The 72,089-nt window shown below is 31.8% G+C and overlaps 3 protein-coding genes across 8 annotated transcripts; 1 reads left to right on the forward strand and 2 right to left on the reverse strand.

The window, feature by feature from the left end:
- Positions 1-20,234: 20,234 nt before the first annotated feature.
- LOC120069214 (ycf49-like protein) lies at positions 20,235-23,796 on the reverse strand. Its single transcript, XM_039020917.1, has 4 exons — positions 23,291-23,796; positions 22,938-23,016; positions 22,400-22,468; positions 20,235-20,428 (listed from the first exon to the last, which is right to left on the reverse strand). Exons 1-4 carry the CDS (start codon positions 23,590-23,592, stop codon positions 20,321-20,323), a joined length of 558 nt encoding a protein of 185 aa, XP_038876845.1. The 5' UTR covers positions 23,593-23,796; the 3' UTR covers positions 20,235-20,320.
- Positions 23,797-27,859: 4,063 nt separating this feature from the next.
- LOC120069213 (probable sodium/metabolite cotransporter BASS6, chloroplastic) lies at positions 27,860-32,107 on the reverse strand. 5 transcript variants are annotated; one of them, XM_039020913.1, is made up of 8 exons: positions 31,832-32,107; positions 31,631-31,728; positions 30,441-30,571; positions 30,134-30,327; positions 29,801-30,053; positions 29,464-29,717; positions 29,303-29,385; positions 27,860-28,367 (listed from the first exon to the last, which is right to left on the reverse strand). In XM_039020913.1, exons 1-8 carry the CDS (start codon positions 32,001-32,003, stop codon positions 28,284-28,286), a joined length of 1,269 nt encoding a protein of 422 aa, XP_038876841.1. In that variant the 5' UTR covers positions 32,004-32,107; the 3' UTR covers positions 27,860-28,283. The 5 variants fall into 5 exon arrangements, with proteins under 5 accessions (XP_038876841.1, XP_038876840.1, XP_038876843.1 ...); XM_039020912.1 differs by having other exon boundaries at positions 31,631-31,737; positions 31,832-32,105; XM_039020915.1 differs by lacking the exons at positions 31,631-31,728; positions 31,832-32,107 and having other exon boundaries at positions 30,134-30,338; positions 30,441-30,577.
- An 11,394-nt stretch (positions 32,108-43,501) lies between these two features.
- On the forward strand, positions 43,502-46,921 carry LOC120069233 (TVP38/TMEM64 family membrane protein slr0305-like). 2 transcript variants are annotated; one of them, XM_039020941.1, is made up of 5 exons: positions 43,502-44,138; positions 44,908-45,144; positions 45,228-45,445; positions 46,247-46,426; positions 46,509-46,921. In XM_039020941.1, exons 1-5 carry the CDS (start codon positions 43,857-43,859, stop codon positions 46,591-46,593), a joined length of 1,002 nt encoding a protein of 333 aa, XP_038876869.1. In that variant the 5' UTR covers positions 43,502-43,856; the 3' UTR covers positions 46,594-46,921. The 2 variants fall into 2 exon arrangements, with proteins under 2 accessions (XP_038876869.1, XP_038876870.1); XM_039020942.1 differs by having other exon boundaries at positions 43,505-44,138; positions 46,247-46,921.
- The last annotated feature ends 25,168 nt before the right edge of the window (positions 46,922-72,089 follow it).

Raw genomic sequence — 72,089 nt, forward strand, 5'->3', positions numbered from 1 at the left:
TTCAATATTTTACACCCTTTCCCTAGAACTTTTGTTAATGGGTCCACTTTGGCTTTTGACGTTGACTTTTAATTTATTAATTTATAATAATTATGAAATGAAATTGTACAAATACTGATAAATATTTTAAATGAACTGTTGAAAATATTTTCAAGTATAGCAAAATGTCACTATCCATTAGTGATAGACCACAATGTCTATCACTGATAGACAATGATATTTTACTATATTTATAAATAAGTTGGTTCATTTTTTTTTATTTGAAAACAACCATAATTACTTTTGATGGTGATGGAAGATTACTAAAAAGTAATTCTTTTAAATTAATTAATATACATTAATACTAGAGACAAAAACATGTATTTAGTGAAACCCAAATTTAAAATTAGTTTAAAATTGTAAAATTTAAAATTTAGAGAACAAAATAGGAATAAAGTCTAAAATAAAAATTAAACTCAAAATTCATTAGTAAAACGTGTAAAATTTTAAAATCTAATAATCAAACAAAAACTTGACAAAAAAAAATCCCTAGAGAAAACGTAAATTAGACAAAAATAAAAAATATATTTTTCCTTAGAGAAAACGTTAAGAAATAGCACTGTTTTTCTATTTTAAATGGGTGCCGTTAAGTAATAATGTTGTTTCGTATAATTAATTTTATTTATTTATTTCGTTATCATTTAAGGATAATAAGCCTTCTAGTTCTTAGAGCATGATTCTGTCGGGATTTATGGTATTGAGATAGATAAAAATTAAGATTAAAAAAAAATTTAAAAAAAAGCTAAAAATATTAATGATCATCCAACTAATAATTGGGTTTTCTAAATGATAATATATATATATATATATATATATCACATCTTGTACTAGTTAATTTAGATGCTTCTTTTTTCATGGGAGCCATAGTTTTTTGAGTCATCATTCATAATTCTAATGGCGAAACTATGATTTCAAATGCAAAAGACTAAAAAAATTACTGCCTTATTGAGCTTGTAGAGGTTGCTGCTCTTCTAAACATTATTTTCATAGTAGAAAAAGTAGAGATTTACACTTTATAGATTGTAACAGATTTGATATTTAGACTTTCCTTGAAGATCATGTCTATTTTGCCAACGAAGTCCAAACCTTTATTGATGACATTAGAGCATTTCAACGGCAAGGTCTTATTCCGATTTTCTCTTTTTGTCCTTAAAACTATAATTATGTTGTACACAGTCTAGAATGTCATGTTCGAAAACCAATGTCTTTGATGTCTAAATGGAAGATCATCCTTTATGTGTTGATATTGTTGTAAATTGTGATTTGTCAAGAGTGCTAATGCTCTTGATTGATTTTGTGTTACTAAAAAACAAAAACTTTTTATTATTAATATATAGTATCAATATGTCAAGTCTATAGATCCTATAATTTCATAGATCTTTAATAAGCTCTTTAAATATTCTAAATGTAATTATTTTATTTAACTTTATGGCCCATGTGACTTGTGAGAATCAATTATATTACATTAATTCCAATAAATATTGTTCCAAAACTCAATACATTTATAACTTTTAAGTAAATGAAAATTGAATTTGAATTAAGTTGGTTATAAATACTTGCAAGTTGCAAGCGGAAAATAAATTCAACGTATTAATTATTGACCACTTTATTATTATTTTTTTAATTTTTTAATTTATAATAATAATTAATTATCAACTAGCAGAATAAAAAGGCACAAATTCGTACGTACGAGGAAAAAAAAAGCTGAGTAAGTTGTTGGGTTGGGAGATATCTTTAGTAACGGTATGCATAAAAAAAAGATTTATATTAATTTGTCTTTGGCTAAATGTTTCTTTTGGTCGGCCGGTTATTTCTTTAATTTTATCCTTTAATTTGCTAAAATAAGTATGGTTTTTTTTTAATACAACGGTTGTACGGGTGGAAATTGAACCTTTTGACTTTTTAAATTGAAATGCATTTCAATACCATTAAACTAAATTCACTTTCGCAAAATAAGTATAAATGAACTAACTTAAAATATGTTTAGTGAGAGGGTTCATACTGGATCATTTGAAACCAAAACAAAGGTATAATGTTGTATCAAACATAAAATTATTTTACATGTTTATGAAGAAACTCTTATACAAGAGTACCTCTGAGCGGAAGCGGATCTTTCCAAAAATATTGTGACAATATTACCACATTTACATTCACACATACAGATATGCATCATAATACTAAATTACCGACATGCTTAGAGACAAATAAACAGGTTAACAAGTAAACTCAATTGATTCTCTTCGCAGCAAATCTTGCTTTCGTTGGAACGGAAAGCTATCGTTCAACGGCACCCAATCGTCTAACACGAGCAGTCTCCACACGAACAGATGAAGAAAAGGGACGACACCACCACTTGGAACCTTCAGTATTCTCGAAGTGAAAATCCAAAGAGTGGGCTCTGTTCGGATTTGGTAAAGAGGAGTAGGAAAAGGGATCGTATACAACGACCAAGCAAGTGGAAGAAAGACTCGTCTATCGTATAGACAAAATGCTCGATCATTTAGGTAAAGTATATGATCGTGTAGGAAAAACTAAGCGATCATGTAGGAAAATCTAAGTGATCGTCTATGTGATTGTTTAGCAAAGCTCAGGCGCTAAACGATCGTTTAGTAAAAGACAAGCGATCGTTTAGTAAGTAGCGCGCGTGGATGTAAGCATTCGTTTAGTAAGCAGCACTATCGTATAGGCTCTGATTTACTAAGCGATGACCCTCTCAAAACACTATATCATCAAATGCTTGACACACTGTGAGCTATTTAAGCGTCTCAAAACGATTCTTCATCTTATTTATCAGTTATGAAAACAGAAGAGATACCGGCTAATTATCCCATAACTGTCCAATTAATAAATAATAAATATAATCACATTATATTCATAACCTATTGATTAATATCATATATTAATCATAGTATTTTTCCTCGACTAGATATAAATCATATTCATATACAATTTCTTCCAATTAATGTATCTCATACATAAAGTCAACTATATCATATATAATTAACTAGGTCAATTATATATAATCAAACTCCCTCTTGTCAATATGAACATTTCAAACTAACCCAAAAACCAAGTCTCAACTTGTATCCAAGCTACCAAGAGGACCTTATGGACCTATGGCTCGAAGCTCCAATAGTATGTGAATAACCGACTAAACTCTTTAGCCACGATATTCACCATCCATTAATTGCCAGACATTCTACTAAAGACCGACAACTGAACTCTTCTTACCACACATATATTTCTATGTCCATCAGATATAACCAATCGTCAATACGATGATCATTCACAAATGCTCATAAGTACAGTTGAGCCAATTTACCCTTTTTCCTCTGTAGTTACATCTTACTCCTTAAGTACCACTGATCTCTCTAATGAACAATACAACAAAGTCCTACTATGTGTGAACACCTCTCGGGCCATGAGAAGGTGTGTGGTGCCACATTGTTCAAGGTCTGGGATCAACCCTTAAAGAAGTAATCTATTTACTTACCCTTACTTCAGGAAATGAGTGAACTCCATCTTGTGAAGCTGAGTTCTCAGCTCCCAAATCAGAAGAATCCCCAAAGTGGTAGGTTTAATTCGGCGCTCTGGCCACTCACACCCAAGCAAATCAAAGGATCGCTCTCAATGGCAAGAGTTCCCAACTCACTCAGGATTGAGGTCATGTTACCTATGGTCATCCTAGTGAAGTGAAGTCTTTGACATGAACGGGGTTATATGACGAGACGTTAATACTTTATGGTCAGGTCTTATACAAACTCTTTGTATAGGACGCTCCCGCTTGCATGTCCCCTACACGAATGATTAGAATCAAACCATCTGTGACAAGTCATAACACTTGTAACTATTCTACAAAGCGGGTCGCGTCCGTAGCATTACCAAGATAAAGTTTCACTCCTATATCCATATACTACAGACCATTTTGGTTATCACTTAAGATATGATCCACCTGTATGTCACCACATACATGCTTGAGTTATATAAAGACAACCAAGGATTTTGAGTTTATTGGTTTGTGGTACAGAAAATAAAACATCCAAATATGCAAAGTCAAAAAATGAAGTAAATATCATATATTATACATCACAAGCATTCGTACAAAATTATTTACAAACTACAGGATATGAGACTTTAGGGCATCAAATCCAACAGTTTAATAGATCCGCTATTTTAAATAAAAAAAATGTTAAACATGTCAAACAATTATTAAACACAAAATTGAAATTCGGGTACTTATTTAACATTCTTAAAGTTTGAGAATCTATTAGACACGGAATCGAAAATTCATAAATCTATTGAGGGTGTGTTTTGTTTAACTTTTCAAAGGTTTAATTTTGAAAATAAGTTATTTTGGAAAAAATTTTAAAGTATTTACAATCACTAAAATTAAAAATTGAAATATTTTCAAAGTGCATTTTGACGGTTTTTTTTTATCAAACGAGTTTAAATAAAAATGATTTTTCTTTTAAAAAAACCATTTTTTCTCTAGTTAATTCGAACATGCTCTAATAAGATTTTAACTTCATGACTCTATTTAAAGACGAACATAAAAGTTTAGACTTGTAATTCAATCAATTTGGAGAATAAATCTTATACTTTTCTTTATCTAGTGACCCCTAGATTTTGGGTCTAGTATCTATTTAGTCTGTAGGTTTCATAATGCTACAAATTTAGTCCTTAAATTTCGAGTTTGGTTTCAATTTAGTCCATAGATTTCAAGACGTTACAATTTTATCTTTTGACATTTGAGTTATGTTTCAATTTGGTTTCTAGATTTTGAGATTTATATTCTTAACTTCGATTTTTCACTAAATACTCATTTTCTATCTTTAGTGCTAATGTATGTTAAGAATTTTTATAAAAAATATAATAATTAAATTAATTAAGTTTCACTATTTTTCATCACTATTAAAATTAAATTAAAAACATCATAACTATTTAAAATTATTTAAGAAATGCGGACATCAATGATTGAATGTAAGTATTTAAAGAAAAATTGATGTTAAAAATGTAAAAATTTGAAACCTATGGACCAAATTGAAACAAAACTCAAATCTCAATGGTAAAATTGCAACATTTTGAAACTATGGGACTAAATTGAAATCAAACTCGAAACTTAAGAATTAAATGTTTTGTTAAAACTTAAAGACCAAATAAAAATTAAATCCAATATTTAGGGACTAAAAAGATATTTTTACTAATATTTTATAAAACATAGAATACTAAAGAATAAAAACAAATTTGTTGTGAAATTGGGGAGCACAACGGATATGAAGAGAATATAATATAATAATATATAAATATAAATAAATAAATAATTATAATAAATAACTAAAATGATGAAAATTTAGTAAAATTTTTAAGTGGATTTCTCACCAATGTATGTGATTTTAAGATTCACCAAATGTCATTATTTATAGGCGAAGTGACAAGTAGGATGTGATCTTACATAGACACTAAATATGAATAACTACAAGGCACATGGACAACATGGAGATTGACACATGGCTTGTAGGACACCAAATGTCATTATTTATAGGCGAAGTGACAAATAGGATGTGATCTTACATAGACACTAAACATGAATAACTACAAGGCACATGGACAACATGGAGATTGACACATGGCTTGTAGGACACTAAGTAGTGGACATCTATTTTTTTATAATAGATGATGGCAAGGAAAATCATAGTTTTTGTTTTGTGATTTCGTATTTACTTCTTAGATTGTTTCTCCCAAGTTCATAGCACCTAGGTAAATTTCGACATCGAACACCCATGGAAAATAATTATTGCCATTAGTATCAAAGGTTGTGAATTCTAATTTCGTAAGGTTTGTCATGGAAATTCTATCACAAAATATTGTATTTATATTAGAAATTTAATATGTACTAAATATGAAAAATAACATTTAGTTTATTAATTATAATAAAGAGGAAGAAAAACTGACCTACCTTCAGCGATAGAAGCAATAGAATCTCGTGCTGATAAACGTATTGTGAAGTTGAGGAGAATAACAGAGCACAACGGATATGAAGAAAATCTAATATAACAATATATATTAAAATATAATAAAAAAATAAATATTATATGATATAACAATAAACTAAAATTATAAAATTACTAAAACTATAAAAATGGGGCGATATGGAATTTTAGGTGGAGTTTTGAAGTGAATTAACTCATCAATGTGTATAACTTTAAGATCTACCAAATGTCATTGTTTATAAGTAGAGTGACAAGTACGATATGGTTTTACATGAAAACCAAACATGATTAATTAAAAAACATATGGACAACATGAAAATTGACGTATGACTTTTAGGACATTAAACAATGAGTACCTATTTATTTTATAATATTTGTAATAAACTTGAAGTTTTCGAAAAAAAGAAACAAAATTACCTTTAAAAGAGAATATATATATATATATATATATATATATATATAAGCAGTGGGGCCCACAGGTGGTGGCGTTGTTTGAAAATCACGTGCAAGACGTGTCAGAAATCACGTTCCTGAGTTGGCGGCTAATTTTCTTTCCCTCCACCGCCTAATGACGTGGCCGCACTGCAAAAAGCTGTCCCTCTCCATCCCATCCACTACTGTTAACTGTTTACAGTTAAACCTGTTTTCAATTATTATAAAATAAACAAAAACAAAAAAATTTAAAATCCCGGGAGTTTTCAAATTTTATTATTTAAATCAAAAACTCCATTTAAATTAAAATAGTAATATTTAGGAAAAAAAGAAATATTTTTTTAATCTCTAGATTTTGAAATTAATTTTTATTCAGTTTCTAATCTTAAATGCTTAAATAAATTTTTAGATGCTACCATTTTGAAAATTAAACTTGGTTGGAGAAAAAGCAGTTAGAGGGGAACAGTTAAAAATAAAACGACATGATTAGGGCGGTCTGAATATATAATAATAATTGAATAATTTCGGGGGGAAAAGAATAAAAAGGAGAAAAACCAAAATGGGGCCCACGTAGTTTTCTTATTTCCAAAATATCAGGTTTTGAAGGGAATGCAATGGATTACTCCACGTCTATTGCCTTTTGGCACTATCCAAAGACTTTTTTTTTTTTTTTTTCCTCTCTTTTTCTTATATATATATATATTCTTTATTTCTTTTTCATGTTTAAAATGGGAAATCTAATTATACCGACCTTATAAAATTTGTTTTTTTTAAAAAAAACTTTTAGAGTTTAGGATTTAAATTTCTGTTAAAACTATGTATGGAATAAATGAGGTACAATATATGTTGAGAAAAAGAAATAATAGTTAAGATGAGTGTATTTTTATACTTTCATCTTTCGGTCAATAGTACGTGTATCAATAACTAGTAGAGATGTACCTGGGTTAGGTTCATAAGATTGGAAAAATCTTTTAGAAATCTTTTGTACCAACCAAAAAATTCGGATTAGTCGGATTGTCAGGTCATTCGAATTGGGTTGTTGGGATATTTATTTGTTTTTTTATGAACTTAAAATATTTAAATTTATGTACAAAAATTTCATAAAACTCAAATGTTAAATATCAAAATCTAAGATATTTATTACAAATTTCATATAAACATCATGAAAATATATATGAATTATAATATTCGTAAGTTATAATATATATATTTTAATAATATTAAAAATTCGGATTCGATTGGATCAACTCGAATTTTAAAAGTGTAACCTGGACCCAAATCAATCCGAAGAAAAAAAAAAACAAAAATTCAACCAAATTCAACTCGAAATTAAAACTAATCCAACCCAATCCATACAATTTGGGTTGGATAGTTCGGATTGTTTGAATTATCGTATCATTTGAACACCCTTAATAACTAGTTAGAATCATTTGATTTGCTAATATTTATTTTTTAAACTAGAATACTTAAAACCAAATTTAATATAGGTTAATTGATTAATTAGAAGATAAATAAATGGGCATCATCACCTACAAATGTTGTTGAATTGGAAAAAAAAAAAAAACAATGCAATTAGTTTAGTCGTTTTTTTTAATATCTGCTTAAATATTTAGTATTTATATTGAATTATTGTTTTGAAATTAAGGATTTATGATTTAGAAGTGTTCGCTTAAGTCTAGAAGAAAAATCATGATCGATGTTTCCTTCTTTCATGTGAGACATTGTCACAACGTGCTAACTTCCTTAGTTGCATCTAAGGTGTTGCAAGAACAAATTTCTTCTCTTCTTTAAATTTCTTATCTACAATAGTTTTTTTTTTTTTTTTTTTTTTTTTTTTTTTTTTTTTTTTTTTTTTTTTTTTTTGTTGTTGTTGTTGTTGTTGTTGTGTGACATGAGATGTTATTTTGTAGTAGCTTATTTTGATGTTTAATTCTCAGGAGAATCATGGGTAAAAAAGGAATATAATATATAATATAGAATAAATAAATAAGGAATATAACAAATAAAATAGTGATAGCATCTGAAGAAACGAGATATTAGAAGAATGACAGAATAAATTCATCCATGGGAGTTATTCCTAAATCTTTTATGGAGGATAAATAGGGAATCAAATTTGGCTATGGATAAAAATGTTGATGTCAAAATTTAATAGAAAAACAGATTAAAAAAAAAAAATCCATATATCCATGTCGATTAATATTTTAAAAAATATGAAAACAAAAAATTAATAAATTTTTTAATACTCTTCGAATATTTATAGTGTAATCACGTTAACAATATTTTGTTATTTATTTTTTAAGTTTTCATATATAATTTTTTTTTATAATATAATAGAAATGTCAATTCACTTCTAGTTGTATTGATTTTGAATCTATAAAAAATTTGAATATCGATGAAAATATCAATGTGAAATTTTAATACCATGGTTTAGGGTTTAGACATCGAAAATATTCCTTTTTTTTTTTTCCCTATAGTTGGGAAATATTCCTTACACATAAACTTTGGCTACCTAACTTGATACTTTTTTAATGGCGTTCTTGAATATTATACGTTTTTTAAGAAAAAATATTACGACAAATTTGGAGTAGAGGATTTCAACCAACAACCTATTAGAATGAAGTAATCTTATTTTATTTGTTAAATTACGCTTATGTCGATAATAAAACTCATTCGTTACAATAAAAATACGTTGCACAATTGAATTAATATATTTTTTATTTGAACATTGTTTATATAGTTACAACGGAATGTCAATAATGTCCTAGCTAGACTGGCAAATCATATTTGATTTTGGATTTTAGGAAGTTTGTTCACTTTATTCTTCTAATTTAAATTATATACACAAGTTGCTATCTAACAATGTATTTAAGTATAATACTTAATAATTAATTTTTTAAAAAAGCATAATCCTTAATAATTAATTTAAAAAAAGTATAATCCTTCATAAAAAAAAATATTAATCATTACAATTCAATCCAATAGTTGCAAAGAAAAATACAAAGAAGATAACAAAAATAAAATAGTATTTATCACTAAAAGGTATGTTTTAACCTATTATTTGTCCTTCATTCTTTATTAAAACTTTAGCCAAATTGGAATTTTTTTGTTAGTAATTATGTAGCCGACTTAATGTTTTTTTTTTCAATTAAAAAAAACCAAAGTTATAAAACTAAGCTTCTCAATAAGACATGTATTATCTTAGTCAAGGATTAGATCCTGCGATCACCTATATTGAATTAAAAATAATAATTTGTTAAATTATACAAAATATCTCTAAACATTAGGTGAATTTAAATTATGCTTGTATATATCTAGAAAGTTTCGATTTTATTCTTGAACGTTGAAATTTGTTCAAAAAATATTATTCGAGATTTCTTTTTTGGATTAAAATAAGATGAAAACTGTTGCGTCGACTAATGTATAAAAATTATAAAATATACACCATATTATTTACTATATCATTCATATAAATTGATGTGACATTTTTTATGAATAAAAATTGATTACGTAAACATCTAAAAAAAAATTTATTATGTAAGTGGTTTTAACCATAATTTTTTAGATAAAATAAATGGTAAGATCATAACCTTATATATTATTGTAAATAATACATGTAAATCTTAGGGCCTATTTGATAGACAATTCATATTCTGATTTATATTTTTAGATTCATGGAATTTAATAAATATGTGTTTGATAGACAATCTGGATTTAATTTTTTGAAACTTTTTTCGGATTATGCAATTTAAATTGGCAAATTTTGAAAACAATATAAACAAAATATATAGTATATTTATTTTTGTTACATAAAAATATGTATTTTATAATATATTATAAATTATATGGCATTACAACATAATAATTATGTAGATTTTTAACCTAAATCAAGTTCATAAATTAATTAATAATATAGTTTATATTTAATATAATATTTAGTGAGCAACTGTAATTACACATTGTTTAAATTGAAATTTTATTTGTGAATATGCAATCAAACACATGCATATGTAACTTGATTTTAATTGAATAGATTGTTTTCATATTGCCTACCAATTTACCAAATCAGCCATTATATTTTTTAAACATCAATAACTGCCACATCATTTTTAACTGAAAATATATTTCTTTGGACCAATTTCAAAGTTTTAAGGGCTTTTTTTGGATAACAAATTCTAGAGTTCAATGATTAAGAAGAAAAAAAAAATCAAACTCTAGATTAGGCATAATTAATATTATTATTGGTGAATTTAGACACGAAGAAATAGGTCAATGGCCAAACCAGAGATTTGAATATAAATCTAAGGTGATCTGATCTAATCAAATCATAACTTAGGTAGGATGAGAAAAAATTCCATCTAAAAAAATCTTAACTTACGTGGGATAAGAAAAAATTCATCTCATTCGGATCCGAAGAAAAAAAAAAAAAAAGAAAAATTCTAGGTCATTCTCCTATGTAAGTACATAATTATAATTCTATATGAATTATTCGAGATTTGGATCTTAATCGAGAACTTAAACTTTTGACTTCTTCTCTATTCTACAGTTTTTTGTCTCTAACTTTGGTATCGCAGAGTCATTTTTCTCTAGTTTGTAAGTCCTCCCTTCTCTAAATTACAAATTTACTATTGTTGTTATGTGATAGTCTGATGCATTTTTTATTGTCTAGATTTTGGCATCAACAGATATCATATATTATCTCAAAATTATTCGAAGATATTTTGTATAATTTAAACTAATAGTAATAAAATTTGGTGAAACAAGAATACAAATGATATAACATGCCCACACTCTAGAAGAATATAATAATATAGAAGATTTCTTCTTCTTCTTCTTCTTCTTCTTTTTTTTTTTTTTTTTTTTTTTGTTACTTTTGACAATTGGGCAATCAAATCTAGCTAGGGTTTATAAATTGAGAATCATTTTCCATTACTTACACAAATGTTTAGTAAATAAGACAATTTGGAAGGAAATATAATATTTGTTGTTTATATTAAGTACACATTAGATTAATATATATGTACTTTAATGTTACAATCCTTTATATTTTTAGAATGGCTACAACTAAACTCCTTCCTTGTCTTATATTATATATACATATTGAATAATTTATATATTTTTCTAGTTTTAATCATTGCAATATGATTGAATAGCAACAAAGAAAAATACAAAATATCAAGGTGACAACAAAATTAGTGGCCTCACTAAAAAGTATCTTTTTGGCCTATTATTTGTTTGTTCCTTGTGAGTTATTAATTTAAACTTAAATAATAGGATACAATAAAAACTATTTCAATAAGCCGACCTTGTGGGCTTATGTCTTGGAATATAGTTTATTAGAGAAAAAAAATGAAAAAAAAACTGATCGTTAAATTTTGCGTTTATTTTCTATTTGAATTCTATGATTCAAAATGTTACGTATTTAATACTTCAATTTAGTTCGTAGATTTTAAAATGTTACAACTTTACTTTCGATATTTGAGTTTTATTTCAATTTAGTTTTTAAATTTAAGGATTTACACTTTTAACATTGAATTTTTTTATTAAATACTCAACTTTCAATTTTAGTGGTAATATTTATTAATTAATTAAATAAAATTATAAATAATTAAGTTTCACTATTTTTCATAATATTAAATTTTCATATTTATTTTAAATTAATTAATAAATATTAATGTCATTAGCTAAAATTGAGTATTTAATGAAAGATCAAAGTTAAAAATATAAATATCGAAGCCAGATCAAATTGAAATAAAAATATAAACATTCTATAAAATTTTATATAGTTTTGTTCATTTAATTCTTATTTTTACTTTCTCATTAAAAAAAAAAAAACACCTGCTATGAAATTTTAGAAATTAAATTATAAATTTGTTTTATAGATTGTTATAATTTATATGTGAGATTTAGAGAGAATTTACTATTAAAAGTAGTGGAATTTTTGTCAGTAAAAAATTTAACAAACCAAATCCAATGGAATCAAATTCGATTCCATTCTCATAATTAGTTGAACTTACATTTCTAAATATAAAAGCAAAATTTGAATATGTTAATAAATATAAACATAATTGTAAAGGGATGGTTTTAAAAGAAAAACATAACAAGAAGTTAATATAATTGAATGAGCTACATAAAATTGCATGTGAAACAATAAATATCCATAAATAGAATTTAGTTTTTTTTTTTTTTGTTTATAAAAAAAATCCATAAATAGAGAATAAATTTAAAAATTATTAAAGAGAGAGAGAAAAAAAAGTGTAAATAGGAAAGAGAGTGAAGTGGTTGGAAAATGAAAGGGTGGGTAGAAATGGAAGAATAAAAATTGACCATTCACCAAAAGGATAATTGAAAATTGGAACCCAAATTGTTTGACTTTTTCAAGCCAAATATGTGTTGTCTTTTGACATTGACACCAATCACCAAACTTTTGGTTTGACCTTAAAATCCTACTAGGTTTCAAGTTTGAACTAAATAAAACAAAATAAAAAGAAAAATTACCATCTTGATCTCAAATTTTAGGTCTAGTTTTCATTTGGTTTATAGATTTCAAACGGTTACTTAGTCCCGTAAATTTCAAAATGTTACCGTTATATATTTAATATTCAAGTTTTGTTTTAATTTGGTTTCTATATTTCAAGATTTACACTTCTAATCCCTATTTTCTTTTACTAAATATTCACTTTTTGTACTTAATACTAAATTTATCCATTAATTTAAAAGAACTAAAATTAATTAAAATTCACTATTTTTTATTATTATTAAAATTAAATTTAAAATTTCAGTTCGTAATTATTTTCGGTTAATTAACAGGCATTTATGCCAAAGACTAAAAGTGACTATTAAAATTAAATTTAAAATTTCATTTTGTCGTCAATGTCAAAGACTAAATGTGAGTGAGTATTTACCCATGGATCAAATTGAAGCAAAACTCGAATCTTAAAGGTAAAATTGTAAGACTTTGAAATCTAGAGATTAAATTAAAATCAAACTCAAAACTTAAAGGACGAAAAGTATGACATTGAGAAACCTAAAAATCAAATGAAAACTAAACCCAAAACTTAGGGTCCAAAAGGATATTATCATTAAACAAAATCTTAATTTTTGGTGCTCATTTGGTTAGACCGTAGTATCAAATTTTCAATGATATTTTCACTTATTTGTGAATTCTAAATCAAGATAAGAGGTGAATCAACATTTCTAATCTACAAAAAGCTGATTGAAATTTCTTATTTGCATAATCTTTTCCTTGTCATTTTATTTATTTTGTAAGGACTAAATTGAAAAGATAACCAAATATAATACATACTTAACCAATGATTTACATGAGGATTGATATAAAGAGTTAAAACTGAGAATTGTTTTGTAACTTTGTTTTTAAAATGACTTTCCCCCCTCAAAACTGTGGTCTTGTGACATTTTATGTCTAAAATAAATAAACATTAATAATCCATAATTATTTTTAATATGGATTTAAGATTAGATTTTTACTTAATTTATTTAATATACATATAGTGATTTTTGAAAGAGGAATAGAATTATAATTTAAGAGCTGATTTCTCCATTGATTGGAGCTATCATGCTATTGAAAGTTGAGACAAACATTACAAATGTATTCCAATATTTACTCAAAACAAAAGTCAAAATCTTTGGTTCATTTACCTTTATATTGAATAAGACAAAAGGGAAAAAAAAAGTTAAAATATAAAAGATACCCTTAAACTTTGCCAATATTTAAAAAATACTCATACTTTCAAAAGTTACAATATTACTCTTGAATTTTCATAAACGTTTCAAAAATACCCATGGAGTAGAAGTTTGTAAGAATTTGGATAGAATTTGAGATGTGAAATGGTGTGGTAGGTGACATAGAATGAAAATTTGAATCATCACATCGTTTTAGGTCATCTCCACACAGTTCCAAGTCTCGATTTCTATTCGAGATTCTAAAGAATTTATACTCCAAGGGTAGTTTTGAAATATTTATGAAAGTTAAGGGATAATATTGTAACATTTGAAAGTATAGGGGTATTTTTTTAAAAAAAAAATTTAAGAGTATTTATTATAATTTAGAAAAAAAAAAGTTGTCTTTCTAGGTTCTTTCATTTTGACAATAAATTTCTATATGTTATTTATATTTTGAAAATTAGATGTAATGCATAATATTTTAGTAATTTAATTAACATATTCAAATTATTTTCTAAATCCCTTATTGAGTTTCTTTATTTAAGTTTTAATGAAGCTTAAAACAAAATCTACCATACCATGAATTTATTTAATTTCATATTTTATTAAAATCATAATTTTTTTTTGAAAAAAAATCATAATTAATTTAACATAGAGCATAACTAAAAACTAACCCTTTCTATTGTTTGTAATTTAATATTTCAGGTGATAATTTGATAACATTTTATTTTTAGTTTTTTTTTTATTTTATATTTATGCTTGTTTCATCTCAATTCTTCTGTTATGGGTTTCAAGTATCTTAGAGAAACATTTAAATTCCTAATCAAATTTTGAAAACAAAAACTACTTTTTTTTATAAAAAAATTTCAAAACTTGTTTCTTAAACATATGTGTAAAAGTGGATAACACGATATAGAAACTTAAGAGAAAGGTAGTGTCTGTGAAATTAATTTTCAAAAACTAAAAACCAAGGCCACATTTACTTCTAAGTAAACTTAATCAATCGATCGTAATATGAAAAGTGGGGTCTATTTAAATACGTTAAAAAAAACTAATAATAATATTATGTAAATTATAATTAATAAAAAAAATCATTACGATTAAAACACCTTTGATTACGGTGTAGTAAACATAGCCTAAAACCAATTTGTCATGGGATTAATGATTTAAAACTAAATAAATATGAAAAATAAAACTATTGAAATATGATTTATTTATTTGAAGTTTGAAATTATTATTTTGGAAAAGAAAATAATGAAAAAACTGGTGGACAGGTGCAACTAATTACATTATTAAAACCATACTTTTTCAAGCAAAGAATCTGTAAAAATTGGATTTTGGATATCATCTCTTTTTGTGATTTGGACTTGTTTTTACTTGTTTGTTATTATTCTTACTTTTCATCCACATGAATTTTATATACAAATTTTTCTTTTAACTTTTAATTTTAAATATCTTACTTCAAAGGAGTTGGAATAAAACAGTTGAGTGTTCTTGTCATTGTTAGATTTTATCAAGAGAAACAAGAGACAAACATGTACATAATTCATGTCAAAGAAAAGAAGAGAATTGATAGTTCAACTTTGTTCGTATCACATCAATTTGATGCTTTCTATATCGAACAATGTTTATCGTCATTAGAAAAAATAATAATAATGTTGATCAATCATATTAAGAATGAGTTTAACACGACTTTTGAGAAATTAAATAAATTTTAGATTTTGGTATTTAAAAAACGAAAACAACCAAAACAAAAATGATTAAAGTCAAAGATACGTCTTTTGCTTAATTCGACTTCCTGAGATTTCTGAGGATATTTCGTATGTTAGGAACTTTATTAATACCTTTTTTTTTGGTCAAATCTCTAGAAAGGAGAACAAAATTGCACATGTCTTAGCAGCTTTGGCTTCCTTTCATGGTGATTCTTTAATCGGGAAAGATATTTTTTCAGATAGTATTCTCCTCCTCATTCGTGATGAAATAGTTAGGGAGTAGTTGGTTTGTAGTGTTGTTGTTTGTCACCTAAAAAATAAAGTGGTTAAACTCGTGGGACTAAAATTTCAATTTCAAAATTCTAAAGACCAAAAATGAAAATAGGTAAAACTTTAGGGACAAAAACCAAATTAAAAGGATTAAAATGATAGTAATCTACTCAAATATTTAGGACAAGTTTGATTTCCTTTCCTTATAATCAGCTCAATTGCTCACTTTTAATTTTTTTTAAGCTTTCAATTTAATCGAATTAAACTATTATGAATAGTGAAATTACATAGGAAAAAAAAAACATTCCAATTAAAATTTCAATTTGTTAAAAAAGCAAAATTTTCTCAAACATTTATTCTTAAACTATGAAAATTTGAGAATCTAGAAGATTTAGGAAATCTATGTACAATCCCTTCCCCCCAAATTTAGTGGAGACCCACCTAACAAGAAAGATGGGTCATAATATGCCCAAAATCTTTGTACCAAGATCTTGTGGGATATAGACATATCAACATTGAAAATCATATTATAACATAAATATATATAATGCATGTCCCTCTTAATTAGGTGTTACATGACACTTTACCATGCCATGTGTTGCTTTGCCCAATGACATTACATGTTGCAAAATATGACTTTTAATGACACTATGACCCCATCATTAGGGGTCCCCATGTCCCAAAATTAGGTTATTCTTTGGTTCACACCATATTTTTATGCCTTGCCTTTTAGGACATGTTAAATTCTCTCTTTCTTTTTTAAGAGCCTTGGTTTGGTATAATTTATAATAAGAACATTAGTTCATTAGCTATGTGTAGAATTTCTGTTTTTATTTTATTACACACGTAAATTAATAGTTGGTGTTTTATCCATTAAACTATACTCAGATACAATTTTTTAGAACTTTCTTAGAGATGTTATTTATTGCAAAAAGTCTAGGGAGATAAGTAGATACTATACTCCTATGTATTGGATAATTCGTCATTTTATCTATTAATAACTAGAAAGTTTAGCATAATAAAGAAAATAAAAGCAAAAAAGGTTAAATTACAAAGTTAGGCCATATAATTTGGAGAAAGTTAGAATTTAGTCCATATCCAAGAACTATTTATTAATGTTTTATCAAACTATACGTAAATTCTAACTTTTTCTAAACTATAGAGATAAAATTTACAATTTAACCAAAAAAAGAAAGAAAGAAAGAAAGAGTTTAATTCATATATTTCTCACAAATTGAGAGAACCATGGATCGTGGAAGCAAATCCTCAATCGACAAGTATCTAACAATATTTAATAAGCTCCTAAGCTTTAAAGAGTAATTACTTAGTCCTTTAACTTTTAATTTTCAATTTAAAAATTCTCTAAGCTTTTATGTTTATGTCAAATCGATCCTTAACCTCTCCGACATTTGCTAAAACTTATGAACCCATCAGAGACAAAATTAAATGTTTAGTATCCTGTAAAATTCAATTTTACATCTCGATAATTTATTAGACACAAAATTGAAAGGTCAAAGATCAACTAGTCTTTGATACAAATTAAACTTGTAACTTGAGCGTTTTTTTTTTTTTTTCCTTCTTCGTCACATGAAAGATTCATTAGTGAAAATATTATAAGTAAATTGGGTGAAAGCAACATGTCATGTGTTACATTACATAGGAAAAAACATTAAAGTAGCCGCAATTTTGTTGCTCTTTTTTACACTAAAGGTCTCAAAAGTCACCACAAAAGAAAACAAGAGAAGGGAAAAAAAAAAGAAAGAAAGAAAAGAAACATAATTTCAAACAATTTTTGTATTAAAAAAAAATTGGATGTGGACATTCTTGTTGGTCAGAAAGGGAGCTGTTTTTCAAACATAATTTCTTGGGAGAAGATTCAACCGACAACCCTTATCCTTTTACTATAAATTACTTTTTTTAAGAAGAGAAACAGTTTATTTTTTACTATAATTCAATGGAAATTTGTAATTGGTGGCCTTTTCTTTATTTGATTTTCAATGTTTTAGTCATTTAAAATGATGGGGTTTTGTTTTTCTTCTTCTTTTTTCATTAGTTATTGTTATTTTTGTGATATATGATTTTGAATTGTGATAATTGGATGACGTACTAGTGTTACCAATGCTTGATTTACAATAAGTTACAAAAGTATAGTATATAAAATTTAATGGGAATGTCTATTTAGTCCATATAATTTCAATTGTCTAAATTTAATCCACGTACTTTAAATAAATCTTAAGAACAACTTCTGTCAGCAAACAAATCTAGTCTCCATTAACATTCCCTTTATAAAGTTTGGAAATATATTGACGTAGAGTCTTTTCTTGCATGAAAATTATTATTATTGTTTTATGTGAATAAAAAATAATTTGGACGGACTAAATTTAAAATTTAATGGAAGTAAAAAGACTAAACTTGGACAATGGTATTAAATTTCTAACGTACATATATTAAAATAGAATGAAATTCAAAATATGCGACCAAAACGGTATTTTAATTTTTAATATTAATATAAATTAAATTATGATGTGAAATAGAAATGCCCACATTTTCGATCGAGTAGAAGAAAGTAAATAAGTAGACAACATGATCTAATTTGACATGTGATTGCTTAAAAAAAGAAGGCTGGATGCACATGATACTTCAGTTTGTTTTATGATTTTGGTGCTAGTGGGAAAAGAACATAAAAATGGAAGCTTTGATGGGATGAATTTGAAAAGAAGGGGATGTTTTTGGCCAATGGTATTAAATTTAAAAAGTGGGAAAACAGTATTATTTAGAAGAAAATAGTTATTGAAAAGGAAAACAATGTGAAGTAATATTGCAAGAAGGTCCTTTTTATAGATCTCACATGGTGTGAATGATGGGAATAGATAATAATGGTGGTAGGTGAGGTAGTTAGGCAATGACCATTAGGACCATTTACTTGAATTTATTTGTAAGAGATAAAAGAGAAAAAGTTCAACTCTATGATGGTGTGCATTTTAGTTTGAGTCACTTTGTCAATAAGTTATGTTACAACCCTTCTATCTTATTAGACTTAACAACCTGATCATTATATTATAGTGTTATTGCTCACAATTATTCAACACCAATACACATTCCCACTTTTTCTTCGTCAAAATAATCATCAACCATTTAAATAACATATCAAATACTTCTAACTCCAAAGTTCAAAGGTGAAATTGACTGTAATCACTCAAATATAAATGGCATTGATATGCAAGACTACAAGATCAAAATGTTGTTTAAACTCATAATGCTTGAACGCTAATATGAAAAAGTCAAGAGTGTTGTTAGGACAACATCCTATGAACATCCAACCGAGTGCACACAACGGTGTACGCATGTCCTTGATAGAAAATAATACTACGTATTCCTTTCATTCAGTATTTGATACGCCATTAGTTGATGAATTAATTTATTTTATGGCCCATGCCCATGCCACAATCTCCCTACCCCTATTAGTGCCTGCTATTTTATACTCCCAAACATGGGGTGCTCCCCATGGACCAAATAACCTTCTAGGGTCTCCCTACCTGTGCCTCCCCCTTCAACTAGCCTCTAGACAAGTTATTTCAAATCATCTATGCCTTTTAAGGCCTCTTTTGCACATTTTTTACTTATTGGAACCAAGGTCTTGGGCCCTTTTAAAATGTACTTTGTGGGCTTTAAATCTTATGGTTGACTTTTTACTTTTGAATTAACCTTTTTATTTGTTGTTTGCATAGGACTTTTCTAGTCTTCCTTCTGTAAGGGCTTAAAGCCTACTGTCCTCTCTTAGCCCTAAACTTTATTTTAAAGTTATATTAGCTTCAAGAAGGGTTAAGCCAAGTTAACTTTTGTTATTTCTTTAGTTAAGCATTTTAGAGTTTTTTTGGTTGCCCATGTAAAAGTCACCTTATCTTAAGTTTTGAGAAGTTGAATGAAAGAGTTGAGCTTGTCTTCTCGAAGTGACTCCCTTGAGTCTCATTAGGTGTGTGAATTAGTGTAGCTTGGACACTAAAACCCTAGAACGATTAAAGTTTACAGTAGTCACCAAACTCGTGAAATGATTTGACCTTAAGTTTGAAGCCAATCCCCATGTAAGGAAATACTAATAAACAAAGTGGAATGGAGGATGAGAAATGATGATAATATAATGAAACAAGGTGTGATAGTACATACGTTAGTATAACAGAGACTTAGCTTGAGTTTTCTTTACAAGTTCTTTGAACTTTCTTGTGATGATTTGTATATGCGAAATGCAGCAATGCACATTGTGGCATTTCCTATGGCTGTTAGCATTGCCTGAATGGCCACCAAAACCTGCACTCAACACCAAATCCAAGTCATTTTTATATTTTTTTCATGGTGAGGACCGAGGGTGCTCGTCCTTTTGAAAGTACTGCTATAATACAACTAAATTTCCGAACAAAAAGGGAAACATAATAATAATAAAAGCAATGTCAAGTTCCCCAAAAACTAATCAATTGAAGTGTGAAAGAGAGAGGTTATTCTATATTCCTTTCATGGTAAGGTTGCCTTGTTCTTTTGAAACTACTGCAATGAAATCTGAATCCTGTGAACCTAAACTCAGAGAGAGAGAGAGAGAGAGAGAGAGAGAGAGAGAAAGAGGTGGGTCACTCTTTCACAGAAAGGTTGCTCTTGTTCTTTTAAAACTTCGCCTAATAGAATCCGAATACTATTAACCTAACCCCAGAGAGAGATCGGTCTGGATCAGTATTCCTTCATTTTTCCCCTTCTTCCTTATCTAATTTTCCTGGTCAACTTTGAAACTTCAAGCTGTCCACAATCATATGTAACATGGGGAATTTACTTGCATGATTGGACAACAAAAGGTTATGTAGGAAGTAATTTAAGAGAAACTTATGGAAGAGTGAAGTAAGGTAGAGGAAGAGAAATGAGTTGGTGGTCTTCTTCACTTCCATTAATTTTTCAGAAACAATAATCATGAATCAAACCACATATTGGCTTTAACAAAAAATAAAACTGAACTGAAATCAAGAAAGTCCAAATCATCAAACTGTCTTTCATTCAAATAGATATTAAACGTCCCTAACTCTGTTACGTTCTTCCTTGCCATCATTGAGCACAATATGATGAACATGTCAAATTTGATGCATAAAACTATTGCCCTCTAGCGGATATTAACAAATTTGGATGCTAAGCAATAATATATCCGATGGTCCAACTCAGGCAATGAAGATAAAAAATGGGAGCACTTCAAAAAAAGTTAAAAATTTCATCAAGCTTCCTCTCCTAGATGTTCTTAGGTTTCACTGTTGTAGGAGTTGCACAAAACTCAGGGGACCTAGATTTGCAGCATTACCCATGCCATGGTACCACACAACTACCTTCTTAGTTGTTAAAAGATATTATTTATTTTTTATTTTTCAAAAACAGACTGTATCATGAGAAATTCATAATTTAAAGACGTCCATGCCAGCTCAAATACTTGACTGAAAGTGAAACCGGAATTGAAGAAACAGATGCTCAGTTAACAAAAATTCAAGATATAAGTGTGAACTCAGAGTCCTGACTGATAAATGAACAAGCCGTAAGAAGTTGATTCTCCTTGTGATCTCAGAGGTCAAAATTGGAATTGAAAACCCAAAATGACGATGGGCATAAGTAATAGGCTCTCCATTAAGAATGTGTATACTAGGAAGCGACATAGAGGTGAAGACTAGAGAGTATACTTGGCTGGGGGGATAGTTTGTCAGGAAGAGAAGTTTGTTATGAGTAGCAAGGACCCAAGCCTTATGAGGGGTAGAGATGATACTTGTGACAGTATAAACCAGGCGTAGCGTGAAGGGGCTTTTTTTTGGCTGTTTTGTTAAGGTTTGGTATTGGGAGAGACTAGGGAGCTCTCAAATTCTTCTTTAGCCCCTTTTATTACCATTAAAATACCAGTAGAAGAGCAGTGTCCGTGCCATTTAGTTGGGAGATTGGAGTTGAAATTGAGAAGTGGTAAATGAAGAATTGAACTAAATTGAGCACTTTAAAGACAAGGTTTCCGAATTGATGGTTTGTTTTAGGACTACATTTGAAGAGTTTAATCAGCCATATTGAGACTGTCCAATATTCAATAATGAGAATAATTGAAAGAACCTAAACTATTCAGCTGGGTGCATCTTTTAATAGTTTCAAAACTTTAACAAATCCTCACGATCATGAAGTAATTAAAAATTTGTATGCATGATTTAGAATATACTAACACTATCGGATATTTCAATATGTCCAGCAAGATCTTGCAAAAACGAAGACTAACTGTACCTCAAGAGACTCGGAGTTGTAGAAAAAATGCCATGTGCAAGCACAAAATGCTCCACCCAGCAATGGTACCTGCTCAAGTTAAGAAATAAATGATTCAGAAGGAAACAACTGAGTTAGTTATCTGTATTGTGTCTAGAGTAGTTGAGTTGAACCATTCAAAAGAAATCTAAAAGCTTTGAAAACCTACACAGCCAGATTATGACTTCATCGAAAACAGCCAACAAACATAAGTTAATACTTCTCTACTCGAATGATCCTGCGACATTGAGGGTAAATCGAATCCAATTTTTTACATCTGTTCTCTGTTAGTGATGGATTACTTTAATATCTTAGGTAATATTGGATTAGGATTGCCTAAGCATTAATTTCCTCTTCTTCGTCTCTCTCTCTTTTTCCACTCTAAATAGAGCATTAAAATTTAATTTTTACCTAAATTATTATGTAAACAAGTGGATGGGATTCTTCAAAATTCAAAAAATGAAACTCCTACCGTTAAGATAGATGAGAAAGCAATTATAGACAAAGAAAAAGAACTTACCATTCCCCAAGAAAGTCCTTTCCAAGACTCATTACCAGATTTCTCTCCATATTGCCACACCAAAGCCATTGCTGTAATCCTAACAACATGAGAATTACGATCAAACAAATTATAAACCAAGGTAGCCACCAGCAGCATATGAATATCTGATTGGTTGACCATTCTTCCCTTTCCTTCAATTTATTATTTATCAAATGAGTAACTAAAATCCATAGTTTATTTCCATGAGAATAAATCAAAGAACAGATATAAATTATAAAACATCACCTCCAACCTATCAATATAAACTTTTAGGATTCAAACAAAATAGAGTTTCATGAAATCATTACAAAAGAGAATTCATAAACCCTCACCATTCAACAACGCTGGAAACGTGAATGGCCCAGGTGGGCAAGGACAGAGCATTTTGGGGCTCGTTAAATAGCAACGAAGATTGCAATTGCGTGGCAGCAGAAGCGGATTCAGGTCCCAGAAGGGCAAGAGTGAAGCCCGTGCCGAGGAAAAGCATCATGGTTTTGGAGCCAAAAGGCAGAGCGGCGGCGCGTCTCCGGAATGGAATTCCGGCAAAATATCTGGAGGTGGGGAGTGAGGAAGAAGAAGAAAAGGGGGATTTGGGAATTGAGAAGGAATATAAGAAGGTGGAAGAGAGTGACATGATTTTGGGTCGATGAAGAAGATGAAATCCGGCTGAAAAGTTCAGTAAACAGAGAGAGAATTGCTATGAAAACAGAGAATCGTCATCTTCAAGGTCGTGGCTTTGATTTGGGATTTTGGTTTCTTGCTTTGTTCATTTTTGACGAGGGAAAAATGCAGCGGTAATTAGAAGGTGATAACATTTGAAATCAATTAGTGGTCGAAATTTGAGATAATTGTATAACAGACCTTCTCCCGAGTCTAAAATGGTTTTTGCCGGAATTTGTCGGGTCTAGAATCTTAAACCTGGGAATGTTAGGTCGGAAGATTAGACTTAGGTAATCTAAGTTTAAGAAAATTGTATTTGGAGTCCAAGTTTTAGATGTTTAAGAAATCTATGTTAGACTTGGCCTGAGAATAAATATTTAGTTTATTAAATATTTTCTTCTATTTAATCGTCAGTTAGATTTTAAATTAGTTTAAATTTGTCATCTCAATTATTTTAATATAATAAGTTTAAAATAAACTAAAAAATTTATAAGAATATATTTTTTTAAAATTTTGAAATAGAGATTTTAATTAAAATTATAATTTTATTTAATCTATTGTTTTAATAATTTGATGTTTTCATAGAGATTTTCATAAACTTTTGTCACTTTAACTAATTTGAAAATGATCAATTTTTTTTTTTTACCATAATACACTAACTTAAAATTAAAATAAACTAATATTTTAATATTAAATTCAATGATTGAAAAACTAAACATTTTTTCTTATCAACTTACATTGGAGGTATAAAAAATCATAAATTTTAGTTTTAGTTTTTATTTGGCCACTAAGTTGTTTTTGACATTTTAAATCTTTACGTTTAGAAAATGATTCTAAGTCTAATTAAATTGACCAACAAAAAAAATTAAAATGTTATTAAATTAAATTAAAACTTTCAAACATATATTGTTTTACACATATAACCTAAATAAATATAACTATACAATTGCAGTCTATTGACGTATTTGGAATGACTTGGAAAAAAAAAATATTTAAAAAATTCATTTTTAATTAAACACTTTTGATAATAACTTATTAAAATAAAAAAACACACATATATATTGCAATTCTTTCTTAAAAGTGTTTTTATATACAAATTTGTTTAGTTTTTCATATATTAAGAGTATTTTATTAATGTTTTTCAAGGTTGGTTGGTGGCAGTTACCAGAGGTGGCCAACAGATTTGGTGGCCGGAATTTTGCTAGTGTGGGGGGAAGGGGTTGCCATATGTCGATCAATGGCGGTCAGAGTTGGCCAGTAGCAACTGGAGGTTGCTCGAAGACGGTCACCAAGGTGGCAGCCAGAGTTGGTCGGTGACGGTCGAAGTTGGTCGATGACGGTCGCAGGAGGTGGTGACCGGAGTAAGCCGATGGCGATCAGAGTTGGTCGGCGGAGGGTGGTAGCCGGAGTTGGCCAGCGACTATCGTCTGAGGGAGGTGACTGACATTGACCGTGGTAGTCACCGAATGTGGTATCCAGAGGTTGGCCAACGTACTTCCTAGTTTAAATTAGGGGAAAAAAAAGTAACCCATGAGTTTGAATAGTAAGGATGTAGGAAGCCAAGACTTCCTAAATCCATGCCTCAAACAAGGGTTGGGTTTAGGATGCCTAACTCATCCAATCCCAACCCTTGAAACAAACACCCCCTCAATTTTCCCTCTTGCTTATTAGGAGTGTTAAAAAAACTCAATGACCCGAAGAAACTACTCAACCCAACCCAACCCAACCCGTGCGGTTCGGGTTGGGTTCAAATAAATGAAAATTTTATGGGTTGGGTTGGTTCATGGTTCACCTAATATAACCCAAACCAACCCGAATTGATTATTAACTTTAAAATATATTCTTTTATTACTTATAACACAATTATTTATACATATATCGATTTAAATTTTATTTAATTCCAATATTTTTTTTGAATAATTTATTGTTCAACAACTCTTAAAAATAGTTTCTTTACACTTTAGAAATAAAAATTTAATTGAAATTGAATTGTTAATCTTAATTCATATATGAAAATAATTAAATTAGATTTTTACATATTTATATTTTGCTTCTTTTAACCCAAACCAACTCAACCTAAATATTTCATGGTTGAGTTGGGTTGGGTTCATTTTTTAATAGGGTTATTTGGGTTGAAAAATATTTACAATTCGAACAATTGGGTTGAGTCTAAAAGGTCTTTCAACCCAACCCAACCCAACCCATAACACTCCTATTGCTTATATCATTATCATGCCAAAATTATAACTTTACCTTTCATTTTCCTTTTTCCCCTTTCTTTTCTTCTTCTTGCTTTTCCTTCCTTCATTCGTCATTTCCCCCTTTCTCCAGTCGATAGAGAGAGGAGAACAAAAGAAAAGAGGAGATTGAGAGAGTGAGGAGAGCGAAACATTTGATGGAGAGTGAGCACGAGAAGCCAACATGTGTATATAAGGTTCCATTTTGGTAGTTTCACCAGAATATGACGTAGGCAAAAAGTCAAAATCCTTGATTTCAAAAGGTATGACATATTTCATTTTTTTCCTCTAATTTTAGATAACCCATCCGGACCCTTAAGATTTGGCTACTCCAGTTGTGATTTTTTCATAATATTTGCTTCCACAAAATGATACATAACAATTATTATCACTCTCGCTCGAGGTCGAAAATTTGATCATCTATCCTAGTAGTGTTGTACTAGGGTTATAATAATCTAATCCTAAGCTAATAATAAAATCAATATAGACTTAGAATTTTTTAAGTGTATCAATTTAAATCTTTTCATTATGACTTGTTTAGATAAACATCGTGAAATTTATAATTCTATCAATTAAACCTCTAAATGTACATACGTGAATCAATTTGAAAATAGTTCAGGCATAAATCCTAATAATTTATTTTGTTAAATCGATATTTGAAGAAGTCTATCCGCATGTAAGAATTTATGCGACAATTTTAAAATATAATCCTAATAAAAGTTCTAAATTAATTCACTTATAACAATTTAAAAGTTTAATTGAAAAAATTAATCTCTTGCACAATATTTCTAAAATTAAATCTAAAAAAAATATAAAGATTAAGATTTAAATTAAAACCATTACTAGTTCATGCTTCATAATTTAATTTAATACAACTCTAGTACAAATTAAAAATTTTCCAAAAAATTTAAAAAAATTATTAGAAGAGGGAATGGGAGTAGAGGGATGGTAGACAATAGGAAGAGAGAAGATAATCTTTTCTAAATTATTTTTTAAATTTTAATTTGTATATATTTAGATAAAATAAGAATAAAAGAAGTTAATTCAGCGGACATTTTAAGATTTTCCCATTTTGAAAATTATAGAATCAAATGCACCTCTTCTTAAAAAATCGAGGATTAAAAATATAAATTTTGAAAATCCACTATCCAAACATACATATTCTTTGAAACTCGACAAGTGCAAAGATAATTTTGTCAAAAATATAAACATTTCACTTTTGTCAGTGTAATTTAGCATATCATCGCTTTTTCATTTTATTAAAATGAATTTAGATAATATAGCTTTTCTTAGAATATTTAGATATAGTTTGAGAGGCCAAATTGTGATAGTGTTTTGAAGATAAAACGATATCATTACTCGAGAACCTTTACCATTTTCCGCTTTTAAAGCCCAATTAAAAATCAAATTTTAATTTTGAAACAATGAGAACCAAGTTGCAACTAAATTTAAATATCAAGGATTAAAAAAAATGTTAGTTTCCAAAATTTAAAAAACCAAATAAAAACTAAATGAAGTGTATTTTAACCCAAAAAAAGAAGGAAATATCCAAGATAAATCAAAACATATTAGTTAGTTATTATTATTATAGCATGTTAGAACAGACATTCAATACATAATTTCATAATTTAGTGTATGATTGTTATTGATTATAACTAATTAGTGGATCTTATAGTTAATATATTATTAGTAATTTTTTCAAAAAAAATGCTATATTAGTAAGTATTTTTTTTTTTATAAAATGATATATTTGCAATAAGTATAAGAAAACACATCTATAAAAATTTTAAAACATAAGTTACCCATTTAAAATCTATTAAAAAAAAAAAACTCACAACAGAGTAAGGAAATATGAGATCCACTTCCACGTCTGTAATCAAAGAACGTAATCTCATTGGATCACAATGGGTGATCGATCTAATTACATTCAAAATTACATGTGACCTACTAGCTAATATCAACATCGTTATCGTTACAAATATTGTAAATGTGACAGATTCATAATTCTAAGTAAACGTGATCAAAAGTAATTCGATTATGTTAACAACTAGATCAATTATGATCGATCTATCAATAGAATCCCATTACAATTACACCAAATTTTATTACAGATTATGGCCAAAGATCAATAGAACAAGAAAGGAGAGAGATAACTAATAATTTAGGTTTGACCAAAATTGAAGATTACTAGTGGAGCAAATCACCAACTTTGGATATGGGCCAATTCATCGAAATATAGAAAATTTCTTTAAACGTTGTAAGTTGGAATCCTCACTCTCATTTGAACTTAGAAGTAATAAAAGAAAAGGTTGTAACCTCGAGTCCAAGTGTTTGACGCAATTCTAGAGAAGATGTGGTCTATAGCTTTGGTTCGTCTTCAACTGCCTCTACAACACCTGTACAACAAATATAACCTCAAGAACTTTGTTTAACTCTGTTTGATCATATTCTTTTCTTTGCTCTTGTTCCATATCATAACCAGAGAGAATCCCATCAAAGACATCATCACAGTCTGCAAAAGGAAAAAAAAATGTTCTGTTACATATTTTCTTGTAAGAGGAATGATACTCGGAATGCTATGAGTAAATAATTAGAATATTAAGGGCATATTAACAATTCGTTAAGAAGTTTGATTATGAATACAGTGGGTGGGGAAGGCGGAAGATAATATTTTGAAAAATGAATTAGAGCTTGAGAGTATTTCAAGAATAGGAGGGTCCAAATACCTCGAACACTTGGTTTATCTTGTAATTCATTATCGTTTATCTTTTAATATATTCGATTCTATCAGTGAGCTAGAATATTGATGTTAAGAAATTGGGACAAATCTGATCAACTAGCAAATGTGTTTAAGATTTATATCTTGTTTTGGTCCTAAACTGTCATTCTAATTATATTTTTGTTTCCTAAATTTTCAAACAATTATGTAGTCCATAGAGTTCTCATGAAAACTATTTTACTCCTTGCCATTAACTTTTGAATAAAATAGGTAACAGAACTATGATGCAACTTCATTTCGTTTATTATGTCATGAACAAAATGTCTAAATAGACAAGCATTTAAGTCACATCATATGGGGTAGGTTAGTGTCTTTTTCTTTTTCTTTTTTTTCTTAATATCCGTGATTGTCCAAGCCAGCTTACGCATGCCTCAAGTAATCTCATGGAACAACATGTCTGACCCTACAATATTTGAATGTCAAGATAACTCATAGGATATTAAATCCTAAGTTGATGACCACTATAGAATGAAATCCATAACGTCTTAGTTTTTTATCAAGGCCATGCCCCTATTTACCACTAGCCTAGCCCATGATGGTTTAGGTTAAGTGTCATTATAAGTGTTTTTCTAGTACAATTTATAAGTGTATTAAAGTTCTGGTTAAATGATTAATAAACAAATTAAAGGTCCTGATTTGGATTAAAGAACAGAAAGAAAATAACTCACTGAGATGGCAGGGGGGACACCAACAAGGGGATCCTGGAAAAACCTATTGGCAAGAGCAAGAGCAAGGAGGCTGCTTTGCATTCCTACAAAGGGGAAATTTAATTAATTCTCTATAAACATTGTAATCTTTTGGATATTCATATTCTGAAAACTGGTCAAACCTGTCTCATAGGATAGTGTTCTCTGCAGTGCTTTCACATCGGGTGCCCGATGAAATGCAAAACCAGTCAAGGCGTAACCAGCTATGAAGGCGGATAAATGAAAAGCTACAATGAGCAGTAATATGGAAAATCCAAAAGGGGATATGACAGCATTTATGTTAATCGCAAGTGGAGCTCCAACGCAACAAGCTGTCACCAATACCGAAAGCGGAGGTAAGAAAGGTCGAATGGCTTCACAAATCTTAGGAAAGAACCTGAAAGGATAATCATATAAGACAATGGAAAGCTCTCATCAGATGGCATCTTGAATATAACATCTAGAAAAAAATTCTAATACCGGTTGAGAAGCAAGCCTGCGGCAATTGGTGCAACTACAATCTGCGTAATGCTGGATATCATCCCTTTAACATCAACTGGAAGTCTCTTTCCAATGAGCAATAAGGATAAAAATGGTGTGACGAAAACAGCAGTGGCAGTGGATAATGAGGTCATAACTACACTTAAGGGGGCAAGGGATGGATCGGTTAAAAATGTTGCATAACTTGAGAGTTGTGCCCCACTAACACAAGAGACCAACATAATCCCGGCACCTGATGTATTTATTGACGAGAAGGTTAGAATTCTCCAAAGTCCAAACAGCTTGATATAGGTTGAGTAAGCTCATTCTCACCTATTGCTGTAGGAAGACCAAAAAAGGTCACTGCGATTGTCCCAAACAGATAACCAAGAAGCGGCTTCACAAAAAATTGGCCCACATAACCAGCAAAGATAGCTGTTGGTTGCTTGAATGCTTCAAGGAAATCCTTTTCACTGGAATTAACCCCAACTGCAAACATCAAAAACCCTAATGCAGGTGCATAGTACCTGTAAAAGAACTGACATGTATTCAGAAGATAGTCAATCTTCTAGTAAAATGCTGACATAATTCAGCAAATACGAAAAAATGTATTGATCAACCAAGCTCACTTGAATAACACCTGCTAGTAAACCATGCAAAAGATGGTGGGAAAATAAGCGCAATCAGTGTGCTAGCAAGAACAACATGGGGCAGGAGAGAATTTGACTGCTTCAATATCTCGACAAATGAAGCTTTCTTCTGGTTAAGTATCTGGTGCATAGGAAAATAAATTTCAGCAGCTACAACAGAATTAATGTTGAGCTTTGTCACTTTGTAAACACTTTGCAATCATGTTCTTACTGAATCCAGAATAATAATATTGCAAAATTTTGGAAAAAAAGAATATGCATATCTTATTTTTTATGGTGAGAATAAAGTTAAATTATACTCTATGAAAACAGCAATCTTTCATTTCACAAACCAAGTGCCCATCTAACGAAGATTTTGTTTTTGGTTTTCAGTTCTCAGTTTTTAAAAATTATGCTTGTTCTACAAACAATTCTTTTATTATGGAGTTTACATTAAAGAAGTTGTTTTAAAATTCAGGCCAGGTTCAAAAGACTGGAGGTGGGAAAAAAAAGTTCCAGACAATGTTTTAGCATTCGAAACTTGGGCAAAATTTAAATCTTCTTTCAAAAAAAAAATGAAAAACTCGATCTCATTTGATAGACTAATTATACAAATATCCAAGCTGATACATTAATTTGATGTAATGAAATAGATTTTAAATTAACTTTCTTGGCATTAATTAGATGTAAAAAAGTCTGAGTTTCTTTTCCATCTTCCAAAGGATAACGAAATTAACTTTCTCACATCTAAACTTCTGCAGCTAACCTAGTTAGCCAGGGAGAAAACAAGACATTCGTCCTATCTTTTTCAAATTCCACTTCCAATTTGTAATACCAATCTTGATTTCAACAAATCCCTTCAGACATTCTTACTGTTAAGATTCATAATGCCAAGAAAGAGGAAAGTAGATGCATATTGTTGGCTTCCAGTTGTTTCACTTTTATGGATTATTTAATAGAATTCTTTTAGGTAACATGCACACTGATGACCTAGTACAGCACCAGAGAGTTTATTTGTTTCTTATTGTCTTTCCTTCTAAAGATCATTTAAAAATTTTACTCAATTCTCTCATCTTCTCTTCCTTCCACACTAGTTAAGGTACCAAACCTCAATATTTTAAGCAAACAAAGAGAAATAAAAAAGCAAAAGAAGCCTTAGTACTGCTGATATAAAGATATATAAATAGAACAAAAACATCACCTCTGGTGAACTGCTCGAAGAATCACAATCCAGCCGCAAAGATTCAGAAGAACTGTTCGGTACACATCTCGTGGAAATGGAGAATTTGGAGCTCCAATCTGCAGAAACTAGAGAAAACAAAAATCAATTCAATATTCATCGCATGCAGATGAAATCAATAAGAGAAGTAGAATGAGAGCGGAAAAGAAAGTGAAAACTCACGCCAAATGTTCGAACAACGAACAGAAACTCCATTAATCTGCGGCGGAAAACGATCAAATAGCCCTAAAATTGACTGATTACGAGAAGAAATATTAGTAGAAAATTCCAGTTGAGGGCGATGAAAACGATGAATCTGCAAGTTCTTCCCCAAAATGCTTGAACTCAAATTCATTCTTGTGATTTTTTTCCTTTTTTCTTTTTTTTTTTTAATTTTTGATTTACTTATACCAATGAACAGAGAAATAAAGGGTTTAGAAATTTAGAAATATGAGAGAGTAAAGAGTTGACTAATTTGGAATATTGCAACCGTTTTAAAAAACATCTTTTTAAGCTTTAAAGCAATTGATTTAAATAAAATTTATTGTTTGTTTAAACTTTAAAGTAATGCATTGAATAAACGTTTTTTTTAAGTTTATCAAACGCATTTATTCTTTCTTCAATAATATAAATTCGAGGTGATATGATAATTTTAATTTTTTTTTCCCTTTAAACAAATTAATTGATATTAAAAACATATATTTTAAGATGAAAATATTAAACTCAAATGCCTTTTAGTTATTTGTTGAAATGACGTTGAGAATAATGGTCGACTATAATGAAAATTACGACAAAATTAATGTTCATATTTCTTTTTTGAATTTTTTAAATGTCGCTAAGCTTATAATATGTTGATTGATTAATATTTTAATGGTTCATGAAGAATAAATGTCAATGTAATGGACCCACCCTAGACTATATATTATAAGGTGGGGTGTCATTAATAATTTAATATTGCATGGAAAATGTCACTAAGCTTATAATAAGTTGCATGAAAATGTTGCCTCGCAAAAAAAAATATATATTAATAAATCAAGTTTTACATTAAAAAAAAAAAAAAAAAACGTGTGATGCTTATGAAAGCTAATTGGAATTTTTCTGTTCGAATTCTCCTTTCCCTCTTGATTTCTGTCACTTGCTCAACAGGATTTTTGCTCCTTTGTTTCTTCTTTTCCTCATTAATCAATTTGCATATATATATAAAAAAAAAATCAATTATAGATGCACCATTCTATTTTTCTAAAATAATAATTAAAACAAAAATAAAATATTAATTTTGATCTCTAAATTTTGTTAATTTGGCTTATGAGTTTATAGATCAATTGGTTAAGATATATGGTACCTCTCATTATTATGAGTTATTTAGCTTTAAAACTTAAGTTAATTGTAAAGAAACTACATGTTTGTTGAAGAAAGTTATTCTCAAAATAGTAAATTTAGGTAAAAACAAATTAGGTATTTTTTAACTTTGATTTGTTAAATAAATACGTTTTTGTGTAGAAAGAGAGTCAAGTTTTATATACTTTGATGGGATTATGTGTTTTTGTGTAGGAAATTCAAGTTGTAAAATAAAAATCCATGAGATGGGTCTAGTGGAGCATAGAGGACCCATGGAATAAGCATAATCGAGTCTAGAAGAGTTTAGAGAACCTGTAGAAAGAGCTTATGAGAGTTTGAAGGACCCATGAAAGAGTCTAGGAGAGCTAAGAAGACTCGTAGGAAGAGCTTAGATGAATCATAGGAATAGCCTAGGAGAGCTTAAAGGACCTATTGGATGAGCCTACTGAAGCTTAGGAGAGCTTAGAGAATTGAGTTGCCTAGGAGAGATCAAAGGATCCATAGGGCTTAGAGAAAGCTAAGAGGATCCATGGAGATCCTAGAGGGAGCTTATGAGTTACATGACAGAACTTTGAGGAAGCATGGAAGACCTTTGCAGTACTTAAGAGTTGTAGAGTTTGAAACTTCCAAAATTCTCAATAGATGAGTCGTAAAGGAAATACTGAGAAGTTGAGTGGATGGTGCACTTAAGCATGATGGTGTAACCATCCAACGAGTATTAACTCAACAATTCAAAAGATTTAAAATGGTCATTATGAATCCGAACATCAATTACACTTTACTATCCTATATAAACAACCAGATTAATTAGTCGAAGGTATGCCTAAAACATTCCACTATTATCTACTGTCAAGTTATTCAGAAAACCGAGACTGACTTGAGCATCAGAGTTTGTATGACTTGACAACAATAGCAATTGCGACTACATCTGAATCTAATCGACAAGGAATGCTAAAATCACATAATTTTCATATTTTTCTATTCTTCTTAAAGTTGTACATTTATATTTATCGAACTCCTTTAGTGTACTTTCACCTAGTTTATAATTTTGATATCAAAACAATTATTTTTTATCAGAAAAAAAATGGAGACTAAAATAGATATACCTTAAATGTTCTAGACTAGAAATAGTGAAATGGAACAAACTTAAACACTATTTAACTAATATAAACATTCTAAAGGTTCAAGATCTAAAATATAACCTAATATGAAATTTAAAGAAATATGCATAAATGTAGTATAGTAGTCTTTATTCTTTTACAAAGTGTCAATTTAATCCTTATGTTTATTTATTTTTATTTGATCACCCATCGTCATTAGTGAATGTTAAAATTGGCTTACGATAAACATACATGACATAATATGTTGTAGATTAATGGAAATTTACAGAAAATCAGAAGGTCATCTAAGTGAAGAAAAGTCGAGTTCTCTACCAATTTCCTAGACTATTGGAGGAACTATAAACTTTCTTTTGTTAAATGACATTTTCCCTCTTCTAAATTAATGCCAATTTACTAAGTATTATTTTAGGTAAGTTTATCATCAACCAACTTTAAACTTCATCATGAATAGCTAATTTAAAATTTGTTTAAAATATAAACAATCACACTGAATTTTTTTTATACAAAAACTACATTCGAAAAAACACTTCTACACTATAAATTAAAATATATTTAAGAAAATTATACTTTGAGTCTTTGGGTGTGTCGAGCCCCAATATGAGTTTTAAACTCAGTGATTCCTATATCATATCTGAAAGAGTTAAACAACATGCAGCGAAAGTATCAAGGATCCATAAGCATTCTAATTCACTAATTTTGGCAAAAACTAAAGCATGCTCTTCTTAAAAAGGGGGTTTTCAGAACATACATTTGATGAACTCTCAAAGAAAACGTCTGTTCAGGTGTTGTCTTCACTTGATATCAATGTGAACCACCTCAAAGCCTTCCCTACTATTCTCTTGGAGTTTTAGGCAGAGTTGTGAGACTCAAGAACAACTTGAAGATGTGAAGAAACAAGAAGATCTCACAGCAGCCGATTGAAGAAGACAGTTTCTTCTTCACATAAATTTTTTCTCTCAAAATTCTGCATTCATTATCCTCCAACAACTCTAATCTTAGATATATATTAGATGAACATGCAAAGAGATGGAGTGCATGGCTTGCGGCTCACGCTTGAAGAATCAAAGTAGAGAAGATAATGGCTTTTGTGTGAGCATAAAGATGATGGTAATGGAGAAAACTCACTTTCTATTTTATGCAACCATGCAAACGATTTTCCATTTTCTTTTTAAAACATAAAATGACTTTAAACCATTTTAATTCAAAAATTGATTTTCTTAAATTAATTAATTTAATATCAAATATTAAATTAATTTTTGCACAATAATCATCTTTATATATTTAAATCATGTTTAAATATTTATTCTCTTGTTCCGTTTAACTTGAACGTTTCAAATTAATTTCCCAAGCTACCCTAAAGCTTATCCATTTACGAGCTAGTAGAGAGACCTCGCGGATCTACAGATCATGGGCTCCAACGTTTCGAAATTAATCGGCTAAACTCATTAGTCCGATCTAACCCCCATTCGTTAACTAATGAGACATTCCACTATAGCCCATAGTTGAACTCCCCCCACTGTAGATATATTATGTCCATTTAATAACCATAATTAGTAAGTCGATCCTTCACAGGTTGCTCATAATCACAGCTAAGTCAAAAATACTGTTTTACCCCTATGACTACATCTTGTTCCTTAAGTTCCTACTAATCCTCTAATGAACAATTCTGATTCTCTATGAATCAAATCCTTTCTCTATCACGAGAAGGCGGGGTCCCGATTGTTCAAGACCTGGAGTCAGTACTTAGGAGAACAATCTATCTGCTAACCCTAAATAGGGTAAGAGTGAATTCCATCTTGCAAGGTTATGTCCCCAGCTATTCATCCGGTCTTATCCCCAAAATGGTAAGCTTATTGAGCAGTGCTGTTGGACTACTCTCACCGTTTGTAAATCATAGGATAATCCCGAATGAACAGGAGTTCATAGCTAGCTCAGGATTAAGATCGAGTTAACTTAGGTTATATAATAAATGAAATAGTCAGTTTTAACAGTAAACGGTCATTATAAAGAAAAGTGACTATTTTTCGTGGTCCAATCTATATGCAAACTCATTGCATAGGATGCCCTACTCTCATGTCTCAACATGAACGGTTTATGGATCACATCATTTGTAGCACCATACAACTTCTTGTAATAACTACATAGTGGGTCGCATCCAATAGTGTTACCAGGATGAGATACCAAATTTCATCCATATACTCATTAGATCATTTAAGCTATATACTATCAACTTGATCCTGTTTATGTCACTACATAAAGTTACAACATTCAGACTATAGCCAATAATGCGTTTATTGGATTTTCATAATAAGATGAAAAATCAACAAGTCATTGTTATTGATAAAATAGAATGTTTAACACGAACTGCGAGTTTTAGGACATTCCCAACAATATCCATGTTTAGAGACCCGTTTTTGTATATCACCAGTTTTAAAAATCCAACCCAATTGGTTTGCAAACAGTAATAGAATATTTGAGGGGTTTTCTTATGTCCCCCCTCCCTTTTCTCAGATGTCTTTCCCTCTCCCCATTCCCTCAACGCGTCTCTCCCTCTCTTCTTTTTCAGATGTCTGCCTCTGCCTCTCCCCTTTCCCTCAACGTGTCTCTCCCTCTCCCCTTTCTCAGATTTCTTCCCTCAATGTGTCTTTCCCTCTCCCTTTTCTCAGATGTCTCCCTTTCCCCTGTTCGTCTCCCCTTTCTCTCTCATGTTTCCCTCCTCAGATGAATCCTTCCTCCGTTTTCCTCAGATCTCCTTCTCCCCTTTCCCTCTCACGTCTCTCTTAACCATCATATGAAACTCTAGCCACTTCAATCTTCTCCTCAATCTTGTCCTCAACCTGCTTTTATATGTCACCATTTTGTCTTCTCGCTTCCGTATGTCACAGATCTGTTCGTCTCCCCTTTCGCGCATATGAATCCCTCTCATAAATCATCCTTTCGATCTCGAATCTGCCATTTCCCTCCTCCATTTCCCTCAGATCTCTTTCTCCCCTTTCCCTCTCACATCTTTCTCTCTTAACCATCGCATGAAACCCTAGCCATTTCAATCTTCTGCTCAATCTCGTCCTCAACTTGCTTTCGTTGTTTTCTTCATAGATTTGTTGTTTTCTCATAGATCTAGTATTTTTTTCCCTCACTGCTTCAATCTTGGCCTCAACCATGTCCTTGTCGCTTTGATGGTCCTCCGTTTACCTATACATGTTGTAAATTAATGAAAATTTACAGAAAACCAGAAGGTCCTCTAAGTGAAGAAAAGTCAAATTCTCTACCAATTTCCTAGAATATTGGAAAAACTATAAACTTTCTTTTGTTAAATGACATTTTCCCTCTTTTAAATTAATGCCAATTTACTAAGTATTATTTCAGGTAAGTTTATCATCAACCAACTTTAATCTTCATCATGAATAACTAATTTAAAATTTGTTTAAAATATAAACAACCATACCGAATTTTTTTTATACAAGAACTACTCTTGAAAAAACATTTCAACACTATAAATTAAAATATATTTAAGAAAATTATACTTTGAATCTCCGATGTTTGGACTCTATTGTATTCGGGTCACTAAGTTTTCAAATGCAACATTTTAACATGAGCTTTGAGTTTAATGGCACTCATACTTCTTCCTTTTTTTAAAAAAATACGTAACCGTATTATAAAAAATATCTTTTAAAAAATAAGATAAACCTTTTTACTTCTTCAATGGTCGGCAGCTGCCGACACTGTGATTATTTTTTCCCATCATTTTTCTCCTCTTTTCCCCTTTCTTATATTTTCCATTTCTCCCATATTTGAAATGAAAAAAAAAAGAAAAAAAGAATACAGTGGCATTCTAGATTTAATTTGGAACGTAACCATATATAAGTTTGTTATAGATCTAAGATGATGTTGTCCTATTAGAAAAAATATTAAAAAAATAGGCGTCATGTTAATTTCCTGTTAGGAATTAACGACAAACCTGATATAAGAATTAAACAACAGATATGATATAAGTGTGTTACCAAATGCAAGGTTAAGGGTCTAAAATGTAGTGTTGAACACTTATGAACCTAAGCAATAGTGGATTCAGGATTTTAAATAACGGGGCGCAAATTCATGTAGATATAATTTTATAAGCATCAATACAATTCAAATCATATAATGTTACCAAAGTGAGTATCGATCAACTGACATACGAATGTGTTACGACAAGATCTTTGTGGTATAAATACCTCTACCTCTGTTGTACTAAAATAACTATATAATATTGATTACATTAAGTTATAATAAACAAGGAGAGTACGATATAGATTTGTTTAATTTTTGTTTAGGACATCAATTTGTCTAATATAAAGACAACAAAAATACAACTTTATCAATACATAAATTTAAATTAAAAAGCGAATATAATTAAATTATCAAAACAATCATATTAAAAAAATTGAAATTTGAAATAGGGATTAAAGTATTATATAGTTTACAATTTACCGAAACTTTAAAAATATTTATTTCGTATAAAAAACTCATTTCATGTCTTTTAAAGTTAAAAGTCATTTTCATCCTTGTTCTGTAAGACATATTCTATTTTAATTATTCTTTAAGATATATTCTATTTTAATTCACATATTTTCAAATGTTCTTCAGAATTAGTCTCTATTGTTAGTTTATGGATAAATTTTTCAAAGTAAATTTAATCTCTATTACTTTTCACTTTATAAATTTTGAAAGCATATTAACACGGTATATTTTTTAAAGATAATTATTATTATTTATCCAATTCTATAAAATAGCATCTTCAACAAAATAAATTCAAAAAGTTGTTTAAAATTCAAGAAACTTTGTGGTAGTATATCAATTAAAATAACATAAGTCCCATGGAGTACACAGAATATAATTATACTTTAGCTTCTTTTTGTCTCAATTAAATTTAAATTTATTAAAGGGATAAAATACTTATTTATCAAGTAAATTAATTATGACAAAGATTCTAAACAGAAACATAAGTATTTATTTTTATACTAAAAAAAGTTTAAGGCCATTTTGTTTTTATTTTCGAAAATTAAATCTATTTCCTTCTATTTTTTATAATGATTTGTATATTTCTTGAGTACAATTGTTGAGTTTTTAGCCAAATTTCAAAACAAGAATAAAATTTTAAAAGTTATTTTTTTAAAAAAAAATTCAAATTTTGACTTGATTTTTTAAACCATTAGTGAAAAAAATAGATAACAAATAAAGAAATTTGGTGGTGGAAGTAGTGACTATTATATATTGGTCCTTAACACATCTTTTGTGTGTGTGTTGAACATGCATAAACACGCCGATAATTGATCTGACCTTATTGAGATTGGTCGCTTGGTTTCCAACTTTCATATAAAAAATTTTGAAAAACTGACCGACCGACTAATACATATAAATATTATTATTTTTAAATTTTTTTTAAAAAATAAATATAAAAGTAAGCCTACTACCATTAACCCAAGTCCAAGCTTATTGCCTTAGTATTGATTTATTATTTTATTTTTTATGTTGCCTAAATTTCAAGCACACTACATGATTGATTTAATTTTTTCATAAAAAAATGGTTGGTTTAAATTTTAAAAAATTGCAAATTAGGTTAACCTAACAATAACACTTCATCAATTCATCTTTCTTTTTTTATTCATGTTGGCTTTGCTTGGAAGCCCTCTGACCGAACCGAACGCACTTTTTTTCGTCGGTTTTTGGTGCCAACTGATGCAACATTCAATTTATAATTTTTTTTATTTAAAAAGGGAAAATGTACTTTTATTCTTTAAAATTAAATAACAAAATTTAAATTTTTACCAAAAAAATAATAAAGGGGCAGTCGGAAAGAACCAACTAGCCAAAAACCTTTTTCTCATATTTGGAGGCTAAAACATACATATTACATATACTCGTTTAAGTTGACCCCTTGTCCCTTAGTGAATCAATTCTGGACCTAAATACAACCTAATCCATGGATTAAAAGGAAAAAAGAAAAAAAAAAAAAAGTCAGTAAACAACAGGATTTGTGATTAAATACTTAATTAAACAGAGTTATTTTTATAATGGGATGAAAAGACACAGTTCAGTGGCAGATGAATCAAAATTATTGTACATTATCCTCTGGTTCAGAAAAAAGAATCAAAATTATTATGTACAAATGTAAAATTAAATTAATTTAATCTACATTATTGGTTCATTATTACTTGGTATAACTAAACAGAAAAACGAATTATCCAATATTTTATAAAGTAGTTTGATTATGTTTTTTTTTCTCCCTATTTATTTGCAAGTGGGCGTCTCTCCTCATAATGGAAAAACGAATAAATAAAATAAAAGGAAAAAAGAAAAGGAAAAAAGGAAAAAGAAAAAATCCGAAATGTCATTTTCCAGTGGCCGTCAACAACACCGCCCCATGGAAACTAGACGTTAGCTTCTACAATGCGCGGCGTCTAACAAACCGCCCAACCAAAAGAAAGGAATAATAATAACAATAATAATATTTAGTCCCTCCTAAAAGTAACTATTTAATTTTTGAATTTTTAGCCAGATTCCATCCTTATATTTTTAAATTTATAACAATGTTGTCCTTAAATTTCAATAAGTAATTATTTAGTTTTGATGATTTGTAATGATTTAGTCTTATCGTGAAATATATATTGATATGGTTTAATGAAATGTCTTATACATGTAGATTGATAAATAATAAATTGATCGAGAATCAAATTTATTTATAAATTATAAAGACTAAAAATCTATTTCATGTAACTTTCAAAGTGTTTAAATAAGTATTTATAAGTGCAAAAAAAAAAAATTATAAACAATTAGAAATCAATCCAAATGGGCCCTAAGTCGTTATGTAGTAAAAATCGATACATAATTTTAATGAAAGTCTTCACGATGGGGATTAAATTGTTACAACTTGTAAACTATAAAGACTAAATTGCTGCAATTTTGAGAGTACAATGATTAAGTTGTTCATAATTAAAGATTATGAACTACATCATTATTAACTAAAGTTTATGAATTAAATTGTTACTTTCAGAGAAAAATCCATAGATTAAAAGTGTATATATATATAAAGTTAGAATAATTCCTTGGGGCTAGGAGGGGTTATAACTCTCACTCCATCCATCGTCTCTATGATAGAAGAAATGATCACTCTTATTCTACTAGTGTTATCGAAAGATTAGAAGAAGTTTTTCTCTCAAAGAACTTTCACTCTCTAAATCTATCTACACTATTCTCTTTGATCTTCCAAAACAATAAGGATCCCACCATCTTGTTTCTTGTTCTGAGAATAGCAAGGAAGACCAGGTGGTGGTGTCTTAGTTTATTGATCGTGTTCTTTAAAGGAGCTTCGAGTTCGAGGGAGATTTACACCGTTCATGGTAGTTTGTGAGTTGTAGGGAAGATTTACACAGTTCGTGGCACTTTGTGAGTTGAAGACGGTTTTCAAGGGTTAGTTTTTCTAATATCTTTGCATCCCTGTTTTAAAGCATGCTTATGTACTTTAATATTTATCTTGCATTATATGTTACTTTGTTTTTACAAATTTCACAACGAATTTTGAAAGCACAAGTGTTCACGCGCTTCCACTGAAGAGTTCGATTCATTCAATTCTCTCCCTCTATATATATAGACACACAAACACACATTCATGAAGTATATTTCAATTATGTTCCAAACTTTTAAGAGTTTTATTTTTATTCTTTAATTTTGATTTTTTTAAAAAAAAATATCATTAGAAATTTGTCGTCATTAAAATAGGATGAAGTAGGACAACTTTTTCGGGAAAAAATGGAATGTGATGCACTTAGTGCGTAAAAATTAAAAAAATGTATGTGATGTAATCTATAATATTATTCATATAGATTGATTTGGTAGCATATGTAAAATTTTGATTGTGTAAATCATCTCGACGATATATTTTGAGACGAATTGAATAGTAATTATGATCTTAATCTTCTATATTAATCCTCAAATTTTATCATCTATTTTAATATAAAAGAACTTTTTTAGAACAAATTTAAAGTTCGTTGATGATTTTTTAAACTAAATTCAAAGTTGATGGACAAAAATGAAACCTTTCCAAATTTATGACATAATTGAAACTTGATATATGTAACATTTAACCGAAAAATCTAATTACAAATTATGTTTATACGGATGTGTTAAATTGCAAATTTACTTTTTGAAGTTTTAGGCATGTATTTTTTTATCCTTACACTTCAAAAAGTTTTTAATAGATCATGTTTGAAGATATAAACTTTTTTTTTAAAAAAATTGTCTAATAAGTCCTTAAATTTCTAAGTTTATCAATAAAATTCATAAACTTTCATAAATAAATCAATTTGCACTCTTAAATTAAAACTTTTTTTCGAAAATCATTATTCCATCAATTATGATTGTCTATTTTGTTAATAAATATTTGAAGAAATCTACACATATAAAAAATGATGCAACGACGATTTTTAACGATCTTAAGAAAAACTTATATTAATTAATTCATAACAATTTAAAATTTTAATTAAAATAATTATAAGTTTCAAATGAAGTTTTTCTAACGTTATTTAGAGAAAAATGTAATTTCGTACTATTATTAATTTAAGGTTTTTCCTTAAGTTTTTTGAGTTTTGTTTCAATTTATAAATCCCTAAGTTTCAAATGTTACAGTTTTATTTTTGAGATTTGAGTTCTGTTTTAAATTTGGTCAATGAGTTTCAAGATTCTACATTTTTAACTTCAATTTTTCATTAAATACCAACTTTCAATCATTTATGCCAACTTTTATTAATCTATTAAAAATAAATTTGAATTTAATTTTAAAAGTGATAAAAATAGTGAAATGTAATTAATTATAATTTTTTTTAACGATTTTTAATTTATTAATATAAATTAACTCTAAAGACAAAAAATAAATATTTAGTAAAAAAAATCGAGATTAAAAATATAAATCTTAAAATATAGATCAAATCGAAACAAAATTCAAAAATCAAAGATAAAATTATAATATTTAAAAATTTAAAAATTAAATTGAAACCAAACACAAAATTTAAATACTAAACTTCTAAAATTTAGAAAGCGATGACTAAATAAGGACCAGAGAAGAAAAAAAAAATGTATTTTTTCTTTTTATATATATACTCACACACGCTGAAGCGAGGTGGAAAGCAGTGTAATCCGGAAAATGGAACGCGTCATAAGTAATCTCATCTCACTGACCGTGACGGAAAAGCCACGACAGACCAACGACAGAAGAATCCCACCACAAAATCATCCAATCAGATCTCGCCATCTGTCGTCTTATTCCGCCACTATCCCCCACGTGTGACCCCACTGGCTAAATCGTAATTTCAATTGCTTCTACAAGAAAATCCCAAATCCCAAACAACGGCAATCTTTCTTTCTTTCTTCTTTTTCTTTCATTATTTTTTTTCCTAATTCTAGTAATTCTTCCTTTTTCACAATACAAAATTGTCTTACGGAATTTCTTGCTTTTCAGTTTCAAGTTTTCCTTTCTCTTCATTCATCAAATTCCTCGTTTCTCTGATTCTCTTCCACTCTTCTTCTTCCCTTCAAATCTGTCTCATTCCTTCTCTTAATACACCCTTCTCCAATTCCTTCACTTTTCTAGGGTTTCCTGAAATTTCTCATCAATTCTTTTCTCGATTTCTTCCGTTTTACATACGGTTCTGACGTGGGTGTTTACGAGAAGAAACCCGTTTTTCTGATTTTTAAGCTTCTGGGGTTTTCTGCCACCGATGACATATCATGAGACGGATAACGGCCGGAGAGGAGAAGTGGTGACGGAGGATATCGAGGTGGGAATTGGATGTGATGATGACAATGGCGATTATGTTAGATTGAGACAGAGTCCTTGTAATTGTGAACCTGATGTTTCCTCTGATGGGGATTCTTCTTCTAAACCTTGTTCTCCAGCAAGGTCTCTGTGGCTTTGGGTTCGTTTGGTGGTCTTGTTCGTTTTCTTGGTCTCGTTAGCTGTTGTTTTTTTCAAATGGGTTGGACCATTTTTCATGAATGAGGTCAGTGTTTATGTTTAATTTTTACTCCAATTCTGATTTCTCCATTGATTTCGAATTACAGACTGTTATTGCTTGGACTTCGCTTTTGTATATTGCAATTGGGTTCGCAATTGTTGACTGGTATTTTAGGTTTTTGTTGAATTTTTCATGCCAAATGGCCTTGTATGTGCTGTTGTTTTCTGGGTTTGATTTACTTCCTTCGTTTAAGTTTTTCTTTTTTCTTTTTTTTTTTAATTGCTAGTTAAGGGTTCTGTAACTTCTGACCATATGGCCCTCAAAAGAATATGGAGATACTTATTTAATATGTCTCCAGTATCTTAACCTGTTTCAGTTCATTTTAAATAAATTCTTCTGCTGTTCTGCTTAAGCTCTGTGATGTGTTATTTTTTACTGGGTTTTGGTTTTGATCCTTTGAAACTTGGTCCATAATGTCACTTTATTAAGCAGCTTTAGATCATGCGTATTCGTATGATTATGTTACCTTCCAGTTAAAAAAAAAATCAGTATTTTGTATGGCTATTACAATGAGCATGGCCCATGCAATGCATTAGCTTCATAATCCACTCTAAAATCAATCATGGTGTCTAATTTCTGGGATTTTTACATTTCAAAGTCTTTAATGACGTAATGACCTTACTTGAAGAGGATCTGTTCTATAGGTTGTACAATTGTGTCGTTCAAAGTATTGAATGATGTGCTTTTTAGCTTATGTACAAGTTGAACTGTGAAAAGTTTCCTTTTAGGCTGACGGGTGTTTCATTTGATACAGGAAATAATACCAATTATAAATTGGGAAGCTGAGACGCTTAGTACTCCAGTGCTGGCAGTTTTCGTTTTTGCCTCAGTAGCACTGTTCCCTTCATTGTTTTTACCATCTTCACCTTCTATGTGGCTGGCAGGGATGACATTTGGTTATGGCTTTGGTTTCCTGTTGATTATATCAGCAGTAACTATTGGTGTATCACTTCCATATTTCATTGGCTCCCTATTCTATCGGAAAATTCAAGTTAGTGCTTGTTTTAAATTTATATCCTATACATTTGATAAATATGATCCTTTATAGCTAAACACTGTTTTTCTTTCATACAGGGATGGTTAGACAAATATCCTAAGAGAGCTTCTGTTTTAAGATTAGCGGGCGAAGGAGACTGGATTCATCAGTTTCGGGCAGTAGCACTAATTCGGATTTCTCCATTTCCTTACATTATATATAATTACTGTGCTGTAGCAACCAATGTCAGATATGGTCCGTACATCTTGGGGTCACTGGTCGGAATGGTGCCAGAAATATTTGTTACGATATACACGTATGTAGCCTAACTTGACCCCTGAACCCTACTCATACATGTGCATGGTGAATTCCATCTTTCTTGAATGCTTGCTTGTAAATCTCCATTAAGGATTTTTCTGGCATTTAAACACGAGAATCGGCATCATATTCCTACGGCAAGAAAAGAAAACCCTTTCCTGATCAATAAAACCTGTTCATTAGTTAGCTTGGGAACTTTTACACTGTAAAATGTAAGTTATGAAAATGCCCAACTCTCATTTAAGTTGATTCGATATGACTCCATATGTCCAAAAGTAATTTACCGTACCAAACTTTGTAGTGTCTCATTGTATTTGGCCTTCATTGACTCATCGTGTGTGTGCATACAATGTGACTGTGTTGCGCTAAACTAAACTCGTTCATTATCTCTTGTAAGATGCATGTAAGCCTGCTCAAATACTTTATGGATGTAGAAATAAACATGTTTTAGGATTAAAAAGTAGTCTTTAGACTAAGAAACTTATCAGCTTCTTCCGTTATTGGGTGAATTTTGTAAATGGTAGATATGAAATATAAACTTTTTTCCAATTTGATATTGCCCATCTAATCTTTGAAAAATTCTGCAAAAATATTGTAGATGTTTATGAGTGTATGATTAATCTAGGTGATATAAGCTTTTTTGAAATGTTTTGATGCTCTTTCTCAAATAGCTCTCTCAAATAGATCATAGAAGACGGTTCTTTTTACCTGAAGAAAACCGACTTCATTTTTCCTTTCTTAAAATGTGAAGAGATACTTATTTACCTAAGCTTTCATTATCCTCCTTTTGTTACTGCAGTGGCATTTTAATCAGAACACTGGCAGATGCATCGCAAAATCAGCAGTTCCTGTCAGCCCCCCAGATCGTATTCACTGTCGTCGGATTTTGCGTTACTGCAGCTACTACAGTTTTCTTCACTGTATATGCAAAAAGGAAACTGAAGGAATTGCAGACAGAAGACGATCAATTATTGCAGTAGTAAGGCCTCTTCCTTAGCCAGGCTAAACTTACTTATTCGAGCACATAGAGCTAATGGACAATGGTTGCATTGATCGAACAGTTTCATATCCATGTTTGGTTTCAAAGAAGCTTTGAGTAAAAGGGAAACAGAGAATAGTGCAAATATCATACACCAGATATCATAAATCGATTACGAAACTCACACCGAAAAGCATCAAACAAAATGAAACAAGTATGTGGTCTTTTATCTCTATGTCTGCTTTCAAATCTCAATTGTAATGGTTGGAATGAGCTATAATGAAAAGTATTATTGGATTGGATTGGATTGGATTTAGGGGTAAATGCAGGGTCTGTATATGAAATGTTATAGTGTTGTTTGGTGATGATGGTACATAATATTCATTCTTCTGCTACTGAGTTCACTGTCACTCAATAGTTTAACAGTGAATCAATGTATACAATTTCCATCATTTTTCTCTTTCAATTTCCATTATTCAACCTCTGTTGGCTTCACATGGAAGTCCTTTGTGTCTGCCTTTATCTGTATGCTTGATGACGAGACAGAAGGATAATGCCACCATGAGATGTAAATATCTTATAAGGAATCTTTGCTGCTTCTGCTAATGCTAGGACCTACTTACATGGATAGATTAGATAAAATGGGTTCTATTATATCTGTTTTGGACTCTTCCCTGGAGAAGAATATCTCAAAGCTAGATTGTTCTAAGGTGCTAAACTTGAGCATAATTCAATGACATTAGGATTCTCACCCCATTGCGAAGGAACAGGGATTAGAACACAGTTTCAATGGTAAATCTAATGTGGACTCAACAGAATGATTCTATTATAATGATGCTGAGAGTAGCTCTGTATATGACTATTTAAGTACAACCAATTATCTTTATCATTTATCATTTATCATTTATTTGCTTATTTCATTTATATAATATGATTTATTTTCAACTAATTAATTGAAAATTGAGGGTTTAAAATAACAATGTGTGAAAGACCTTTCATGACAGTGGAAAATATGAGTTTAATTATTTTGGTGAACAAGAAAACAAATCACAAATAAGTTATAAATAAACATCCAGCAATATTTATAACATTACATGATATTCAAAATGTTTCTCATACTCAAAAAGTTAACTATATGTTCCTCATATTTCAGAATAAACTTAACCTATCAATCAACGAAATGTAAAATATTTTAAATTAAGAATATTTATTTATATAACTTTATGTTTGTTTAATAAAATTAATATTGTACTTTAAACTTCAATTAAAATTAAATCAAGATATTATTTCATTTAACTAAGTTTTATATTATATCCAAGAAATATAATTATTGTTTGGTTAAGTATGATCGTTAATTTGTTTAAGGAAAAAAGTACGATTAAATGTGAAATACAAGAAATTGATGAAGGAAGAAAAATATATATCGAAAAGTTGTAGATATAACAATCCAACCCAAAATATTAGCATAGATATCGAAAAGTTGTATATATAGAAATTGACTTGTGTCCCATTTAATCCGCACCTTCTTGAATAAAAATTTATTAGTAAGTTACAAATCAATTAAGTGTAATATAGTGTATAAAAAAGTTGGATATAGAGTGTGATACATTTTAAATTGCTTCCAAATTAAGTGTTTAGTAACGAAAAAAGAAAGTGATTGGGAAATTTGGTAATTGAGCACATGAACGAAAAACACCCAGATTTAAATGGGTCAGGTGAGCCACAAACCGAGGTTCCACGAGAGTTACCCTCCGTCTTGTCTGAGGATGAGGCCTTGGGGTGGCCAATTCGGTCCAAGGGCAGGCTATTTGGATGCTCACGATTCGATATCAAAGGTTGAAGAAAGATGGAATATTTGAAAGCCCAAATCTTGAAAGGAGAAGAAAAAAACTGTACGCGACTCTACGAAAAGTAAGTGAATTTTCGTCCCTAATATCTCAAAAACATCCATTCAAAATTTCCTTATTCGTTTGTCACATTTTTATTGAATTACAAGTTTATTATTGATCAAGTACACACAAAGTGAGATCTTATCTTTATAGATATCGCGTTTTCCTATTAATAGGTCGTATGCTTTATTTGATCTAATATCACAAAGCTTGACCAAATAAAAGCCATTCACAATTATTTTTAATTTTGAGAAAATTATTATATCCACAGTAAAATATTTACAAAGTTGCTTGCCGTAGGGCCTGTTTAGGGATAAATTTGGAATAGATGCGAAATGGGTTGGGCTTGAAAGCCTATGTTTGGTTGACTTGGATTTTAACGTCAGTTTGGTTTGCATCTCACTATCCTCGGTTTTGCATCCCCACCGTTTGAAATCCTATGATTTACTCCCCGGCTTTCAAGGCATGCGTTTCACTTCCCCGGTTTGACATTCCATCATTTCATTTTCTTTTCCCTACCGTTTCCACATACTCATCTCTCTCTCGTTGTTTAGTCTTCACCTCTCACACGCTTTCTCCTTCTTCCGTCTTCTCCTCTTTGAAATTAGTCGTTCTCTGATTTCCCCCTTCAACGCTCCTTTGATCTTCGTCTTCCTCTATGATTTCATCTTCTTTCTGACTCTGAAACCTTAATCTATGGAACTGTTAACACAAAGGGAACGTCGAAGCTCTCCTTTTTTGCTCCAACTACAAAAAATTACTTCTCTTGTTGACTTCAACAGCTTGATAAGATGGGGTCTTCAGATGTTGGGAGTTTGGTCGGGGAGGGCTCATTCCCACATAAAGATCAGTTGCTTACCTTTAAGGCCAATGATGATGATTTTAATTAGATATAACTTTTGTTTGTTTCACATGCTTCAAATGTGTTCATATTTCGTTCTTTTTTTTAAAAAAAAAAAAAATGTGTTGGATCTATTCTGTATTCACTTGCTGCTTCAGATATGTTCTTACTTTGATTTTGATTTTTCCGTATATGTTAATGTTCTTATTTCACATTTCTCCAAATGTGTTGGATCTGTTCCTAATTTGATTTTGGGTTGCATGTTTTGTATCTGATCTGCTTTCATGATTTTTTGATACGTTGGAATATGTTCTTCTCGGTTAAGGATTGCATTCTTTGGATTTGTTCTTATTTTCCCTTCTCACAAATGTGGTGAATCTGTTCCTATTTTGGTTTTGATTTGCATGTTTCAGATCCAATATGCTTTTGTGATTTTTTTATCTTTTTGAATTTGTTGGTTCTGGTTTGCATTTTTTTGGATTTGTTCTTTTTTTCCCTTCCCTTGAATGTGGTGGATTTGTTCTTATTTTGGTTTTGGGTTGCATGTTTCCGAATTGATTTACTTTCGTGATTTTTTATATATTTTTTAATCTGTTTCTCTTGGTTCTAGTTTGCATTTTTCGAATTTGTTCTTACTAGTTATCATTTTTTAGGCCAATGATGAGAACTTTTTTTCAAATGTATAATTAACTGATATTTTTGCCTACATAAGGTTGTTTTTCACTAGTTACAATTTAATTTTCTTTCATAGAAAAAAAATTATTTTTAATTACATATGTTTTATTTTTTTCTTCGCCTAAATACCTCTTAAAAACTTAAATTTACCTTTCCATTACTATTCTCTTTCTTTGTAAAATATGTGTATGTTTGCCAACTAAAACATGTTTGATGATGTGTTTACCGGTTCATCTAATTTTGAACCTGAGGCCTTTTTAGTTTTAGATTTTTTTGTGTATTGTATTTTATGTATTATGTTTTGGTGTGACTATAACTCACTTCTATTTTTTAGATTTATTTTATTACAATTGATGGTATATATTTATGTTTATGTTGTGATTATGGATGAGAAGGATAGAGATGCTGACTTTATTTATATCTACCCTTTCATTTTTTTGTATGTTTTGTTAATACGAGCAAACCAAAATTCCAAATCTGAGGCTCTATTCATATTTTATCTCCAACTAATATCTACTTCACACACCTTAAGTAAAGGATTTTTTTTTTTAATAAAAGAATTAGTCTATCTAAATTATTTTTAGAAAATCAAATTAGGATTTCGAATCCAAATTTTCTCTATAAATAACTGAGTTAAACTTTTAGTTTCGATAAGTATCTCATCTCTTCTTCTTTTTTATGGTTTTGATTTTAATTTTGTTAACCCGCTCTCCCTAATTTTTAATTATTTTTTTAAATTATACGTGTACTTTTCATTTTCAATGTTATGAAACAAGTGCAAAACTGTACAGTTCTGACTAGTAGTATCTAAAAGGGATTATAGGTAGAACTTTTTATTTTCCTTTTTGCTCTTTTGAGTTGATGGTCATAGGATTATCCGGTGTATTTTCACATTTAAATTATTAATAAAATCACATTTTATCTTTAATAATCTCAATTTCACCTTAGATAAAAGTTTTTTTTTTTAAAAAAAATCACATTTTATCTACTTCATGTTTATTAAAGGGAGATTTTCGTTTTAAATTCACATCTTATCTATAATATCTACTCATGTTAAATAAGGATTTTTTTATAAAAAAAATCATATTTATCTCTAATATCTACTTCATGTTTAATAAAGGAAAAATTGAAAGAAATCACATCTTATCGCTAACTAAAATCTACTTCACGTTAAATAAAAGATATTTTTTTTTTTAAAAAAAAAATCATATTTTACCTCTAACTAATATATACTTCACATTAAATAAAAGAAAAATATTTTTAAAAAATCACATTTTATCTCTAATATCTATTTCACCTTAAATAGATGGAAGTTATTTTTTTTAAAATCATATTTTACCTCTAAATAATTTTTACGTTTAAATAAAAAAAAATAAAAATAAAATCACATTTTATCTCTAACTAATATCTACTTAATCTCTAGTATCTACTTCATATTAAATAAAGGAAAAAAATATATTTTTTTTAAGAGAATCACATTTTATCTATAATTAATATGGGAATTTTCAAAAATAGAAAAATAGGGGAACTATTTAAACAAATCGCAAAATTTAATCTTATTTGATAGAGTCTGATAGAAATCTATTAATGTCTATCAGTGATAGAAACCAATAGAAGTCTATCATTGATATTATGTTATAAACGTTGATAGAAGTCTATTAGTGTTTTTTTTTTTTTGCTATTTCTGTAAATAGTTTGATATTTTTCTATTTGCGAAAATTTCTCTAACTAATATCAACCCCACATTAAATAAAAGGAAAATTTTTGGATTTTATTAAAAATAGCACGCTTTACTTTTCACACTTCAAAAATAGCATGCTTTCTGAATACTCGTTAGACTGGTTAGGGTTTTAGAGTCTATCTGAAACATATGAGAAATCTAAGTTGGATATTATATTTCTTTCAATATTTGGTCCTTTTTTTTTGTGTATGTTGTCTATTATTGATGATTTTCTGGATACTTCAACAAATTTTGTTTGAAATATGTTTGAATCTCGGCCAAGATTTGATGAAGTGGCTCGAGATCGTTTGAATGTGTCCCAAGATTTGGTGGACGACCATTGAGTTTGGGCATTTTGTATACAATCTCGGGGCAAATGTGATCCGGAATTGTCCTTGATTACAGAATGGGATAAAAACCCTAATCTCGTGGCACGTCGGTGTAAATGGCTCGAGTTCTTCATAATTAGCATACAATCTCGGGTGAGTCTTACACCAAGATTCAAAGCATATTTCAAATTTGTGTGTATGTTTTGTTGTTGTTTTGCCTATTTGATTATTGAGTTCAATATCTGGTTTGTGGTCTATGTGACAGATGACATCGGTGAATAAGATCCGTACTTCTGACTATTTTCTGGCAAATCTGACTTGTTGTTCCCATCTAGCAAAAACAGTTTTGAATATTAAGAATAAGTTAACACCTAGGCAGTTGTACATGTTTAGATATACTGTTTTTTTGTCATCTTTTGAATGTTAACTTAGTTTTTAATGGACCTCTGTATCATTATATTCTTTTGAGGGAGGTACAAGAGGATAGAGAAGACGTCATTAGCTTTAAGCTACTGAGGAAGAAGGGTTTTTTTTTAGGTAGGATGAGTTTGATATAGTGTTTGACATATGAGCTCAGGCATGTAGTTGAGTTGGATCAAGATAGAGCCCTTAGGCTTAGGAAGTTGTACTTGGGCGATAGGTCCAACATGAATGGGACCAAGTTTGGACAAGAACTTTTCGAGATTATGAGTTCGAGAGTGATGAGGATGCGGTAAAGATGGTTATATTCTATTTCATTAAGTTAGCTATGATGGGAAGGGAACAGAGGCAACACATGGACTGGACCGTGTGAGATGCTCCACTCGATTGTCCCCATCCTTGTTAATGATATCTGTCCATGCTTAAAATACTAACACAAAAAGGCAAACAAATCAAAAGCAAAAGAATACTCTAACTAGAAATTTAACTAACGAAACGTCAGTGGCTTCTCCAGCAACGATGCCATTTTTGACAAGTCCTAAAACATACGTTGTTAATAAGCTTCGAGTCTGGTTAAAAGAAAATTTATAAATACTGAACTACTCCTATCACTACTAAAGTGTAGCAATAGTGGTAAGTTCGAGTCGATCTGCAAAGAAGCACGACTGATTTCGTTAAGTTAATTTTCTAACCAAAGCGATAAATGGAGGGTTTTGGTGTGGAAGAGATAAATGTGTGAAATTGAAATAAAAGGGTAGATATAATCTAGGATAAGAGTCTATCTAATTTTTAGAGCAAGAAAGAGTTCCTATGCAATTTCTTTCATTAGACATCAATTAATTACACTGAATCTGTCAACCCCTCAACCTATTAGAAATTCTAATAGTCCAATTCGCCAATTTTGACAAAAATCCAAACCAGCCATAATTCAGTTAAAACTTTTTCTTCTTAGGGACCTACAAGTTAAAACTGAAAAGCATTAAGAAAAGGTTCAATTGTTGAGACATACTACAAGCCAGAAAGCCATATCTTATAGCATAATTTATTTGGAAAAGATTATATTAGCATACATGCATTGGGTCAGAAAAAGTCTAGACTTCACATATTCGATCCTAATACGTGCAACTTAATCAATTAATATTGCACAGACTATGACGATTTTGCAAACAAGAATTTTAACAAATTAATTTATCAGAACAATTCATCGAAACTCTATTAATATTAAAATGAATCAATCCAAAGAATTCACAAGAGTACAGTTAAATTAATTAGAAAACCTTCAAGAAATTAACATAAGGCTCTTGTTCGAAGAAATTAAATAGAGATTACCTCTCAATTCATAGACAAATAAAAAGCGAACCTCCAATCCATCAATTACAACCCAAAATAAAAAGCAAATCTAACCTAAGGATACTAAAAATTGAAGGGAATAGAAGAAGGAAGTTTGACTTTGGCCCCCATGCACTCACCTCCAAGAATCAACATATTTTAACCTACGGCCGAGGAAAAGAATATATAGTGATCAACGCAGCATTGCAACATTGATGCGGCGAAAGGGAAGGGTCAGGCAAGAAGTCCAACGCATGGTCCAACGTTAATTTGTGCGAGCGCTCCGTTCCATGTCCGTCAATTGTCGTAGCATCGCAACGCTCTAAAGAAGCATTGCAACTCTGATACTTCTACCTTCAAGCGTTGGAGTCAAGCATTGAGATGCGTTGGAATACGGGCGATGATTCAACTCCGGAGCATATGACGCTTGGAATAGCGTTGCAACGCTGAGTCCACTGCCAGATACTCGCTACTCAATGCTCAATGGCTCGATACTCGATGCTTAATGACTCGATACTCGATGCTCGTTCATTGGGTAGAATTTTCTTGATTACTCGATGGTGCCCGATGGCTGATCATACTTAGTGGAACACGATGCCATTTTGGTCTTTTCAACTCCTTTGAAGCTCGGATGTTCAAATCAACACACAATTGCTTCAAATTAACCCCGTTCTTCATCAAATGATTAATTCTACCTCTTGATTGCTCGGTACTTACAAAATAGGGAAATAAAAATGTAAAATCCACTAAGAGCCTGAATTAAGCTAGAAATAATAACTCTTTTTAGAGCTATCAAACACCCCCAACTTAATTCTTGCTCATCCTGAGCAAGGTAGAAACACACAATCAAATAGAATATAAGATAATCAAAGACATGCTAGCTTAATTCACAAAGTTGTTACTTCAGTCTCAATAGTCTGTTAGAATGAAATTTGTAATCAAGAACGAAATTCAATTATAATCAATCAATGAAGCACAAGTTTAAGAATGTTTCTTAATCTATTCATGCATGAGTGAGCCTAGAGTTTAGCTAGTTAAGCTTACATAACCCGGAAAAGTTTTATAAGGTTCTCATCCCGTTTTCCTCTACTCTGATTCGGTTATCGACCTCAGACATACCACACTTACAAAAACGAGGGCAACACTAAAACAAGAGTGCCTAAACACACACACAAAACATAAAAGGCATTTCTTTTACCTAGAGGGTTAGCTTTCACACCCCACTGCTAGAAACTTATCACTGTTTTCTCCGGGCCCTAACTAGACACCGCGGAGGTAGCTCTTTTCACCTCTATCCATGCACACACACACAATTTTTTGCAGGCACATCGGTTATGCGTCTTTTTTTTTTTTTTTTTAATGTTTTTTCTTTTTTTTTAAGAAATGCAACTAATTTGCTTTTCTTTATATATTTTTTTATTCACAGTAGACCCTATTTTATCCACTTTGTCTAGTTTTTCTCTAAAGCAAGCATAGTTACTCCTAAGTTAAAGGTGGACCTTTCGGGGTGAAAAGAAAAGTACAAACCAGATAACCAATTTTAAGTATGCGAGACTTTAATTTTGCAAAAGAATGACTTAACGATGCATGAGAGACAAGAAATTTTTTTAAATTTGGGCTAAAAATCATGATCATGCATTCCTAAAGTTCTTTCATGCAAAATTTATTACAGGAAGAGTGCGTCATAAACTATCATGATAACAATAGAGCAAATAGCAAGCAAGGCAATCAAAGCACATAACATTGTCTGAGCACAACGCTCAAGGACCCCAAGCTAATATAGAAACTACCTAACAGGTACCCCACCCCCAACTTAAAGTGGTACATTGTCCCCAATGTATTTCAAGTAAAGCTTAAAAAGATAAAAATAAGGGATCAGAAAACCTTCTCCTAATAGAATGTCATGCGCGGGATGGTGGTGGTCGGGCTCACCTCTAAAAAAAAATGCTCCTCTATCTTCTAGGTCATTCCTACAGAACAAAATATAAAAAGAAAACTAACGATATACCAGATAACAGAACAGGGTGAGGTTTTTCAACCTCTAACTCTATCACCTGGAAATCAACGAGTTTAGGCTCAAGTTCTCCATAGTTCTCACAAACTGGTTCTAAACATGGCATGCTATCCTCCAACTCATCCTCAATGTTGACATAGATTACCTCATCGCTGCACGTTCGGTGATGTCAAAAGATGTGTGTAACGGGGGTTCGCATCCCCTCTCAACCGAATCAGAAGGTTGAGTGACTGAGTCTCTCAAACCGTGAAGATCAGTTCTAACCTCAGTCTAAAGACTAAAGCTCTCCTGGAGGTCACACATCTCCTGCTAAAAAACAATATTGTTAATTGCAAGTTGTCTAATCATATCTTCTAATGACATACTTGAGGCGGCGGTGTAAGTATGCACCGACATGTCGGATGACGGATGTGGAAGGGTATGGATCATAGTGGAACGTGGAGCTAGTCCCATTCTAGGTTTCCATAGTTATAGGACTCCTCCCATTTGGGCCCTTGGAAATCGTCGTCCATATAACTAGGATACCCTCCCATGAAGTAGTTTTGTGGCATAGGGCTCCACTGCAAACTTGGGCATGCTTGCTCAGGGTGATCAATCCTAAATGCTTGTACCTGCTGCGGGTTATCTGCAACAAACTGACTAACCAAAGAAGTTAACTCAGCAAGTTGACCTCGAAGGTCACAAACCTCGTCACTAAGTCGAGATGCTCCACTCGATTGTCCTCATCCTTGTTGATGATATTTGTCCATAATTAAAATACTGATATAAAAAGGCAAACAAATCAAACGTAAAATAATACTCTAACTAGAAATTTAACTAATGAAACATCAATGAATTCTTCAACAACGACGCCATTTTTGACAGGGCCCAAAATGTGCAACTTAATCATCAATATTGCATAGCCTATGACGATTTTGCAAACAAGAATTTCAAAAAATTAATTTATCAGAAGAATTCGTCGAAACTCTATTATATTAAAACGAATCCATCCAAAGAATTCACAAGAGTACAGTTAAATTAAATAGAAAACCTTCAAGAAATTAACATAAGGCTCTTGCTGGAAGAAATTAGGTAGAGATTACCTATCAAATCATAGACAAATCAAGAACGAACCTCTAATCCATCAATTATAACCCAAAATTAAAAGCAAATCTAACCTAAGGATACTAAAAAATGAAGGGAACAGAAGAAGAAGGAAGTCTGACTTTGGCCTCCATGCATTCACCTTTAAGAATCAGCATATTTTGACCTAGGGCCAAGGAGAAGAATATATAGTAATCAACGCAGTGTTGCAACGCTTGGAATAGCATTGCAACGTTGATGCGGTGAAAGGGAGGCATCGGGCAAGAAGTCCAACGTTCACTTACGCGCGCACTCCGCTCCATGTCTGTCAATTGTGCATCATTGCAACGCTCTAATGAAGCATTGCAACACTAATGCTTCTGCCTTCAAGCGATGGAGTCAAGCGTTGAGATGCATTGGAACGCTGGTAATGATTCACCTTCGGAGCATCGTGACACTTGGAGTAGCGTTGCAACACTGAGTCCACTGCCAGATACTCGCTACTCGATACTCGATGCTCGTTCACTCGGTAGCATTTTCTTGATTACTCGACGAACTTTTACTCGATGATGCTCGTTGGTTGATCTTACTCGGTGGAACTCGTTGGTATTTTTGGTCTTTTCAACTCATTTGAAGCCCAGATGTTCAAATCAACTCCAAATTGTTTCAAATTAACCTCGTTCTCACAAATGATTAATTCTACCTTTTGATTGCTCGGTACCTAAAAAATAAGGAAATAAATATGTAAAATCCACTAACGAGCCCCGAATTAAGCTACTACAAATGTTGTAGTAATAGCTTTTTTTAGAGGTATCAATAAGGCTATTATCCTAGTGATACTACGAATAGGAACCACTTTGTAGATGTTACAATTTTTGTAAACTGCTACAAATGATCTGATTATGATTATTCATGTAGAGACATGTGAGCGAGAGTGTTTTATATAGAAAGGTTTGTATAAGACTGGACCACGAGATGAATAGTTTCTTTATATAACACCATTAATAGTAGAGATTTACATTTCACCAGCATGACCATAGGTGACATGACATGAATTCTGAGTGAGTTGTGAACTTTTGCCTATGAAGGTGGTCTTTTGATTTGTATGGATGATAGTGGCTAGATCGCCGACTCAATAAATCTACCATTTTGGGGATTCGTCTGATTAGGGAGTTGGGAATATAGCTACATAAGACAAAATTCATTCTTCTCTAATGTCGGGGTAAGTAAATAAATTGTTCCTTTAAAGGTTGATTTCAGGGCTTGAACAATGTGGCGCTATACCATCTCTTGGCTCGAGAGGGGTTTGGTCATAGTTGGACTATGACTTATTGTTTATTAGAGGGATCAGTGGTACTTAAGAAGTTAGTTGTAATTACAAGGGCAATATGGTAATTTTGGCCAAATTGTACTTACGAGCAATTTGTGAAGGGTCATCGCATTATTGACTGGTTATATCCAATGGACACAAAAATATATTTGTACTACGAAGAGTGCAACTATCGGTCTTTAATGGAGTGACCGACAGTTGATGGATGTTGAGTAATTTAATTAAAAGAATTTATTAATTATTCAAGTACCATTAGAGCTTCAATCTACAGGTTCATAAGGTCCCCTCTATAGCTCAACAGGGAGATTATTGAGAATTAATTTTGGATTAATTTGAAATTATTCAAATTAATTGAGTGAATTAATTATATGTGATATAATTAATTTGACTTAATTATATATGATATAATTAATATAATGTATTTAATACATTATAATATAAAGTTTATTTTGAGAGGAATTAAATATTTGAATATGATTCAAATACTAATTATATGGATGAGATTCATACAATTAAATTTAGTATGAATGTGATTTATATTAAATGTCGTGTATTATTGAAAGAAAAATGAAAACTATGGGGTATATTGTATTTGATACAATATAAAATTATAGGTTATGTATTATAAGTTAGTTATTATATATATATATATATAATTATTTAAATTAAATTTAAATTTCAAAATTAGAGGGAGGGAGTTACAACTCCCTTCCCTTAATTATCTCTCAATGAATCATGGTGGGGGAGGTTACACATTATTCAACTTCTTCCCATGTCTTCTGAAGGTTTAAACAGTAGTGTTCTATGTGTTTTTGAAAAAGAATACACAGAAGAAAAATTCCTCTTTCCAAAAACTTTATCCCTCTCCCAAAACTTAGAGCCCACACTCTCCTAAGAATTATCTTCCCCTATAGAGAATACAAAGGTTGCTTTTGTGGTGGTGTTCTCATTGATGGCCTTTTGATTCGTGATTGATCGTAACTGGAGAGGAGGCTTTCGTGAAGAAGTTGTTCTTCAAGAGTAAGTTAATTCCTGTTGGGTTTTATGTCTTAAAAACTCGCAGTTTGTAAAATGATAAACATTTTCTATAATCAATAAACTTATAATTGATTTCATAAATTGTATGAAAGTCTAAATCCAATAAACCAAGACCCATGACTATTACATGAGTACTTGAACTTTATGTAGAGATATAAGAGATGATCAAGTTCGGGTAAATAGTCAAAATGATCTATGGTACATGAATAAGGTTGAGTATCTTATTCTGTTAACACTATTGGATGCGACATACTTTATAGTTGTTACAAAGAATTGTAAAGTGTTACATATGATGTGATCCTAATTCATACATGTTATGACATGAGGAGTGGGGGCGTCCTATGCAAGGAGTTTGCATAAGATTGGACCAAGAAATGAGACACTTTTACTTTATAACGTTGTTTACTATATAAGTCTGACTATTTCACCTAGATGACCTAGGTAACTCAATCTTAGTCCTGAGCTAACTATGAACTCCTGTTTATTCGGGTATATCCATAGATTTTCATAGGTGAGGGTTGGCTCAATAACACCGGCTCAATAAGCCTCCCATTTCAGGGGTAAAAACTTAATAGATTGCTGGGGACATAGGGTGCAAGACGGAGTTCATGCTTACCCGATTTAGGGATAGGAGAAAGGTTGTTCTCTCTAGTACTAAATCCAGATCTTGAACAAGGGACCCCATCATCTCACTGGGCTGAGAGAGTTTGGTTTAGTGATGGGATCACAAACCAGTTGTTCATTAAATGATTAGTAGGAACTCGAGGAATAAGACGTAATCTCGGGGGTAAAACAGATATTTGACCTAGCCATTGTTACGAACAACCAGTGAATGATTGACTTGCTGATTGTGGTTAAATCATGTGGACATAATATATCTACAGTGAAGGGAGTGCAACTATGGGCTTTAGTGGACTAACCCATTAGTTAATGACTGAGGATTAATCTGGTCTAATGAGTTTAGTCAATTAATCTCGGATCATTGAAGCCCATGATTTGTAGGTCCGCGAGGTCCCCCTACTAGCTCGTAATTGGACTAGCTCGAGAATAGCGTGATAAGTTAATTTGAAATGTTCAAATTAAAATTAAGGGAATTAGTAATTATATGAGATATTTACTTGTTTAATTTGAGAATTAAATAGAATAGGAGAATTTATATTTAAATATAATTTAAATATATAAAGATAGATGTGTGTAAGAATTAATTTAATAATTTATATTAAATTAATTGAGTTTTATTTAAAAATTAATTTTTTCAGTTTTAAAATAAAAATGGATTTTAAAAAATCAAGTTTTGATTTTGTGATAAAATTGGAAAATTGGAAAAACAATACAAAAATTGAAAAATAAGTTTTTCCATTATCCATCTTCTTCATGCTCACACATTTTCCATTTCCTCTTCTTCATTAACTCCAAGCATGAGCAACAACTCATGCAACTCTCTTCCTTGCATGATGATCTGCAATATATTGAAGAAGAGTGAATTTGAGACATGCAATCAAGAGAGAATTTTAGAGAAAATTCGTGCTGAAGAAAGTGTTCTTCAACAAGATTGCTGTTGTGAGCAATTCTCCATCATCCCTTGATTCAAGCCTTTTTTGAGTCCCACAACTTAATCTAGAGAACTAAGAGAATAGTTAGGAAGATCTTGAGGTGGATTCAACAAGATTTGGAGAAGATTGCAGCTGGAGATTGTGCTTTGAAGAGGTTCTTATGTCATGAAACTCACTTGTTTTCTGCAAGAGCATGCTTTCTATTTTGCCAAAATTAATGAATTAGAGTGCTTAAATGATCCTCGTTGCTTCTCCTGTTACCGATACATTCCTACAATTGGTATCAGAGCATTATATAAGCATTCAATTTGGTTTAATTTTGGTGTGGTGGGTGTTTTATATGAGTTATACGAAACTGATGCACTAATATGGTTTTCTGAGTTTTGGAATTTTAATTCGTTTTAATTTCTCATTTAAATTTTTAATTGACTCTTGTTGGATGAGCTTTTATGTGTTAGCAAGAATTTGTAATTTATTTGGAGTCATTAGAATTGAAATAAGATGTAATTGAAGAAACAAGTGAAGGAGGTCGAGCTACTATTCCAATTTTCAGCTTCTGCTCAAAATCGTTGTTGAGGTTTAGTTGCTAAGAGATCGTTTAGTTCTAGGCGTTACACGGTGTGAAGAAAAGCTAGATGATCGTATAACAATGGGCGCTGATCGTTGTGATGTTGAACGCTAAACGATCGTGTACTTACAAAAGCTAAACGGTGCATTCAAATGCTATACGATAGCACTACGCGATCGTTTAGCTTTTAGTGGGAACTAAACGATACGTTGGATTTGCTATACGATGGCATTACACGATCGTGTAGCTGTAGTATGCGTTAAGCGATGCGATGAAGTGTTATGCGATAGTGCTGAGCGATCGTGTAGATGCAGTGCTAAGCGATTCGTTGAAGTTTTTATACGATGGAACTAAACGATCGTTTAGCTACGATGTTGAACAACACGATGATGTTCTATATGATAGAGCTAAGCGACCATTTAGCTGCGGCGAACACTAAACGATGACATGAAGCACTAGACGATGGTGTTAAGCGATCGTTTAGTTCAACCCGAGAGCTAAACGATTGTTCTATGTGATAGACAAATGACACTAAGCGATCGTGTACCTTTTCTCAGCACAAGTCGATGGTGTTAGATGATTGCCTTTAGCGCTACACGATCGGCCTTAGCAAGACTTTGAGGTTGGATCGAGTGCAGCTGGTTCGATTGGTTTTCTCAAGGTCCAATCCGGTTCAGACTCGTGTTTTTGGCTCGTCCGGTTCAAACGTATCCAGTCCGGTTCAAGATGCTTGGGTTCGATTTGAAATGGTTCGAGCGGTTCAAAGATGGTATTGAAGCTGTGTGTAATAGTTGGGATTCTGTTTGCTTGTTTATGCCAAAACTAAAACCATATCAGCCTGTGTTTAATTTTTTATGCATTTGATGTATGTTATAATTAAATAAATCTTGTATGTGCATACAGTATGCCATTTAGATTTAAAATCCCACCATTGGAAGCATGTTACATACATTGAAAGGATGTTATAATCTATTATAATATATAGTATGCATGTTAGGGTTTCTTGTATTTAATAAGTGTTGTATTAAATATTGAATGCCTTTATATATGTTATGGATTTTTAGCATGTCTAAAGTTTTATAAGTTGTTATAAAATTGGGTTAGACGTTTAAAATCCATAAACAACAGCTGCATGCTCACATAGGTTGACCACCTATTTTAATAGTTAAAACTTATAAAACTCAAGTTACAAACTCAACCGGTATATAATCCTATCTAAGGCTGGGGGTACTTAAGTTGATGGTTTACGGAACACCTCCTACCTGGGGATTATGGCCAAATTATTGAGCGTTGGTTACTGATGCTTATTTTTATTGAATGAAAATGTGGATGATATGTGTTGATGAAATTGCGTTGTGCACTCAAGTTTCTTGAGTTTCCTGATAAGTCCAGGGTTGAACACAGGGACTTGTGAAAACAGATTGCGTTGGTAATTTTTATGAAAGCCTTGCAGTAACTAAATAAATAAATTGTTAGTTTGTTGTTGATTGCGTTAATGAAGAAAAATAACAATTGCGGCAGAGTTTGAAAAGAGTTGGTAAACGGGAGATGCAATGAATATGCGGTGAAAGGGTTTAGAAGGGTTTCGGCTAGGATGCATGCGATGCAGGTTGACAAATAGAGCTTATCTCTAAGTCCCCATCTCTTGTTTGTGCAGTTCTAATCTTGCTCTTTCGAGTTTAGATTCTAACCTAGCTCTCTCGAGTCTTAGGTTCTTTCTTCAGACTCTCTCTCGAGTAGCTCTAAAGGGGTGTTTTGCACAGCATAAAACAAGACAATCGCAAGCAATGAACTTCCTAGGTCATATTAGTTTAGTTCTTCTCAACCCATTCGGCTAGTTTAACTACTCATGCGTATTAAGAGAGTGAGCAGATGTAGAAATAGGACTTCCATTGTATAACTATGAAGACCAAGTACAAAATAACAATGCAAGTATAAAATAAAGAGCCTGGTAGCAATCTCTTGCTGCCCATGCGTTTACACTGTTTTTCTACTCGTGCTCAAAAGATAATCTCGCTCCCACGAGAGTCAGCTCGCTCTCTGCATTTACGCCCCAAGGTTCTCTCTCGAGTTGCCCTGAGCGATCTCCGGCGTCACCACTCTTCTCTTGCTCCGCCTTAAGATGAAAGAAAACTATGAACAAGGGCGTGCGAACTTGTGGAACAAAGAATAGCTGAACTCGTGAACCCCTCTTCTGAAGGATGCCCTTGGTATTTATAGAGCATCCAGGATGAAAGGCAGCTTCTCTCTCATGATTTTACAGATGGGACGACTTTAATTCCTGTATGTTGATGATTTTCTACTAATTGTCACTTTTTTGGTGTCGTATGTTGATGATTTTCTACTAATTGGGAATGAGGTAGAATATCTAGCTGACGTTAAGAGATGGTTGGCTTCATAATTTCAAATGAAATATTTGGGAGAAGCACAGTATGTTCTTGGAATCCAAATAGTTCGGAATCGCAAGAACAAAACATTAGCATTATCTCAAGCATCTTATATAGATAAGATGTTGTCTAAGTATAAAATGCAAAATTCCGAGAAAGGTTTTTTATCTTTCAGGCATGGAATTCACCTGTCTAAAGAATAGAGTCCTAAGATACCTCAAGAGGTTGAGAAGATGAATCAAATTCCATATGCATCAGCAAGAGGGAGTTTAATATATGCAATGTTGTGTACTCGTCTCGATACATGCTATGTCGTAGGAATAGTCAGCAGATTTCAGTCTAATCCTGGATATGATCATTGGACTACTGTTGAGAACATTCTCAAGTATCTTCGGAGAACGAGAGATTATATGCTCGTGTATGGTGCTAAGGATCTGATCCTTACTAGATACACTGATTCTGACTTTCAGATCGATATTGATTTGAGGAAATCAACTTCAGGGTCAGTATTCACTTTAAACGGAAGAGCAGTTGTGTAGAGAAGTATTAAGAAAAGTTGTATTGCTGACTCCACAATAGAAGCTGAGTATGTAGCTGCAAGTGATGTAGTAAAAGAAGCAGTATGGCTCAGAAAGTTCTTAACAGACATGAAAGTAGTTCCTAATATGCACCTGCCTATCACTCTCTGTTGTGACAACAGTAGAGCAGTTGAAAATTCAAAGGAACCACGAGGCCATAAAAGAGGAAAGCAAATCGAGCGAAAGTACAATCTCATCAGGGAGATTGTACACAGAGGAGACATAATCATCACCTAGATTGCTTCACAAGATAACTTAGTTGATCAATTTACAAAGACCCTCTCGGCTAACGTGTTCGAGGGTCACTTAGTAGGACTAGGTCTACGAGTTTTGTATCACTAGGGCAAGTGGGAGAATTTTTTGGTATTGTAATGCCCTAGTTTATTGTATTTGTACCTTTTATTCTCTCCATGTAAACTCAACATTATATATATTTGTATATATTGATCAACTGGAGTTTTAGTCCAAGTAGGAGTATTGTTCGGTTTTATGTCCTAAAAACTCGCTGTTTGTAAAATGATAAACATTTTCTATAATCAATAAACTTATTATTAATTTCATAAATTGTATGAAAGTCTAAATCCAATAAACTAAGACCCATAACTATTACATGAGTACTTGAACTTTATATTGAGACATAAGAGTGGATTAGGTTCGAGTAAATAGTCAAAATGATCTATGGTACATGAATATGAAGGAAATCGGATTTGTGATTTCCATGAGCAGCGGAAGAAAGATAATTCCAAATCACAATCATGAATGAACATTACATTTACAGTCGTCTTCAAACAAATGGTTACACAATTAAAATATAGAAATTATAGCATGGAAAACTACAAATGCACAAAGGGGAAAAACTCTACAAACATTTGCAGATGCGTCTCCACGCTCCTTTGCACACGAACGCTCGAACAACGACAACCTCGAACGCTCGATCTACACGACCGCAACACAGCATGAACACTTCACGCTCGTCCTCAACGATCGCCTCGGTCACGAACTCCTCAGCAACAGCATGAACGACCTCCAGAAAACCTCGACGGTGTCGAGTTGAGTATGACACCACCAACAAGGCTATCTTGATATTTTCGGTGTGAAAATCCAGAGGGTGGGCTCTGTTCGGACTTGGAATGAGGTAGATGAAGGAGGAAACACCGATCGCGTACACGACTGAACAAGTGGGAGATGGCGGAGACCTATCGTATAAATCGATGTCCAATCGTTTAGATAAAGCTATACGATCATCTAGCAAAAGCTATGTGATCATTTACCTGAGGCTACACGATCCAACCAACGCTTGGTCTTCTTCTTTGTTGAGAACTGCATCTCCATGCATTGAAGCTTCATCATGAACGACTTGACGAACTCAAACATTTTAAATTACAGACTCGATTGCGATGCGATCGTTTAGCTCGGTTTGTCGCCTACAGACTCTATACGATCGTTTACTTAGGGCAAGCGATCATCTAGCAAAACTATGCGATCATTTAGTAAATATTGCACAATCGTTTAGCTCGCCATTGCACTATCCTTTAGCTCGTCCAGCCGTCATTTAATAAATCCGTATTTACTTGACGACTACTGTGAGATCCCTTTTTTTCGTCGAGAAAGAAATCTCAAAACTTTTTATGAAAAAACCTTTTGTAAATCTTATTTTCAAAATAGGAAAACCACTTTCCTTTTAAACTCACGGTTACCATGAATTCAATAACCACCCACGTACTTGGTTATTAAAGAAAAAGAATTAATTATCCAATAATTAATATTATTATAAATATAAATGATAACCAACTTATCATAGATTTATAACCTATATTTTAATATTTCATCTCATGAAACATATAAACCATAGTTCTTTTTCTATTCCATGGTACTTAATGTACATCTCATTTACTTCAATCCTCTACTAGATGTATCTTATACATCAAATCGATTATATCATATATAATCAAAATACCTCTTGTCAATTTGAACATTTCAAATCAACACCAAGAACTGATCCTCAACTGAATCCATTGAGCTACCAAGGGGACCTCATGGACCTGTAGCTCGAAGCTCCAACGGTACGTGAATAACTGACTAAACTCTTTAGTCTCGGAATCCACCATTCGTTAACTTCCAGACACTCCACTAAAGACCGACAACTGAACTCTTCTTACCACAGATATATTATGTGTCCATCTTAACCAATCAGCAGTGCGACAACCATTCACAAATCGCTCATTAGTATAGTTGCGCCAATAACTATTATGCCTCTGTAGTTACATTTGTCTCTTTATGTACCACTGATCCCTCTAATGAACATAGGTCATAGTCCTATTATGACTGAGTCTTTTCTTCCAAAGAAAAGTTGTGGTCACTATGTTCAAGCCCAAACCAGCCCTTAAGGGAGCAATCTCTCTACTTATCCCTGCTTCAGGAAGAAGTGAATTTCATCTTGTGGATTGAGTTCCCAACTCTCAGATCAGACAAGTCCTCAAAAAGGTAGGCATGTTGAGTTGGCAATCTGGCCACTCTCACCCATACTAATCAAAGGACCGCCCTCAAGAGCAGAAGTTTCCAAAACATTTAGGATTGAGGTCGTGTCATCTATGGTCGTTTAGGTGAGATGCAAATTTCAAGTATCAACGGTGTTATATACAGATCCATGAGGTTTCCTTGATAGCTCAATGGATTCAGTTGAAGATCAAGAGGCTGAAGAGTGGATGAAACTTTCGGGTTTATCTTCTCGGGCTTTTTCGAATTATAAGTCAACGGTTCATCAGTTGTCACCGCATTCAAGTTGGTCGTGATGGGTTCCTCCCCTACTTCCTCAGTCATTTTTTCGCTTAGCAAGGAGATTGCTAAGCATTGTTCCTTTCTCGTACCCCCAGAGTTGTGTGGGAGCTCAGTTGAGCTCAGTAGCGCTGCTTGCGGTCTATTTATCAACTCGCCCACAATCTGTCCTAATTGAATTTTGAGATTTAGATGGATGATGCTTGATTCAAAAGCACTGATTCAATCTTTTCAATGCACTGCTTCAACAAGCTTTCTAAGGACGAAGATTGTGGTGTCTGCGAACTGCTGGCTTGGTTATGCGTTGGATCGTTGGTTTGCGAGAAAAATCCGGCTGGCCCTTCTTTTTACGCCATTGGTTGAAAGCTTTGTTGTTGATTCTTCCATGTGAAATTGGGGTGATTTCTCCACCCGGGATTGTACATGTCGGAATAAGGGTTGTTCTTTATGAAGCATACAAACTGCGGATTGCCTGGGCATTCTTCCATCGGATGTGTGTCTCTATAAATGACACAACTTGCGATCGTTTGAGCAATTGCATTGACCTGCCCTTTTTTCGCTCCCTTACTGTCAATTGTGATGCCTTGTATCAAACTTATCATCGTGGTCATTTGGTTCTGAAGGGATGCAATGGTCCCGTCGTTCACGTCTTTATCTTTAATTCTTAATCTTTGATCACTTTCTCTCCAATCCTCGTGATTTTTTGAAATGCGATCAAGGATATTTTGACATCCTCATAAGTTTTATCCAGCAGAACTCCAGCTGTTGTCGCATTAACAACGGTCTGCGAAGCACGGTTCAATCCTTGGTAAAAAATCTCTATTTGTAAGCAGTTTGGTAAGCCGTTATGTGGACAGTCTCTTACCAGCCTCTTAAACCTCGCCCAAGCATCGCTGAGCGATTCATCAGTTTATTGTTCAAAATTCGTTATTAATTTTCTTCTCCTGGCATTCTCAGTTGGTGGGAAATATTTCTTCATAAACTTCTCTACCACTTGTTCCCAAGAAGTAATCTCCCCCGGTTCGAGAGAGTATGCCCATTTTTATGCCTAGTCACACAAAGAAAATGGAAAAAAAATTAGTTGAACTTCATCGGTAGAGATATTTAGGATCACAAAAGTGTTGTAGATTTCTATGAAACTCTGGAGGTGGGCGTACGGATCCTTGCCACGCCTTCCTCCAAATTGTCCAGAAGTCTGGATCATCTGCAGCATCACTGATTTCATTTCGAATCAAGACCCATCAAGAGCAAGCCTCATGATTCCTGGGGAGAAATCGTAGAGGTTGGGCGATGCATAGTCCCGAATGGGCCTATTGTGATCGTTTGCCAGAAGGATTGGATTCGTCATGACATTGTTTTCATTTGGTGCTCCGTTTCCAGGTTGCTCTGCCATGTTGTCTTTATTTGGTTGTTGTTGTTGGCGGCTATCTCTCAATCTTCGTCAGAACGTCCTCTCAATCTCTGGGTTGTAATTCGCCAAAGATTGAGAGCTGCAAAGAAATCAGAAAAATTACCGTTAGCACACTGAAGTACCGAAGTCCCCGGCATCGGCGCCAAAAACTTGATGTGTTATTTTATGCAGTGAATTTATGAAAGGAATTGCGGTGATGGAAATGTGTTGTGCAAAAGGTTTTCTCAACAGAGTCCAAGTATAAATTCTACTGAGTTTCCTTGTAAATTCAGGGTCGAACTCAGGGACTAAGGAAAATAATATGCGGTAATAATTTTTAAGATCACTTTGCGGTAACAAATAAATTAATGATTGGTTGGTTTGTTGTTTACGGTGTAAAAAGTATGTGGCGGATTTGAGAAAAGATTGATTATGCGACAAATACACTGAGTATGCAAAGGAACGGGTTGAGAAGGTCTGTAGCTAGCGTTTCCCGAGAATGCGTTCAAACTATGCGATCATGCTACACTCATGCAACAGCAAATCATTTTCCAATGCAAATGCGGTAACTTCTAATTCTAGAATGCATGCGATGAATGCGATAATGTCCATAGAGCTTATTCCTAAGTCTCTACTTCTTGCCTATGCTATGATCCAAGATGCACACAATGACAAGGTGACCGCATACAATCATAACCTATCTCTAGGATGCATGCGATGCATTAATAGCAAACAGAGCTTATTCCTAAGTCTCAGCCGTTGATTTCTTTGGATCGCATTTTTCACCTTGCGTCAACACATATTCTACACAAAAATACACAAGTTAACTGTTTTAATGCGATGGACGCATGCGACCACAATGTTGTGAACTTAATACTTTTTTAACGCAATCTTATATATTTTATCAACGCAAACCTGCATTGTTTAATAACTTAGCACTGTAATAACGTTCATTTCAGCTCAATCACACCCCAAATTTAAACAATGCTTGTCCTCAAGCATAAGTTAAAGATTTCCTTTAAAAAGTCGGCCGCAATCTCTTTTCCTAGATTTCTCAAGGATGCCTTATTCAAATCCTAACACCAAAATTTCCTTAATTTTTATCCAGGTCTCTTCTTAAAATATTTCTAAAATTTAGGGACCGCAAGTTTAACCTTCAAAAAGACTTTACTAGATTCCAAGACATCGCATGATTTTTATCAAAAAAAAAGTTTTTCACTGGGGTGTTAAATGATTTTTTTTAACCTTGCGTATTTTAGACATTATAATTTTTTTTCTCTTTGACCTTGCGTTGATCCAAGTGCCTCGCCTTCGTTTTGGCTTGCCCCCATGTGTGTCATGCGGACATCTAACTACGAGCAAGGCGCTTTTTCTCAGACTAAACTCATGCCCATTTGGCAGCTGAGTTGCGATCATTTTTTATGCGTTGATCACAATTCCTACCTTCATTTTGGCATGCCCCCACGGGTGTCATACGGACATCCAACTACATGTTGAATTCGATCGCAACGTTATGATTTTTTTTATATAAGGCTAAAAATAGCAAGGTCGAAAATAAATACCGCACCCCTAAATTTAAAATGCGGCAATGTCCTCATTGCTAAAAGATTGGAAGAAGTCATGCGATATTCTTAGGAAGTTTCATAAAGGGTCAATTTGAAAGAAAACTAGTAGACCACTAACTTCTAAAAATATTTCCTGAGGTGACCGTCTTAAAATTAAGTTGACTCTAGTATATACGAAAAAAATAGAAGCACGTGTTTCATTATTGAAATCATAATTGGCAAAGATAAAGCATGCGGTGACTTACTAAATTGATCAATGTTAAATGATTGCAGTAATCAAAGAGGATGTGATGATAAAATTTTCAAAATTAAAATGCAATGCGATAGTGCAAAATTTGGAATAAAGTCAAGGAAAGATACAACCCCAAAATTTGCATTTTGCCCGCATTATTTGTTGACGCATCCTGCTTTGCGGCGATCTACTTTTTTTGGATTGCGGTGACGAAATAAAGTAGTTGCATCTTTGTGTAGCGCTTCCGCAATCGTTTACTGCGACCGTTTGCAAAGAAAAGCATAGAGAGGGTCAAATAATTAAAAAATGAAGTTAACAAAAATTTTCTCTTTTTATATATATATATATATATAAAGACAAATATACGATAGCAATTAAAAGACATGTGATAAAAGTTCATGTAGCAGTGGTATAAAAAGGATATTTCAAAAGGAATGTGTCCCTGATGAGTTTGAGTTGCATAGTAACACAGGGACTGCTTATTTCAGGCTGAACTTTTTACATCCACGATGGTTTTTTCTTCTTTTCTCAGTCTTCTGGAATCTTGACTGCCTTAATTCAGAGCTTTTCCCCATTAATGTTCATCACAATCTCCCCCTTTCATACATCAAGTTGAGCACGACCAGTTGAGAGGAATGGTCGTCCCAATATGATGGGCGCATGTCGTTCGCTTTATAATCCAAAATGATAAAGTATGCCGACAAGATGAATTTATCGATTGAGATTGCGGCATCTTTCAACTCTCCCTCAAGATGTATTCGGGATCTGTCCGTAAGTAGGAGAGTCTCCGTTGGGGGTGTGAGTTTGCCCGTATTCAATCGTTTGAAAATTGATAACGACATTACGTTTATACTTGCCCCAAGACTGCATAGTGCTTGGCCACTGTAGATCCCTCCAATGGAGCATGGTATCGTGAAGATCCCTGGGTCGCACATTTTTTGTGGGATTATATCATTTTTCATTACTGCCACTGGTGCGATTTTTTCTTCATCATTCTGTTTTTTTTTTTTTCAATCTCTACGGGAATGGTGATAGCTAGACTTCTTCTATCTCATGATCTAGAGGCTTGAGGGTGGACGCAACTTCCGAGTTCATCTTCTCGGACTTTTTCGAATTATAAGTCAACGATTCCTCGGTTGTCACTGCATTCAAGTTGGTCGTGATGGGTTCCTCCTCTACTTTCGCGGTCCTTTTTTCGCTTAGTAAGGAGACTGCTAAGCATTGTTCCTTTCCCGTACCCCCAGAGTAGCGTGGGAGCTCAGTTGAGCTCGGCAGCGCTCCTTCGGTCTATTTTTTAGCTCGCCCGCAATCTGTCCTAATTGAATTTTGAGATTTCAGATGGATGATGCTTGATTCTAAAGCACTGATTCGTTCTTCTCAATGTACTGCTTCAACAAGCTTTCTAAGGATGAAGATTGCGGTGTCTGCGAACTGCTGGCTTGGTTATGCGTTGGACTGTTAGTTCGCGGAAAAAATCCGGGTGGCCCTTCTTTTTGTGCCACTGGTTGAAAGCTTTGTTGTTGATTTTTCTATGCAAAATTGGGGTGGTTTCTCCATCCGAGGTTATACGTGTCAGGATAAGGGTTGTTCTTTATGAAGCATACTGACTGCAGATTGCCTGGGCATTGTTCCATCGGATGTGTGTCTCCGCAGATGACACAACTTGCGGTCATTTGAGAAATTGCATTGACCTGCCCTTTTTTCTCTCCCGTGCTGTTAATTTCGATGCCTTGTATCAAACTCATCATCGCGGTCATTTGGTTCTGAAGAGATGTGATGGCCCCGTCGTTCACATCTCTATCTTTAATTCTTAATCTTTGATCGCTTTCTCTCTAGTCCTCGTGATTTTTTGAAATGCAATCAAGGATATTTTTTGCCTCCTCATAAGTTTGGTCCAGCAGACCTTCAGCTGCTGCCGCATTAGCAACGGTCTGCGAAGCATGATTCAGTCCTTGGTAAAAAATCTTC

Source organism: Benincasa hispida, unplaced genomic scaffold, assembly GCF_009727055.1.
Source record: "Benincasa hispida cultivar B227 unplaced genomic scaffold, ASM972705v1 Contig285, whole genome shotgun sequence".
Classification (NCBI taxonomy): domain Eukaryota; kingdom Viridiplantae; phylum Streptophyta; class Magnoliopsida; order Cucurbitales; family Cucurbitaceae; genus Benincasa; species Benincasa hispida.

What these genes read in the sequence shown, in the direction of transcription:
- LOC120069214 (XM_039020917.1), bottom strand. Translation starts at nt 23,592, where the DNA reads ATGTCACTCTCTTCCACCTTCTTATATTCCTTCTCAATTCCCAAATCC. An exon ending in GTTTCCAGCGTTGTTGAATG is followed by an intron (nt 23,017 to 23,290) that starts GTGAGGGTTTAT and finishes TCATGTTGTTAG; the next exon opens with GATTACAGCAATGGCTTTGG. An exon ending in AAGGACTTTCTTGGGGAATG is followed by an intron (nt 22,469 to 22,937) that starts GTAAGTTCTTTT and finishes TAACTTGAGCAG; the next exon opens with GTACCATTGCTGGGTGGAGC.
- LOC120069213 (XM_039020912.1), bottom strand. Translation starts at nt 32,003, where the DNA reads ATGAATTTGAGTTCAAGCATTTTGGGGAAGAACTTGCAGATTCATCGT. An exon ending in TTTGCATGGTTTACTAGCAG is followed by an intron (nt 30,328 to 30,440) that starts GTGTTATTCAAG and finishes GTTCTTTTACAG; the next exon opens with GTACTATGCACCTGCATTAG. An exon ending in GTGTCCCCCCTGCCATCTCA is followed by an intron (nt 28,368 to 29,302) that starts GTGAGTTATTTT and finishes TTCCTTTTGCAG; the next exon opens with ACTGTGATGATGTCTTTGAT.
- LOC120069233 (XM_039020941.1), top strand. Translation starts at nt 43,857, where the DNA reads ATGACATATCATGAGACGGATAACGGCCGGAGAGGAGAAGTGGTGACG. An exon ending in TATTCTATCGGAAAATTCAA is followed by an intron (nt 45,145 to 45,227) that starts GTTAGTGCTTGT and finishes TCTTTCATACAG; the next exon opens with GGATGGTTAGACAAATATCC. An exon ending in GACGATCAATTATTGCAGTA is followed by an intron (nt 46,427 to 46,508) that starts GTAAGGCCTCTT and finishes TTGATCGAACAG; the next exon opens with TTTCATATCCATGTTTGGTT.